The 72089-nt window shown below is 42.7% G+C and overlaps 1 long non-coding RNA gene across 1 annotated transcript; it reads left to right on the forward strand.

Annotated features, from left to right (window-relative positions):
• Positions 1 to 13502: 13502 nt before the first annotated feature.
• LOC114815206 lies at positions 13503 to 59517 on the forward strand. The gene is made up of 6 exons (XR_003762972.2): positions 13503 to 13612; positions 21804 to 21861; positions 23359 to 23390; positions 52429 to 52478; positions 57090 to 57255; positions 59360 to 59517. It is a non-coding gene; the product is annotated as an uncharacterized LOC114815206 (long non-coding RNA).
• Positions 59518 to 72089: the final 12572 nt, after the last annotated feature.

Below are 72089 nucleotides of genomic sequence, written 5' to 3' on the forward strand. Positions count from 1 at the left end.
CACTGAACCTGCCTTTGCTTTTTCAGCCAGCCATTCTTTCTCAAGCCGCACTGCCGCTTTTACCTTTCTGAGTGTCCTGCCCTTTTCCTGTGAAAGTGGAAAATTCTATTTGCACAGAGTTGGTGGCTGCCAAGGGGGCAGTGAGTCCTGGATTGTGGAGCTGGTTTAATGAATTAATTGGTCCCCCACCTGGTGGCAGAACAAGTAAGAGCTGGGCTAAATTGGTCTCAGTTGAAAGTTGCGCTTTGCACAATCTCACAATGGGCACACTGTTGGACTGGCCAGTGATTTGATTTCTTAATAGGCATTTGATTTTGTAATAACACAGCTTGGGGAATTCTCTTCTGGGAAGCAAAACTGAGATGTTTTGAAATAACTAGAATGTAAGTGACCCCAGGTGTATCTCATTCAATGTCTTGTCATAAGAACTGCAGATATGAATTCCTTTGAGGCTCTCATTAAACCACTCAGAGCCCTGGAAGGAATTCTTGACCAAATAATATTCACCCAGAGTCTATAGGAACTCATTTGCTTCACAAAGGGGATTCATTGTGTCTGATTTTGTCTGGCCGAGGTATAGTTTTCCTAAGAGCTGATCATCTGTACAATGGATGACTTAGCTAAGACCGGTTTGCCATACCTTCCTTTCTATTGCTGGTTCTCCAGCTAAATAGATTTTTGTTCTTCAGTAAGTATACGTATGACAGACATGACCTTGGATACGGATTGCTTTTACAATCCATCCTAAGGCATGTTTTTGCTTTCAAATAAATACGTGAAAAAAGGCATTTCTCTGCTAAACCAAAATATCTCTTGACATAACTAAATTCATTCATTCATTCATTCATTCAATAGTATTTATTGAGCGCTTACTATGTGCAGAGCACTGTACTAAGCGCTTGGGATGAACAAGTCGGCAACAGATAGAGACAGTCCCTGCCGTTTGACGGGCTTACAGTCTAATCGGGGGAGACGGACAGATGAGGACAATGGCACTAAACAGCGTCGAGAGGAAGAACATCTCGTAAAAACAATGGCAACTAAATAGAATCAAGGCGATGTACAATTCATTAACAAAATAAATAGGGTAACAAAAATATACACAGTCGAGCGGACGAGTACAGTGCTGTGGGGATGGGAAGGGAGAGGTGGAGGAGCAGAGGGAAAAGGGGAAAATGAGGCTTTAGCTGCGGAGAGGTAAAGGGGGGATGGCAGAGGGAGTAGAGGGGGAAGAGGAGCTCAGTCTGGGAAGGCCTCTTGGAGGAGGTGATTTTTAAGTAAGGTTTTGAAGAGGGAAAGAGGATCAGTTTGGCGGAGGTGAGGAGGGAGGGCGTTCCAGGACCGTGGGAGGACGTGACCCAGGGGTCGACGGCGGGATAGGCGAGACCGAGGGACGGCGAGAAGGTGGGCGGCAGAGGAGCGGAGCGTGCGGGGTGGGCGGTAGAAAGAGAGAAGGGAGGAGAGGTAGGAAGGGGCAAGGTGATGGAGAGCCTTGAAGGCTAGAGTGAGGAGTTTTTGTTTGGAGCGGAGGTCGATAGGCAACCACTGGAGTTGTTTAAGAAGGGGAGTGACATGCCCAGATCGTTTCTGCAGGAAGATGAGCCGGGCAGCGGAGTGAAGAATAGCAACTGATGAGCAGTACAAACACTTTGGTGAGCTTTCCTTTCAGTGCCAAACTCACAGTTTCACACTGTGTGAAAGTACTGAGTCTTTCAGTGAAAATCAGCATTGTAAATCCGGATTGCACCCTTAAAATTGAGCGCCGGGTAGAAACTGACTTTTGACTTGAGTCCTATTCTTTCTTAAGGAAGTGTTTTTTAAACTGGAAAGGTAAAGGTGTTATATCCACAAAAGAACTCATTGAATTTTCTCCACTCCCCACTCCTGATACTGAATTAATATTATTAGTCATGCAAAAAACTGCTTGCAGATTTATCTGCAGGTAGTAAGTACACTCTAAAAGGCAAAATAGCTCAACTGCTAAATGATATGCATTTTTGCTTTCCTCTCAGTTTGATGAAACATTGTATTTCCATGGGCGCTGAGTATTTAAAATGTCTTCCTTTGCTCTGATTTCCGTACGTGATTGCCTTGTAAAAGATGTTTATTGTTGGCATTCAGGAACCACAAACTTCAAAACAACTCCATTGCTCTTTTCCACATTTTCAGCACATTTTCTGCTTCTTGATGCTGCGTAAACATGTCTGTCAGTTTCCTGCACAGTGAGTTGACTTACCATATGATGATCAGGTTCTTTCCATCCCATCTGCCTACTTTCTGGGAGTGGATAAGAGGCACTTCTCATTTTTCTCTCCCTTCTGCATTATCCGGAGTAGTCCGCCTGTCTCTTCTCACCCAATTGCCTCCCTCATGACTTCCAAATCACGTTCCTCCTTCCTGCCTTGTGCTTTTTAACGTTCTGACTAGTAAAATAATCAGATGGTTCCCCCAAGCATTCTAGATTTCCCCTTCAACCTTTCAGTTGCTCTGGAACTAGGCTGTAACACTGCCGTTTCATTTTGCATTTAGACCAGTAAACTTTCTTGATGGAGTTTAAATAAAGGAGGAAGGGCGGTCCTGAGAGCAGTTCAGTTGAGTGAGCAAGGAGGTAATCAGTAGACTCTCATAGTAGCCACCTGTAAAACTTATAGCCCTGTCGAAGCTTGGGCAATGAGTCCTGTTCAGGAACTGAAACTGCAGATGAGCTGCAAACCACCTATCGATTTCACGATCAGGATGCTCATATTTCCAGGGTGTTCTGGTCTCCAGTTTGGTTTCTGTAGCTTTAGGCCTGGTTCCAAAGTCATAATTTCAGAGGAATTTGCCTGAGTCTAAGCCCCAACTTTGATCTTACTAACCAAGGTCTTTATTCATTAAAGATATAATTAACTAAATCAGTAATGGAAAGTTTCTGCTCAGGGTGATTCATTAGGTGTATGAAGGACATAGTAAGAATAACTGTCTCCTGAACTTGATTTTTGCTCATTCCTATTTAAATAAGGAGATTAGAATTCAGGGGTTTAGAGTTCTTCATCCAAGGCAGGGATGAAGCGACAGTGGCAGTTTGGGAATGCAACGACATACATTTAGAACTGGGAGGGTTTAACGTGAACTCCAGATCTCTCATTTTATTGATCCTCAGGCACCCCTATGTTTGCATTTGTTAATCTGAAATTCTTATTCTAAAACTCGTTCCACTTACCGTAGGAACATATACAGTCTCACTTTGAAAATGCTCTGCAAATGAAGTTTGGAATGGTGGTTTGAGTGAGAATTTTATTAAAGTATAGGCATATCAAGTTTTGTAAATTATGTAGGTAGATGAAGAAGGCTATTAGCTTTATTTAGCCATTTAGTCTTGATGTGCAATACTTAGATTGTAAACGCCTCAAGGGAAGGGTTTGTGTCTTTTACTTTACTGTGTTCTCCCAAAGACTTAATGAAGTGTTTGATGTGCAGCGGGTATTCAGTAAATACTTCTGAAAAATTTGACATTTTACACTCTGGGAACTAAATAAAAATGACATAATTCATACTACATAATGTTTTCCCTACATGGAAACATTTTCTAATCACTATTTTACCTCTGGAAAAAACACAGCAGGATTGTTCAAGGCCTCTGGGGGGGTTACTTTCAAACCAAACTATGATCTTCATCATCATCAATATCCTGCTATTATTATTCACTCATTCAATTGTATTAAGTGCTTACTGTGTGCAGAGCACTGTACTAAGCACTTGGGAAGTACAGTTCAGCAACAGAGACAATCATAATAATAATGTTGGTATTTGTTATGCGCTTACTATGTGCCAAGCACTGTTCTAACTGCTGGGATAGGTACAAGTTAATCAGAGTGGACACTGTCCTTATTACACATGGGACTCACTGTCTAAATAAATACTATCCAATAATGGGATTGGTTTTAGACAATGGGCTTCTCTGAGGTGGGATAAAAATTATTCAGCCCACCCCAACTCACCCCCAGTTTGGTCAGACACCGCTTATGCTGCTTACACTCACAGTATAATATAGTGACATCATATGAAAGTCTGTTTAAATCCATGAATGAAGTAACCATCCCTGACAATATCCCTGACATTTCTCTCCACTTCCGTAATAACTGTGGTACTTGTCAGGAGCCTATTATGTGTCAAGCACTGTGCTAAAATGGGTAAAGAAAAGATATTCAGATCAGACACAGTCCCTGTCCCACATGTGAAGGGGGTTGCAGACTAAGTAGGAGGAAGAACAGGTATTGAATCCCCATTTTACAGATGAGGAAACTGAGCCACAGAGGATTTAAGTGACTTGCCCAAGTTCACAAAGCATGCAAGTGGCAGAGCCAAGATTAGAATCCATGTCCTCTGATTCTGAAGCCTGTGCTTTTCTCACTAGGCCATGTGACGTGAGTAGAATTGGGATTAATAAAGTAACTCTGACTCTTCTTTCAGTGGAGAGGAGAGCAGATGGTGGTAAACCTGTAGAGGAAATCCCTCAGAGATTCCTAGTCAGTTTTGGCCACGTCTATAAACCAGAGGTGAGGTTGAAGGTGAGACTAAAAGCACAAGTTCAGGTTTGAAAAAACTACTACTGAGGAACAAGAGCTGTTTTTGATTTTACCTACTGAGATAGGGGTGGAGTTTCAATTTGAGCAAATTTCTCTGAGCCCATTGACTCAGTTCACTGATTAGAGTCAATTAATTGAGGAGCAGCATGGCTTAGTGAAAAAAGCATGGGCTTGGGAGTCAGAGGTCGTGAGTTCTAAACCTGCCTCTTCCACTTTTCAACTGTGTGACTTTGAACAAGTCACTTAACTTCTCTGTGCCTTAGTTACCTCATCTGTAAAATGGGGATTAAGACTGTGAATCCCACGTGGGACAACCTGATTACCTTGTATCTAACCTAGGTCTTAGAACAGTGCTTGGAACATAGTAAGCACTTCACAAATAGCAGAATTCTTTAAAAAATTGCAATTCAATTTAATAATTTAATTTAATAAATGGTGTTTATTGAATACTTTCTGTGTGCAGATCAGTGCATTAAGCACTTGGGAGGGTACAATAAAATACAGTTGATAGATCCAATTCCTTGTCAAGGCACTTCACTGGACAGTTACTTAGCTCACCCTTGTAACTGCCCTTCCCTCCCTCAGTGAAGTGGAGAACTGAGGTACTTATTCAGATTTTTCAAAGAAAAAAACTATTTTTGGCCCAATTACTGGATAATCCTCTTCATCTTGGAGATGTTGATCGGACCTAAATGTTGAATCTTCAAGTCACTGCTCAGGGTAAATGGTCAGCAAAGAATTTAGAACAAATTCTCTTTTTGATATTCTCATTATTCCACAAGACTAAATTGCTACAAATTGTTCCCCCAAGAAAAACTGACTAACCAATCAGGGACCCTGCAAGAGACATGCAAGCAACTAAAACGATTGAAAAAAATAAGGGGTTTATATACACATTCATCCAGTGACACCTCACACTTCCCCCAACGGCAACTACATGCTATTAGGAAGCTAGCAGGGCAAGTGATCTCCCTTACCCCAAAACAGATGTTTCAAACTCTAGAGAGGATTTTGTAGAGCTTCATAAAGAGAAAGCCCAAGAGAGGCACCAACATATTGTATAGGGTCTTAATGTGTATTTCGCTGAGGCACTTGCTAGAGATTTTACAGGACTGGTGCAAAACCTCTTTCATGGTCCCCCCGGGGGATGGAAATCATGCCAACATCATGGGCTTTTATTAGTGCTAACTTTCCATTTAGTCCAGAATGGCTGTTCCATGTGCTTCCCCCGCAGTTCAGCACTGGCTCCACGTCAACATTTTCACCCTATAAAGTGCTGTCGTGACCTGACTTGAGCAGCTTATATAAGACTATTCAAGATCACCAGTAATGAAGAGTAAATAACTGAGGAAAGTTCTCTCTCACTCTGCAGCGTTCTTTCTGTCTCTAAAGAAATAAAACAACTTACTTAACAGCATTCTTTAATCTTCGGCATCAGTGGCCTCCTTTATAGGGTGTTATACAGAGCCAGTGTAAATCCAATCCCTGTAATGGGGTCAGTGTTTCTCAACAGGTGTTGGGTGGATGCAGTGTCAGATCTATTTTTTTTAAATAAAAATCCGAGCGGGAGGCTTGCTGTTCTTCCCCAGGCATATCTCTTATGTGTGTCTTGCTTTCTGCATGGCTCTTTCCCTCTTTTTCTCCGCTTCATCAGCTAGAATTGGGTTCCTCTGAGGGAAAACGGAGACCGAGCCGGATTGCTCTAGAGCCTGAGTAGTCCCAGGCAACTACCTCGAATGCCAGATAATCTCAGTTTCCCCTTTTGCTTTCTCCCTCGGTTTTCTGTTCTTTTCTACCCCAGAAAAGCCATTATTCCCAGGTGTTTTGGTCCAGTCAGCCACTCCTCTCCAGACCCCATTTTAGGTTCCAGAATAGAGAAATCTCCAGAAGTCCTCTGTCATAGATGCCTGATTCTCTCTCTCTCTCTCTCTTTCAGATTCCTGTGTTTTTTCTCTCCAACCAACTATCTGACTTCACACATGCACTGAAAAGGGGAAAGGATACATTTGAATCAATCAAACTGAATCTATTGAGAGCTCCCAGATGATAGAGTAGAAATATTGGGGCTCTTTAGCCAGTTTTTGTGTTTCATTTCTGGCTGTTGCCAGATGTTTTCTAAACAGCAGAGGGCACCAAGATAAAGTTCTTGCAGAACTTCAGGATGCCTGTGAATTCAAATGACTGTGTTCTATCTAATAAAAGTGGTTTTCCCAAATTTTACTTAAGCAGCTCTTTACCTCTAGGAAATAAGATGTGCACGTAGGAACATACGTATGAACACATGCATCGATGTATTATTTGTATACTTATGTATTCCTTTAAACATTCAAGGATTTATTCATCTATTTCTTTCTGGTAACGTTTGAAATGCTTCGTACTATATCTTTTGTCTTTCTCCTGCTCCCACAATTTGTAGTTAATTTTAGTCCGTGTGTCTCCTCCATTAGATTGTAAGTTCCTTGAAGGCAGGGAATTTGGACTTCTGTTATACTTCCAAGTGCTTAGTACTCAATAAAAGCTTAATCAATACTATTATTTTATTAATTGACATACCTTGCCAAATATGGAAGCTAATTTCAGGAGAGAGAACCAGCTTGTCTTTGGTAGACAGAGAGGAGGGGGATTTAATAGTTCCTCCAGGCTCACCCTCTTCAGAGTGCATCAATTTTTCACAGGCATTGCAGGATCACTCAATAATAGTGATGAAACAAGATGTTTCAGTGACTGATTCAAGTTCCATGCTTTTATAGTAATGATGATAATGATTATGGTACTTGTTAAGCACTTACCATGTGTCAAGCACTGTTCTAAGTGCCGGGGTAGGTACAAGTTAATCAGGTTAGACACAGTCCAACTCTCACATGGGTTCACAGTCTAAGTAGGAGGGAGTAGGATTTAATTCCCATTTTACAGAGGAAGTACCTGAGGTACAGAGAAGTTATGCGACTTGCCCAAGGTCACACATCAGACATGTGGCAGAGCTGGGATTAGGACCCAGGTCTTCTGATTGACAGGCCCATGCTCTTTCCACTAGACTATGCTGGTATTTATTAATCAGTGGTATTTATGGAGGGCTTACTTTGTGTTGAGCACTGGATTGAGAGCTGATGTAAATACAAATTAATCCACTCTTATATAGTACCTCTCCTACCTGGGTTTCACAGCCCAAGAAGGAGGGAGAAGTAGTTTATCCCCTTTTTACAAATGAGGAAGCTGAGGCACAGACATGCTAAGCGACTTGTCCAAGGACACGGCACAAAAAAGGCAGAGTCAAAGACTAGAACTTAGACTCTCATTCTTTCATTCAATCGTATTTAGTGAGTGCTTACTGTGTGCAGAGCATTTGGGTGAGTACAATTCAACAATAAACAGGTATAGTCCCTGCCCACGAGCTTACAGTCTCTCGATGTTAGTCCAGTGATCTTTCCACTAGGTCCTGCTGTCTTTACGGGGAGTATAATCTTCTTTGTCCCCCCTTTTTATGGTATTTGTTGAATGCTTACTATTTGTCAAACACTGTTCTAAGCACTGGGGATTAAACTTGTATTCTCCCTCCTACTTAGATAGTGAGCCCCACATGGGATAGGGATTGCCTCCAAACTGGTAAACTTGTATTTCCCCCAGTGCTCAGAACCTTGTTTGGCACACAGTAAGTGCTTACCAAATGCTATTATTATTATCATCATTATGATTATTTAATTATTAATATCATTATTATTCTAAGTACTGAGGTAGATACAAGTTAATCAAGTCCCACAGCACTTAGGTACATATCTGTAATTTATTTATTTATTTATATTAATGCCTCTCTCCCCCTGTAGGCTGTAAACTCACTGTGGGCTGGAAATGTGTCTGTTTATTGTTATATTGCACTCTCCCAAGTGCTTAGTAAAGTGTTCTACACACAGTAAGTGCTCAATAAATATAATTGTCCTCAGTACACATGTGAGTCCCACATGGGTCTCTCAGTCTAAGTAGGAGGGAGAACAGGTATTGAATCCCCCTTTTACAGTTGAGGAAGCTGAGGCACAGAGAAGTTGAGTGACTTGCCCAAGATCACACAGTGTGCAAGTGGCAGAGTCAGGATTAGAACCCATTCATTTGACTCAGGCTTGTACTTTTTCCCCTAGGCCACACTGTTTTCCTTCTCTATTTACCTCTCTTAGACGCTCCTCTATCCTTCCTGGCTATCAGGAAGGCTCACAGCTTAAAGTCAGCAGGGAGGGAAGTGTGTTCTAATGCTTGAGGGGACTTCCTCTTCAACACCTTGGGTGATGTCTTCCCCCGTACCTCGAATACCCCATTTCTCCAATTTTTATTCATTCACTCGTATTTATTGAGTGCTTACTGTGTGCAGAACAATTTTGCACCTGGAACAGCTACTCTGTTTGCCTTGTCCTAGTTACTCTACTGTTTATTAGGAAAGAATGCTCCAATGCATGAAGGGATTCTATTGTAGCTGGAAATCAGGGATATTTATTGAGTGCTCACTGTGTGTAGAGGACTCAGTGGAAAGAGCACGGGCTTGGGAGTCAGAGGTCATGGGTTTGAATCCCGGCTCTGCCACTTGGCAGCTGTGGGACTGTGGGCAAGTCACTTCACTTCTCTGTGCCTCAGTTACTTACCTCATCTGTAAAATGGGGATTAAGACTGTGAGCTTCACGTGGGACAACCTGATTACCCTGTATCTACCCCAGCGCTTAGAACAATGCTGTGCACGTAGTAAGCGCTTAACAAATACCAACTTAAAGTAAGTGCTTGGTTAGAGTACAGTATAACAGAGTTGGTTAGACTCATTCACTGCAGGCAGTCTAGAGGGAAAGAGGGGGTGCTCCAACATACTTAGCAGGATCCAGCCCAATGTTTATTCTAGTAGAGGCAGAAATTACTGCATAATGACTGAAAAGATCATTACTGGGTTATGTGCTGATGAATGACCACTCCCATCCCTCATTAAAAAAAAATGTAGTGAAGAACCCTAAAAGTTTCACGATGGGCCATGGGTTGGATGAGTGGTGAATGAATGGTGCTGGTTAGGCCGATATCCTGGAGTCAGGGCTGCCCAGCAGGGACATTGCATGATCTCAGAAAAAGAAAAAGGAAAAAGGCGAGAAGATTGTTTTTGATCTAGTTAGGAGATATAAATCCCCAGTATCTGCAGTTTATCGTGTGACCACTAATTGAAGATGTTTGCTAATGAGTTAGCGGAGAGTCTCTGTAGCTGCTCTAGAGGACTTGCTTAGAAGAATAGAAGAGGTAAACACTGGGAGATTCTTCTTAACAGGGGAGTAATCAATGAAGGTTGTCGCTTAAGGGAGCCCTCAAGGCGTGTTCTAGATCTTTACAGATGATAAAGTGCCAGATAATAAAGTTTATATTCATATCTAAATGAATCTAGAAAGGGGGACTTCTTCAGTCCAGCAGGGCAGGCAAATTCCCCAAATAAGGGCCACTGGGTGGGATTCTTGGGGTTTGGTATTGGCATACGTGATATCACTAGGAAGGAGGTGGAATTAGTAGCTCTTTGTTCTCCATCAGAAAAGTGTGGGCTTTCCCACAGGCCCTGGGCAGATGTCCCAGTGCAGTCTGGGTAGTTCAATCCTGAGATCAGTACTAGAAAACTGTGCTTGCCAGCAATTTTTTTCCTGGATATACATTAGTTCTGGGTGTCACTGACTTCAATTTCACTTTACAAAAGTAGACTGATTCCCAAGTGCAAGAACACACCAGTGCACGTACAGTGAAATTAAAAGCGGCAGAGGGTCCATATTGTCTGGGTCCCTAGTCCTGAAAGCTTTCTATGGTGCCCCAGTGAACTGAAGCATAGTTCTCTATAAACATTTAGAATATATTTTATACTCTTGAGGACTGAAGCATGTTCCAGTGGGAACACTTTCCCCTCTTCTTCTCTAATTGTGGAAGGGTGATTTGAAAATCGTTTAGGTGAAAAAGATAATATGAAAATGGCAGGGGCCTTAGTACATGTGGTAATGCATTGATTATATCTGACAGGATTAGTTAGCTTGTAGAATTAGTTCACTTACATTCCTAATTTGTCTTCCCTTAAGGGCTTTTTTTTTAGAAAGGTACATGGATTTTCCCTTTTATAAATAGGACTAAAAAGGGCCTTCAGCTATGCTGGGGCTTTTGGCTACTGGGTGACTGTCAGCAGTAAGTACAGTGAATCCATGAAGCCCCAAAGGTTTTGTCTGAAATACATTAAGGGGCCTATGAGGGCAGAGCAGAACCAGCACTAGTGTCATGGAGAGCTTTGCAATGGGACATTTCTAGCTTTACCATGCATTTCTACAAGGAAGGCCTTATTCAAACATCCCTTTGCCCACAAGGTGGGCAACTTTCCCCCACTCTTCTAACAGTCCCAAGGGTAAAACAGGGAAAACAGAGCCAGTGTCTCCTGAAGGATAAGAGGAGAACAGAGCTGACCACATACCCGATTGCCTATAAGCTGTCGGGGGCAGCTGAGCATCACCATTTTGGGAAGCAGTTGGAGGAACAGTTCCATTTTGGGTTTGAAATGTTTACACTGAGGGGGCGTTGCTAGGAGTAAGGAAGGCGGACTGGGCCACTGGTAGCCCGGATGGCCCAGGAGACCCCACGGGAGGCGTCTTCTCCCCAGGGTTGGTCCATAATATTGGCTGGTGACCCTGGTTAAGCGATATGATCGAAAAGGTGGATGCAAAACCAACAACCCCTACTTTGGGTGCTAGACTTTGTTTTAGGGAATTCAGGACATTGACTAGAGTCTGATTTTATTCACCTTCCACTCTTGTAGTTATGTTATTTAAAACTAAGACAATCATGCCAACAGTCCATTCCTGGAATACAGGGTGAGCGTTGAAATGAAGGAAAATCCTGAATCAAAAGGAAAATGGATGCATGTAGAGATAGTCCTTTGCAGGAATGAAAGCAGTTTTCAACCCTGCCTCCTAGTCTCCTGCTCTATTTACCACATGTCAGGTCAGTCTGCCTGCTCCATGGACTAGTGGAAAGTGTAAGAGCCAGGGAGTCAGAAGACTCTAGTTCTAATCCTGGCCCTACCACTTACCTGCTGGGTGACCTTGGGCAAGTCACTTCACTTCTCTGTGCCTCAGTTTCCTCATCTTGGAAATGGGGATCAAATGCCTATTCTCTCTCCTACTTGGATTATGAACCCGATGAGGGAAGGGGACTGTGTCTGACAAGATTATCTTGTATTTACAGAATCGCTTGAAACAGTGCTTGACTCATGTAAGCGCTTAGCAAATATCACCATTCTTCTTTTTTATTTCAATGGTATTTGCTAAGCATTTACTTAGGCCAGGCACTGTCTAAGCAATGGTGTAGATAAAAAATAACCAAGTTGGATACAGTTTCTGTCTCACATATAATAATAATTATAATTATTATGGTATTTGTTAAGTGCTTACTATGTGCCAAACACTTTTCTAAGCACTGGGTTAGATACAAGGTAATCAGGTTGTCCCACTTGGGACTCACAGTCCTAATCCCCATTTTACAGATGAGGTAACTGAGGCACGGAGAAGTTAAGTGACTTGCCCAAGATCACAAGGTAGACAAGTGGTGGACCCGGGATTAGAGCCCATGTCCTCTGATTCTCAAGCCCGTGCTCTTTCCACTAAGCCACGCTACGGCTCATGGTCTAAATTCCCATTTTAAGGATGAAGTAACTGAGGCACAGAGAAGTTAAGTGACTTGCCCAAGGTCACATAGCAGACAGGTGTCAGAACTGGGATTATAATCCAAGTACTCTGACTCTTAGGCCTGTTCTGTTTCCACTAGGCCACATTGCTGCTCTTCCATCTTATTGTTACTATTAATCTCAAGAGTTCCACAGCTCCACCAAACTGTCAGAGGTGGTGGGTGCTTCACCGAAAAATAACAAAAGTTGCATGACCTAGTGGAAAGAGCACAGGCCTGGAGTGAGAGGACATGAGTTCTAATCCAGGTTCTGCCACTAGCCCGCTGTGTGCCCTTGGACAAGTCACTTCACTTCTCTGTGCCTCATTTCCCTCATCTGCAAAATGAGGATTCAATACCTGCTTTCCCTTTTCCTTAAATTGTGAGCCCAATGTGGGACAACGAATGGATCTGATCTGTATATGCTACATTTACCTCAATGTTTGGTTTAGTGCTTGGCACATAATGAGCACTTAATAAACACAATTTTTAATAATAAAAATGCTTAGCGCATTGGAAGGATTCATTTAACTTCAGGTTCAATATCTTGTATTTTCTTCTAATTAAGCAACATGTGGCATAAGAAGTAGGGTTTCAAAAGTCCCAAGAGAAAAAACATTAAAACAAAACAAAACAAAAGGCTAGGAGTGTCAGCTGCACTTAGAGGAATAAGGTACAGTAATGTCCTCAAAATCCAACTTTTAAATCCATCCCTGATGACTGCTGTGAAGCTAACTGTATAGAACGTGCAGAGGAATCAGTGAATAAGCCTATAGGAAGGCTATTCCAGACACTGCAGTGGGATCCAGGAACAACAATATGGGCTTGAGAAATCTCACAGCATCTAAATATACTCACGTAGCAGGTCACGTGACTGAAAGACCAAGAAGGCTTTCCCATGAGAATGAACAGCCTTCTGGCTGCCTGGAGAGAAGAGTCACCAAGTAAGAGCTTGTAGTGAGGGAGGGGAATTGCCTACTCAGGTTGGACCCTCCAGATGACAACTGTGAACTGACTGCTTCTCTGATGAAACAGAAAATTCTTAATTCACAGAAACTCCTGACGCTGATCTCCCAGAGACCAATAATGGAATCTTCCTGTGCTGGAGCTGTGTAATCACTTGGGATGGCCATCTGTTGTGTGGGGCCCTTTAAGAGGGAGGGGACTCACACTAGATAAGGACTGTCTGCAGAGAGCAGGGCTTGCTCCGAGTCCATGGAAACATTTGGCATTTAAAGCAGCATTTCGGCCCCCTTCTCTGACTGGGAAACAAAAAAAAAATCCGCCGAGTTCAACATGAAACTTGGATCGTCTCCTTGTTGTCCCCACGTTGCCGCTGGGTAAAGGTAATGAGAGCAGCATGCTTCAGATCATGAGAGGGCAGAGCCATCATTAACATTTAAAAAATCTGTAATTAAGATTATCACTCAGTTTTCTCCTTTAAAACGGCTGTTCTCATGAGAGCTCCACAGGTTGTTTGAAAGCTGGGCCTCTTCCCAGTATTTCTCAGCCAGTTTCCTGAGCTTGCTGACAGAGCTGTCTGGACAGCCCCTGGCTCACATTCCAAGGAGTCTTTACTCCAAGTCAGCTTCTCCGGGCCCAATTTCAAACAAACACAGACGGACCACCACAATCCAGAGCTCAACATGGGACTGGCACCACATGCCTTCGCGATATTAAACATAAATCAGTTGTGGCGAGCACAGACAGATGTGGGCGTTAAGAGAATTGCCAGTCCTGCGTGCTATATATGGAGCGATAAATAATGGGAGATTCCAAGGCCTGCAGGTCCTTCTTTCGAGGCCCGAGGTGCCTGATGTCCAAAAGCACCTCTTTCTCAATGCTCGGTTGACTGGGATATGAAAAAGGAGAGGCATCTGAAGGCTTCTTGTGAGGGTTATGTTCTCTCTTCATCAAGATTAATTCCATAGGAGAATTTCTGGATGCATTTGTGGAACACATTTAAAGGCAAATCAAGTGCACTGACAAGTGTGTCCAGCAACTGCCCTGTCTCCATAGATTAATGGCGGGATTGATTCTGCTCCACTTTCTCAATATCTGTTTCAGGAAAAGGCAGTTGTATCTTCTCCACAGATGCTTGTTCCCAGAGCAGAAAAGGAGAGATTAAAATAAGTAGAAATTTGAATCATCTAAGTATTCAATAACATTTATTGAGTGCCTACTCTATATAAAGTTCCGTACTAAGCGTTTGGGAGAGTACCATAGAAGTAAAGATGTGAAATCTGCCCACAAGAAGTTCACAATCTAAAGGGGGAGACACACAGACCCAAATTATTTGCAAATAGTGGTAGCAGGAAGAACAAAAACTTAACTGGTAATAGCAAGACTTTGGAAAGGTGACTGGATGAATGAAAAAGTAATATGTACGTAAGTTCTATGAATGACTATACGTACATAAGTACGAAGCGTAGTTGATGGGGTGTTGGGGTGGTTGGAGCCATGTATGGTGGGATTTGGTTAGGCTGCTATTTGGTTCTGAAAGAATCACAGGGCAATTTACATATTTAAGAGATCTAAGGAAGCTTAAAGAGGAAGACTCTCTTGAGGCAAAGGTGATTAAACCCTGAAATGGATTTCCTGGTCATGGAATTGTCACAGGACACCTCAAGAAATAAGATAATCAGCTTCTTGGGGTGGTTTTGGTGTTCTTCCTGGAGATTGTATGTGATCAGAGCTCCTATTTAATAGGTTTGTGGTACTCTGGTAGGACTGGAAGCCCTCAAGGTTTTTCTAGCATTTTGGAGCAACATCACGATAGAGTTCACTGCACCTGCACGGCCCCATGTTCGCACAGGGAAATCCAAGATGAAGGTGACCAAGCTGGCATCCTGCTAGTAGAGAATGGTCAGGAGGCATTGGTCACATTGATCTACCATGGCCCCTTCCAACCCTGAGAATCTGAATCTAGGGAAGCAGCACGACCTAGTGGATGCTAGAGCATGGTCCTGGGAATCACAAGGACCTGGGTTCCAATTCCGGCTCTGCCACTTGTCTGCTGTGTGACCTTGGGCAAATCACTTCACTTCTCTGTGCCTCAGCTACCTCATCTGTAAAATGGGGATTGTTGGAGATTAAGACTGTGAGACCCATGTGGGACATGGACTGTGTCAAAACTGATTAGCTTGTGTCCACCCCAGTGTTTAGTACAGTGCCTGGAGCATAGTAAATACTTAACAAATACCATTTAAAAAATTAAGAAACAGCTGAAATTTGATGATATTTCAAAATATTTGATTACCATTGATTGATGATCTAATGACAGAAATTTTCCCATTTAAGAAATCAGACTGAGTTTTCCTGTTTTTTTTCATGTGAATTTTAATGATGAAAATAATTTACCAAAAATTGACACTGCCTAATTTCAGAGAAGGGATTTACAGAAGTTGACAATACCTTCAAATTCCAAGGCACCCCCACACCTGAGGTGAACTGAGCTTGGTCAGGATACAAACTCAGAAAAATTTAGAAAGTCATCCCAATAACTCGTAATCGAGGAACTTTCAACAATTATTTCATTGGATACTATTTCTGTCAAGTGAAAACAGTAACTGCCCCTTCTCAGATGTCAACAACTCCTCCTTCAATGGCCTCCGTATTCCGGGATGCTAAAGCAAACCCGTGTCTGTCATATCAAAATCACATTCAGGATTACAACTTGTGATAGCAGAAACCTTAGGTCATTATGGCACAACAAATCAGGCAATGGGAGGAGGCTGGTTAAAAAGAGAGAGCCTCTATTTACACACAAATATCTCAGTGATTACAAATGACGGGAAAAAGAGGGCATGGCATTTTAATGAACTTTAGCAAAATATACATTTTAAAAGGTGCTCCCAACATGGAGGTAGTCTTTTAAACATGAGTTAGGTTCCGGGAACATGAGATAATCACCAATTTAACAGGTTATCCTAATGTTGACTGCCTCACAGCTTATTTTGATTATTTCTAGACTCATTGTGATTTAAGTAGATTTTCAGAGCCAATTGGGAAGTCTTCTGTTTCTTTTTAAGAAATATCAGTGAGAAGCAAGAATATTTTGTCTAAAATGACTGTACTTCATATCTATCCATAAGTTTTACAAAACAGGTGATGTTTTTCCATGTGTAGGGATTGTTCAAGTCCCTTGTCCAGACCATCGTGGGCAGGGAGTGTGTCTGTTGATTGTTATATTGTACTCTCTCAACACTTAGTGCAATGCTCTGCACAGACAGTAAGTGCTCAATAAATACGATTCAGTGAAAAAATGAATGATCAGGGCAACAAGATGAGTGAATAAGGTCCTCACCCACATAGAGAGCACCAGAGATTTTTCCAGTTAGCTTCATGTTACACCAGCCCCTTTCCCAATCTGTCACAGTGCAACTCAAATAGATACAACATAACTTCCTCCAGATGACTCCTGAGGTGATGCCGAAGGGGGAGTTTGGAATTGGAGTAGCCTTAATTCAAAAACACATATATGGTGCTTATGACCTCTTCGAAAGCAGAACAACCCTAACCAGCTCAACACTTCTTGGCCATGTCAGTTTTGCATCTTACCTCCCAGATTTTCTGGTAATTATGTAGGTGGAATTTCATGCATTATATTATGATCGTTAAGTTTGCAAGGCTGAAAGTTAGGTTTGTAAATGATATACTGTACAAGTTGGAAAGCCTTCCTCCAGTGGTATTGAAATGGGAAAGAATCCATCTATTTAGTTTTCAGCTAAGTTCATCTAATTTTTTTTGTTTTGTTTTTTCAGACTTATAGGCATGCAGCAAGGTTATTGAACAGAATGTTGGCCAAATCAACATGGCCATGTGGGTATTTGTGAACACTGGCAAGAACCCATGAATTTGATCCAGGTCAAAACTCAGTCATTTTCCACCTGCAAAAACAGCTTTTCACCTCAAAGGTGGGGAGCCTTCTCCTCCCTCTCCCGATTCCAACATTCAACCCACACTTTCCACTGCCCCAAACCACAACTGCTAATATGTGTGCATAAAGGAAAAACTTACTTTTTAAAAAATGTAATGAAGATGATTCTCCCTTGCTCACCCTTCCCTGAGGAGGTAGAGAGAAGGCTGAGTAATCCTGCTCTGGATGGCCAATGAACGTTTAACAGGGGGAACAAGGGAGAGAGAACTTTTCTTCTTCCTCCTCACTGAATTCTCCAAGTCAAACACCACCAGCTCTCTTCAGCTCTGGCAGGATTACCCTAGCCAATGTGGTGGAGGGGCTCAGAGTCACAGACCGCTCGTGATTGGAAAATTGGGTTTTTTTAATGGTATTTGTTAAATGCTTATTAAGTGCTTACTATGTCCTAGGCACCCTACTAAGTGCTGGGATAGTACAAGGTAATGAGGTTGATCACAGTCCATGTCTCACATGGAGCTCACAGTAGTCTTAATCTCCATTTTCCAGATGAGGTAACAGGCACAGAGAAGTTAAGTGACTTGTCTAAGGTCACACAGCAGACAAGAGGCAGAACCGGGATTAGAACCCATGTCCTTCTGACTCCCAGGCCCGTGCCCTAGGCCATGCTGCTTGTCAACGCTGGTCATAGTGTACTGGCTACTTCACTGTTTGACAGTGACCCTTGAAGCAGTATGAAGAAGCTGCTTTTTCAGCAGTCGCAGAAGTTACTCTCAGCAGGAGAGATTGGATCCCTGATCCCTGTCCACAGGGATAATAATAATAATGGTGGCATTTGTTAAGCGCTTACGATGTACCAAACACTGTTCTAAGCGTTCAAGGTAATCAGGTTGTCCCACATGGGGCTCCCAATCTTAATATCCCCATTTTACAGAACTGAGGCACAAAGAAGTTAGGTGACTTGCTCAAGGTCACGCACTAGGCAAACGGCAGAGCTGGGATTAGAACCCACATCCTCTGACTCGCAAGCCTGTGCTCTTTCCACTAAGCCATGCTGTTTTGGGGGAGCGAGTAATGAAGTTTTTCCACTTTGTACCTGGTAGGGATCATTGTTCTGATCATTCTGGCTACGAAGCAGGAGAAATCGTCTGAATGAGGGTTTCTGTGTCTTTTATATAGTTGCCTATCTCTTTGTTCTTCTTGTTTTAATCTACATATTATCTTCCAATTTACACTGTAGTCTGCCAGTATGGCACCTCAGGCTGGAGGATCCCAAATAAATGATGAATTTATAGTCAGTCATTCAATCAAATTATAAAAATAAATAATTTTTAGTGATAATGCTAATTGCTGCTCGCATGACATTAAATTAATGTTGGTATTTGTTAAGTGCTTACTATGTGCAGAGCACTGTTCTAAGTACTGGGATAGATACAGGGTGATCAAGTTGTCCCACATAAGGCTCAAGTCTTAAACCCCATTATGCAGATGAGGGAACTGAGGCACAGAGAAGTTAAGTGACTTGCCCACAGTCACACAGCTGACAAGTGGCAGAGCTGGGATTCGAACCCATGGCCTCTGACTCCCAAGCCCGTGCTCTTAATGGGTGACATGGTCTAGAAGCAGTCTAGCTTGGTTTAATGAGAACAGGATTGGGAGCCAGGAGAGCTGGGTTCTAGTCCTGGATAATATAATAATGATGATGATGGTTATTTGTTAGTGCTTACTATGTGTGAAGCACTGTTCTAAGCACTGGGGGGGGTCAAGGTGATCAGGTTGTCCCACGTGGGACTCACAGTCTTCATCCCCATTTTACAGATGAGGTAACTGAAGCACAGAGAAGTTAAGTGACTTGCCCAAAATCACATAGCTGACAAGTGACAGAGCCGGGATTAGAACCCATGACCTCTGAGTCCCAAGCCCGGGCTCTTTCCACTGAGCCACGCTGCTTGCTATGTGATCTTGGACAGGTTACCTAAGTTCCCTGGGCCTCAGTTTCCTCATCTGTAAAATGGGGATTAAATTCCTGTTCTCCTTGAGATTGTAAACTCCATGTGGGACAGGGGCCTTGTCTAATCTGACACTATCACTTGACACTTGACACTAATCTGACCCCAGTGCTTGGCGTAGAGTAAGCACCTAACAATTTCCACAGTTATTATTATTATTGGTATTAAAGCCCTCTAGCAAATGTCCTCACCTCCATGACTCATGCTCTCCCAATTACTGACCTCTGCCTATATTATCTGTCTTTGCCTTTTTCCTGCCTGAATCAGCTACCCCCTTCTTCTAAACAAAGTAAGTCTCTTTTCTCTTTCACAGCTCCACTTTTCCATTCTTCTTGAAGATTTCCCAGCTTCATTCTATATGGCCAGGGTAACAGTAACCATTTCAATAATTTATGAGCAATGATGAATTTCTTAAAGTTATGTTAACCTATTCTGTCATTTTTCATGTAATTCATTTTCTGTAATTTTCATTTTTCACAGGTATATGTATAAATATATATATATATATCTCAGTGTTTCTATCAATGCTAAGTTTTGTGTATTTGTGAGTTTTATCAATTGAGTGATTGATAATATGTTCTGAGCACTTACTTGGTTCTTGGAAGAATACCGCAGAGTTATTATACAGGATCCCTGCCCTTGACGAGCTTACAATCTAGTGGTCAGGTCTCGGGGGGCAGGAATCATGGGTGGATAGATGGAATCCTCTGTTATCAATCAATCAGTGGTATTTACTGAGCGCTTACTGTGTGCAGAGCACACCATTCTAAGTGCCTAACACATAATCACAGATGAGCCTTGGTCCAGTCACTGAGAGTTTGAGACCGAGAATCTGGATGTCGGAACTGATTGTAATACCAGTGGTTTGCATAGTGTCACTGGCATTCTCTTGTCCCTGTCACTCACGTTCCTGTTGGAGTGGTGGTTACAACAAGTGAGTAGGCTGGGAGGGTGGGGGGTGGGGTGTCATATATTGTGAAGTGAATACAATAATTTTATGTGGAAATCCTCTGTTTGGTCAAAGTGACAACAATCAAGTGCTGGTGCTGAACCATAGCACCTAAGATGAGCAGGTGTTTGCCTGCCATTGAAATTTTCATAGTGCGTGTTAGCTGATTGTTTTCAGGTGTCCTGCTGGGGCTGTTCACCATGTGAGAAGCCCATGTGGTTCTTCTGTAAGAAACTTTCACCACTGGTGCCATAGCCTGGGCAGACAGCCTACTGTTTCCACCCCTCACCCTCACAAGCCTGGCAATTGAAGGGGTGATGAGAGGAGGGAGTGGAGGAGAAGCTGGTGAGGAAAGAAGCAAAGGCCAAATTTGTAGCTATAGATCTTCAGCATATTAATGCGACTTGTGATGTTTGGACACACACAACTGACTGTTTGGACACAACAAATGACTGCCTGTCGATAAAACATGAAATACTATAGAGTAGTCTCCAGAAGACTTTTGATTGCATCACCTCGGGAAATGAAAAATCTGATTACATTAAGATTTCTTGTCAAATTCTCTAAACAACATTGCTCTGTTAGTTGACAAGTTATTTCCACTGTAAGCTGTCTTTCTGCCCCATCTCCCAAATCACCTCTTTTTTCTTCATTTTTTTCCCCACAAAAAATGGCATAAACATAATCGTTGTCATTTGCACCGACTGCTCATATCTTAATCAGAGGAACTACTTGTATGGGGCTGCTCTTCCAACTGGAATTTGTGGTCAGGATGGTGAGTTCTAAGTCTGCTGACCTTTGGTTCAACTAAGCCAATGAATCCCAGGGTGAACACAGCCAAAACCTGCTGTTCTGACTGTAAATTCCAGTGGAATGGTGACACAAACCAGATAACTAGTCAACTGGAGACATGAGACATGGACTTTCACTTACTTAATTCACCTAACTCTAATGCTCCTTGGGCATATTTAGAGTTAACCAGAGGTATAATTAGACTGTCTTCTGTTGAAATGGCTGACATCTTCTGGTCCCAGGAACTGGTTTGTCCTTCCAAATAACCTAGCCCAAATTTGAAGGAAACCCATAGAATGGTTCACATTTTTGTGAAACCACAACAGAATCTGTCATTGGTTGAACTGGCAGTGGATTTTAAGGGTTTTCTCTGAAGTTCTAATGTGACAAGTTAACTGATGTTGTCTGGCTGGTGCTATTTCTAAAACACTTCTCATTGAGCAGGGTGGCCTTTTTTAAAAGCAGTTTTACTTAAAGTAGGATTGTTGCTTTTAAAGAAGACTAGATTGCCTCACTTATATTCAGGGACACATTTTGGTTCTGAGCACCTGAGGTCAAATAGTGGTTAAAATAATTATAAATTTCTTGTCCTTCCTTGTCTAATTTGGCAAAAGATTGCTTGCACATTTGGGTCCTGCCTACAATTAGTTGGTCATTAAAGCAGGAGACCCAAGGTTCTCCATCAGTGTGTTGCAACATCACTGTGAGATTTGAGAAAGCCCCTAATGTGCACTGAGAATTATGGAGCATCTCCATTTGGAATTTCACCCTTCATGCATGGATATGCTTTCACAATGGGGAGCAAGTCCACACATGCTCAGTCAAATCAAATATGGTGCCATATTCAAGCAAGAATGTCAGTGAACATGAAGGGTTAGTTAATATGTTCTCTCTCTCTCTACTCCAACAAGCTTGCGGGAGAAGAATATCAACTGTTACTGTCCACCATCAACAACAGAAGGACGTGAGGTGCGTTACACAGTTTATGCCATGTAACATAAAACTGTTTTAAGAAATCATATACAGCGATCCTCAGGACTTAGATCATTCTACTGGTGGGACCCTGAGCCCTCTTTTTGATGTACAGCCATTAGATTCTCTTCCCAGTAACCTTTAAGCACTCAGAAGGTGCTCAAAAATATCACTGATGATGATGGTGCTGCTGTATACTTGGACTCCCCTTTCTGAGCCATTGAATTTGGCAAGAACCAAGGTGGAGAGAAGGTGGGGCCTTTAAATAAAAATATCAGATTAAAGGCATTTGATAGGGCATATACCAGCCAAAAACTGGAATGTTTGGGGTGAAATTGGATTAGACTGTAAGCCCGTCAATGGGCAGGGATTGTCTCTGTTGCTGAATTGTACATTCCAACCCTTAGTACAGTGCTCTGCACATAGTAAGCGCTCGATAAATAATATTGAATGAATGAATACCTTGGAATTCTTTGGTGGTCTGGAGACTTTGAAAGGATAGATGATCTCTGACTCTGGGGGCCATGGCCTGCGAAGATCATCCTGGTCATGGCCAACCTTCCCTGGCTCCACCTTGCGTGCCCGTTAGCCAGACTATGCCCTGCCCCATTTCTTACTGGCTGCCAAGTTGGCTGCTGTATCTCAAGAAAGTGCTGACCTGGTGCCGCTGTTCCAAGTGGTAGAATCACTTGGAGTGACTGAATCACTCCAAGCCAGAAGAGTCAGAGTTGTCAGTCAGTCAATCAATCAATGGTATTTATCAAGCACTTACTATGTCCACTCTTGCCTCTCAAGGCTGAGGCCCTGGATCTGCTCTGTTGGGGACAAGAAGCTGTGCAGCTGTGGGATATTGTCACCGTCACTGTAGTGCAGTGCCCTTCTAGACTGCAAGCTAACTGTGGGCAAGGAATGTGTCAGTTCTATTTTTATATTCTACTCTCCCATGAGTTGAGGTCAAGGGTGCTGCAATGACCTAAGGAGTCCAGGCCCGCTCATAGTTTTCCCAACTCAGGCCACTGATGCCTGACCTTTGATCCCGATTTTACTAGTTCAATACGTCCTCCAGTCCCTTCTCTCCCAACCTACTGAATTGAGCCTAACATTGACTTCCAGTAGCTACGTAAGGTAGTGATACAGCCTGGTCAACAGTCAGATCTCTTTGGGGGCAGAGTCTCCGTTAGAACTTCTTTATGATCAATCACTCCTAATCCTTGAGTTTGTGGATTTGACCATTAAGGGATGTTTTGTTTCTTCAGTTCATATTCCAGTTTCCTTTCTTGCAACCCACTGCCTGCCTGGCAAAGAACCAGGTGCTCTGTGATGCCTTTTATAGTGCGTGAATGGAGTGCAGCCAGTACCCCATTAAAAGGGTGAGAGGCTTTGTAGAGCAGGATGACAGTATCAGAGTACCTTCTTCACACCGTTTAGCCCTCCTGCATTGAGACATGAATCTGACTGGTAAATAAGCTTTCTGTTTCCCTGTATCTATTACAGACCTCACGATTCACAGACTGCTCGGAAATTGGGTAAGTGTTTTTTTTACCCAAACTGGAGTAACCGCTGTTTAAACGTATGGTTGGAAAGTCTGGCTTGCAAAGGAGACCACACAGTGATTCTCCCGGTGAAATTCAATGCCCTGGGTTTATTTTGTTTTATCTAAGACACCACCAAAAGAAAAAAAATGGTTTTGGAGTAGATAAATCGCTTTCCATCCATTTCCAAATCGTTTATTGAAAATAGTATGTGTGCGTGTGCCTAACTTAACCTAACTAAACTTAACTTGGAGCCTCAATAGATGGTCTTTCCTCTCCTGAGGCCTTTCAAAAACAGGATAAAGGCTGCAGAGGGCCAAAGAGACACTATAAAGAAATGGGCAACTGACTCTGCAGCTTTGTAGACTCTGATTCTGGAAGTCCTTTCTTGTAGCACTCAGTAACCAACTCAGACAGCCAGAAATGATTTACTCTAACACTCAGTTTTGCCTTGTGCTAGGATTACAGTCTGGGAGGCTTTTCAACACACATGCATTTCCAGTCCCATTTTTAATCAGTCTCTTTCACCCAAATAGTCCAAGAAAAAGTTGTAAAGTCAGAAGAAACGCTGGCATCTGTTTTGTGACTCAGAACAGAACAGATATTGTCTCTTTTCCATTTTTTTGCCACTCTAATTTTTGTTGACCACACGAATGGTTCTAATCAGTTTCCCAAAGACCCTATTGGCATTTTAAGATGTTTCCTTTTCTGCATTCTTTTGTAAATAGCCCCACAACCTTGAATGTCACCTTTCCTCCCAACCTTTCCTTCTGAAACAAAGGGAGATGTTGGAGGTAAAATTGGGGAAGGTTTTTTTTTTTTATTTTGTTGAGCTTGATAGATTTCGATTTTCCATTAGCTAAAATGTCTCTGTTGAGGAGGGTTGTGCAATGTAAAAGCAGTGGGTATGGAAACCCAGTTATTATGTTTGGAATGTCCATTTGGCCATTTTCTTTCACTGGAATGTGGACATCACGGTCATGGCAAGTACAAGCCGAGAGTTTACTTCTTTAGTGACCCTTCCCCTTTTAATGGGCTGGGACCTTCAGTCAGTGATGCGTGCGGGTAGGTTCAGGTGCTTATAGCACCATACCATTTGGGGCCTGTTCAATACTGACAATAACCCTTGTCAGTCAAGTTCCAGAGATAATGCCGATTTTAAATAGCTACTGGAGGCCTAAATCAGACCTTCAATCAGGAAGCCATGGCATGGGAAGCAGCTTAAAGACTTTTATTGTAGCCTGATACCGAGCAGCCTTAGCAGGTAAGGAAAATATGGTGTACTCTCCTGCAAAATAAATGGGGGTTTTGTTGACATGGCAGCCCCTTGACTTAGGGCTAGAAAGCTTTAGATCCTCAGAATGGGATTTATTTTTATTTTCAAGTCAGCCTATTTCAGCTAGGGTTTCTTTTTTAAGTGCCACAATATCTAGAGTAAAAATGTTCCTTTATAAAAAAAAATCCTGGCAAGAGAATATAAAGTCTCACTTTTTGAACTAGGCCAAATGAGACTGGAAAAGTACTCAGTGAATTTTTGTATATATGTGTTCCGTTGTTTAAAAAAACTGGAGATAAATGCAAAGTTCAGGCATTTAGGAAGTATATAACAGTGACAGTGATTTTTTTTTTAATCTTCCCACAGTCAAAGAGGTTCCACTATCCTAAAGCTACTCCTCAGTAAGCCATTGGCCATATCCTTATCATTCCCCCCCAAGGCCACCTCAGGATATGGAGGGAGTCTCTCCTCCTAGGATTTGGTGAGGGAATGGGCCATTTTATACCACAAACCTTTGCAGCAAGAAGGGTGGAAGACGGCAATACTTCATCTGCCCATTCTGAAGGATAATTATCAGTGGCGAATTGTTCAAAAAGATTAATTATTTCTTAGGCTCTCTCCTCCTAGGTGAGAAGCCCTTCTTGAGAGCACAGGCCATGATTTGAGAACGGCTTGCTGATAAAAAAACACCACCACGTATTTCCCCCAAAACTTGATGTTCTCTAAAAACTACTAGGGAGTACCTGGCTCTAAGGACTTCCTTCCCGGACATCTTCGAGACCTAAATCTAAAATTAATTTTATTTTCACCAGGCTAATCAAATCATTTTTAAAGAATGACTGCAAATGCAAGGCTTAAATGATATACATAAATATGAAAGTCCCTATCCTTGCCTATACCTGGCCAGCTATTTCCAAAATTCCCTCCTTGCCTCCACCCAAATATATTTTGTCTAAAGATCAATGGCTGTTTGGGGAGACAGAGTTTGTAGTCGAGTACTTGGTAAATAGACTTTCAATGGAATTTGCACAGACTGTGTAGACAAAAGAGAATTGCCTGGTGACATGGTGAGGGAGAGAGCCACTGCGTAGGTCTTCATGGACAAACCAAAGACAGTGAAAACTTGGTACAGAATATCCCTTCTGGGTGTGGAGTACCGTGCCTGGAGCACAGGAGACCCTGACTATCTCACCAGTTATGTAGCTTCCATGGACAAATTTTGCTTTAAGGACACATTGACCCTGGTCACCAAAGAAAGACTCAAAAGGGTTATGTTGAGCTGCGGCAGGCAGTGTATTTTCCCTAAGTATTTCTTCAGCTCTGCCTATTTGGTCAGCCAGTTCAGTTGCCTGGCAGGGTGGAGGTCAGGTCTGGTGAGTGGAAAGGCCCCACAAGCTCTTTCTGCCAACATAAAGGAAACCAGGACTGCTTGGCAGGCAGGACTAGTGGCCCATGGTTCCAAAAACCTGCAACTTGTCTGTATGATGCAATCCCAATGTCCATGAGAGTGGCTCAACATTATGCTTGTCACATACAGGTTTGGGTCCATAAGAGAGTTTATTCTTGTACAATTAGCTCCAAAAACCACACTCGCTCTGGGAAGACGTGACCGATAACTTATTCTCTTTGGAGGTGGCCATGAGAGAATATGTTTTTCCATTGCATTATGTCATAATAAGGAAGGTTAGCCCAGTATTGGCACCTCCAGCTCTAGCCAGAGGGCAGGCCCAGAAAGATATTCTGACTAGTACAACAGCCCTTTCCAGAGTATGGGCAGCACGCCTGAGGCCTTGGCACCACTTAACATTTAGGAGTGGCCCTCTGAGACTCTTGTTGTCAAACCAGGCCCTCTGCCTCACTCTGTTCCTGTCATTCTCCTCTTTGCACCCCCTCCTCTGGTAGGCGACATAGTGGTACTTTCGTCTCTGGGCCACAGCCCTTGAAGGGTCAAAAGCCGCAGCATCCTGGCCATAGGTCCCTCAAGGAAGTCAACCTGTTCAGAGCTCCTTCCCTCAGGCTCCTTCCACACATTAACTCAGCTACCACTTTGAATTGAGAAGCAGCAAGGCCTAGTGGATAGAATACAGTCCTGGGAGTCAGAAGGACCTGGGTCTTAATCCCAGCTCCGGCACTCGCCTGCTCTGTGACCTTGGATAAGTCACTTCACTTCTCTGTGCCTCAGTTTTCTCACCTGTAAAATGGGAATTAAGACTGTGAACCCCATGTGGGACAGGGACTGTGTTCAGCCCGATTAATCTTGTGTCCACCCCGGCACTTAAAAAAGTGCTTGACACATAGTAAGTGCTTAACAAATGCCAACATTATTATTATTGACAAAGTCTAATTTAACCCCTCAGAGGACTACTTCTAATGATAAAAGAATACTGGAGCCTACCCCGACATGAGAGCGTGCGCGCGAGCGCACACACACACACATACACTCTCTCTTTTTCATTCCAGTGCTCTGTGGTTTATTTAGTCACCAACATACCTTTAGATAAACCTCAAAACTCCTTCCTGGGGGAAATCACTTCTTCCTGCAGGAGATGCCTTATGACATCAGCTAGGAAGGATGAACTCCCCCAGAAATCTCTCTGAGGGGCCCAACTTGACCTAAACAAGGGGTTGACTTTAGGTTCAACCCTTCCTTAGGAACGGATCCCCGCCCCATCTATCCCGCACCTCTCAGGCCACCCTCATTCTGATTCGCCCTTCCTGGTTTGCAGTCAAGTCCCTTCAGTTGAATATCTCCAGCTGTGGGTGGGCTCGTGGGCTTGTCGGATAACACAGCTTTTCTACTCAGTTAACTCTTTCCAACGCCAAGAAGCAAAACAGGAAGATGCCTCTTCTTATCCTTAAAAATAACGAACAGGCCCTTAACCATCACTGAGAATGGATAATCTACAAAGCCCAAAAGACCAACTGTCAGACAAGTTCCACACAGTTCCGGACAAGTGACAAGTTCCACACAGTTCCGGCTGGAGGCAGCAAGGGAATCATTTTCATTGATCTAGCCCATTTGACCTATTGATATCAGGCATGTCTGTTAAAGAATTACTGAGCATCTGAAGGTAGCTTGCAGTCTAGTTTTGCTGAAGGCAGAGGTTTTTTTGTTAAGAAATGTATCAGCCCTAGACATGACTGCAGTGTCAAAAGAAAAACCTTCATGTGGAAAGTGAAAAAGGGCAAAAATTAAAATATTAACTGACAAAGCAGTCAAACTGGAGGACCGTGGCCTAAGTGGACAGAGCACGGGCGTGGGCATAAGAGGACCTGGGTTCTAATTTCGGCTCTGCTCTTTGCTTACTTTGTGACCTTACCCAAGTCACTTCTCTGTGCCTCAACTTGCTCATCTGTAAACTGGGGATTCAGTGCCTATCCTCCCTGCTACTTAGACTGTGGGCCTCATGTGGGACAGGCACTGTATCTAACCTAACTCGTATCTACTACCTCAGGCCTCCTTAAAGCATGCTTGACCCATAGTAGTTGTTTAACAAATAATAACAATGGTATTGCAACTAAGCAACTGGCCCCCAGTAATCGTAGCCAGAATATAAATCTGATTTTTCTTATCAGAAGTTAAAAAATAACTTGGAACTTAAATTAAGAAAAAAACGCTGCTCTTTATAGCCTAAAATTCCCCTATTTTAAACACACTTATTTTCCTATTTAGCATGGAGATTTGTGCGTTAGGTAAAGTTAATTTACCAGGTTGAGCCAGTTTTAAGGTGGTAGGTTGAACTTCTAATAATAATAATATAATAATAATGATAATGTTGGTATTTGGTAAGCGCTTACTATGTGCAGAGCACTGTTCTAAGCACTGGGGTAGATACAGGGTAATCAGGTTGTCCCACATGAGGCTCACAGATAATCCCCATTTTACAGACAAGGTAACTGAGGCACAGAGAAGTGAAGTGACTTGCCCACAGTCACACAGCTGACAAGTGGCAGAGCTGGGAGTCGAACCCACGACCTCTGACTCTGAAGCCCAGGCTCTTACCACTGAGTCACGCTGCTTCCCTTAGCACATTCATATTTGTGAAGTTTATGTGAATGAGAATCTTAAATAAACCAATGGTATTTACTGAGCGCTTACTACATGTGGAGCACTGTACTAAGCACCTGGAAGAGTATAATACAAGAGATTTGGTTGACTCATTCCCTGTCTCCAAGGAGCTTACGGTCCGGAGGGGATGATAGGTATTAAAATAGCAGTCACTGTGTGACCTTGGGGAAGTCACTTACCTTCTCTGTACCTCAGTTACCTCATCTGAAAAATGGGAATTAAGAACGTGAGCACCAGGTGGGACATGGACTGTGTCCAACCTGATTGCCTTGTTTCTACTCCAGTGCTTAGAACAGCGACTGGCACATAGCAAGTGCTTAACAAGTACCTTTAAAAATATGGATATGTTTGGTTATGTGCTGAGGGACTGAGGGTGGAGTGGCTATCAGGTGCTTAAAGGGTACAGATCCAAGTGCATAGATAATGCAGAAGGGAAAGGAGTAGGGGAAATGTGGGCTTAGTTGGGGGAGGTCTCTTGGAGGAGATGTGGTTTTATCAGGGCTTTGAAGATGGGGAGCGTGGTGGTCTTTAATATATGAAGAAGGAGGGAGATGCAGGCCAAAGGGAGGACATGGGCAAGGGGTCAGTGGCAAGATAGATGTAATTGAGCTACAGTGAGTAGGTTGGTGTTAGAGGAGTAAAGAATGTGGGCTGAGTGATAGTAGGTAATCAGTGAGATAGAATGAGGGGAGCTGATTGAGTACTTTAAAGAGAATAAAAATGAATTCCCAGTTTGTAAAATATGTGGGAAATCCTCGAGCTTATTATTTAGTGACCAGAAATCGTCAGAGAAGTGGGGTTATATTCAGAGGTTTTACTCCCTGGGGAAGAGGGATTTTGAAAATGTTCTTATCTTTTCATTCCCTAGGGCTTCCCCTAAAGCAATGTTTGCTTTGGGTTTTTCAGTTTGCACGCTTGAATAACTAAACACCCATTTTCACTGGGAAAACCAGTTCAGACCACTGAAGGGCTGACAGATTCTGTCTCTGATCTGCTGGATCTCGGTTAGCATGAAAATAACCCAGTGTGTCAGACTGTTCATGGGCCTCAGGTGAGGATATTGCTGAGACCCAATTATTTAAAAACATGCTATGTTCAGTGATCCTGAAAAGCACCTGGATTCCCTCTTCCTTCCTGTCTTCGGGTAAGTTTGTGAGTCTCCATGCACATGAAAAGGGTGATCTCTCCTCCTGTGAAGGGTGGATGACTGAAAGCCCGCCTTGACGCACACCCAGCCTGTGTCTCCTCAGGCAAAGTTAAGTGGGTGGCTGGCCATTATCTGGAGTTTTCAGTTAACACAGTCAGCCCACATGGATAATCCATGTCAACTGTTTGCTCTTCTCTCAAGTTCAATCAATCAATCAGCAGAATATATTGCACGCCTAATGAGGTCAGAGAACTGATTTAGGTGCTTGGCAGAGTAGAACAGAATCAAAACACACATTTCCTGCCCTCAAGAAATTTACAGTCTCCTGCCGGGGTGGGAGGACAGACGGAGACATTATTTACAGATAGTGGGAGCAGGAGGGGGGACCAGGATACAGCTGGTCAGAGCAAGAGCATGGTAGTTTTTGTTTGGAATTATCGAGATAATTTCCTCAGAATTATAAACATAAAGATCGATGGAATTTTGAAAGATCATTTAGTCCAACCCTCGGCTTCTGGACAGATGGATGTTTATCTTCTTAATGATGATGATGGTGATGATGGTATTTGTTAAGCGTTTACTATGTGCAGTGCACTGTTCTAAGTGCTGGGGTAGATACAGGGTAATCAGGTTATCCCAAGTGAGGCTCACAGTTAATCCCCATTTTACAGATGAGGTAACTGAGGCACAGAGAAGTTAAGTGACTTGCCCACAGTCACACAGCTGACAAGTGGCCGAGCGGGGAGTCGAACCCATGACCTCTGACTCCGAAGCCCGGGCTCTTTCCACTGAGCCACGCTAAAGATCTCCACAGAGGAAGACTCTTCATTTTCCAGTATTCTGCCCTTGTCCTCATAGCCTGGAACTCCCTCACCCTTCCTATCTGACAGATCACCTCCATCCCCATCTTCAAATACATACTAAAATTCTCCAAGGAGCCTTCCTGACTAACCTCTCATTTCCCCACTCTAATGGCTCTCTCAATTGTGTCACTTATTCTCTTGGGTCTGTACTTATTATTATTGTTGTTGTTGTTGTCATTATTATTATATTTAAGTGGTTATTATATTCCAAACATTTCTCTGTGCTGGGGTAGATTTATGTTAATCGCATCAGACTCAGTCCCTGTAACCACGTGGGACTTTCAGTCTAAGTAGGAGGAAGAACAGGTTTTTATTCCCCATTTTACAGATGAGGAAACTTGAGGCATAGAGAAGTTAAGTGACTTGCCCAACGTTAATGATAATAATAATAATAATAATAATAATGATGGTATTTGTTAAAAGTCCTTACTATGTGCCAGGCATTGTTCTAAGCTCTGGGGTAGATATGATTCATAGCAAGCAATTGGCAGAGCTGGGATTCATTCATTCAATCGCATTTTCTGAACACTTACTGTGTGCAGAGCACTGTACAAAGTACTTGGAAAGTACAATTTGGCAATAGATAGAGACAATCCATACCCAACAACGGGTTCTCTGACTACCAGGACCATGCTCTTTCCACTAAGCGTGCTACTTCTCTGTAGCCTTTAACCACTTTGATACTCCCTCTATCTCCAGAACCTCAATATTTATATACAGATCCTTATACTGTGGGCTTCCCCCAGCTGTAATTTATTTTAAAGTCTGTCTACCCCACTGGATTATAAGATTCTTGAGGGCAGGGAGTTTATCTACCAACTCTATTGTATTCTCCCAAGCACTTAGTTCAGTACTCTGCAAGCAGTGAGCACTCAGTAAATTATTTTGGTACTTGTTAAGTGTTTACTATATGCCAAGCACCGTACTAAGCACTGTAGATTCAAAATAATCAGGTTAGAAACAGTCCCTGCCCCACATGGGACTCACCATTAAGCGATTTCTGTCACTCTGATAGTCAAGAATTTCTTGACGTGCACAGTTAAGCTTAGCTTTTCTTTAGTAATTGAGCTTATTAAGCAATGGAATAAATCCTGGGTTTCTCCTATAACCATCCAATTCACCAGCAACTATACCGAGGGGGGATAAAAGCCAATTCCCGGCTGCTCAGTAAGTATAGCAAGAATGATCAGAAGATGCATTTGGCCGATTTACAAACCTTGAACTTTGCTGAGGTAAAAAACCACTTTTTTCTACAGAGTTCAAGTGCTGGTAAACTGTAGCTTCCTAGGTCAGAGAGCAAATGGTTTTACACACAAACATGCCACATGGTGGTTTTTCCTTTTTCAATGGAGCCTATTCTGATGGCAAATGCTGCTTCTTCCAGTTTTCTCAGCGTTCTCTAGTGAAACCCACCAGGGGTGGGCTGCATTAAAAAGTATCGGGCCCCAGAGTTTCCTTGATCTAGGGGACTAATGGAAAATCTTTCCCGGTAATTCTCTGAGGGGAGGAGAAAGCAGTTTCCTTCAGCTCTCCATCTCTATTTGGCTTGCTGACCTTTGGGACATTTATGCCCCCTGGGAAGATTTACACACAACATCTGCCTCTTTGGGTCGGGTGGATGTTGCAGACATAAAGGCCTCAGTCTGTCTCAGGGCATTTAAAGCTTTTGCCACCCGGCCAAAAGCTCATACTCTTGAGAAGGGAAGTAGCAATCAGACCTTTTGGCCTGGCTCAAATTTCCTATTCCTGGTAGACTTATCATGCTGTGGCTTCTGCCCGGAATGGGCTTCCTCTTGGTCTTGTAAGATCCCTCATCCTGTATAATTATTTCCTTATCCTGAGGTTTGATACTGACTTGACAGAGCACAGAAGTTCACACAATGTGACCTCTGGTGATAACTTGAATTCTCTCCCTGTGAACAGGACTTTCAGCTGACTTTTGCCCTTTCCCCTAAGAGTATTTTCCAGGGTCTGAATCCCCTGATGAGCTGTATGGGTACAGGGGAGAGTTGGAGATTTGAGCAGAGGGCATAACGCCTTGCCCTACTGAGGCTATATTTTGCAGTCTTCAAGAAGGCTGGCTGTGACGACACTAGGAAATTTTTTGGCTAATTCAGATCCCAAAACATTTCAGGTTAAAAAAAAATCACTTTTACATGAACTATCCAGAACTTTGAGGCCAATGTGTATTTTGGGGCCTGAATAATCAAGGCAAATTTCTGAGGAAGAAAATGCGGTCCCTCTTGGTGTTTGGTCGTTTGGGTAAATGGACACATTCATTATTCACTCAGTCGTATTTATTGAGGGCTTACCGTGTGCAAAGCACTGTGCTAAGTGCTTGGAGAGTACAATACAACAACAAACAGAGGCATTCCCTGCCCACAATGAGCATGCTGTAAGGTAATAAGATAATTGTAAATTTTGTCTTTGTGCTTCTCTTGGGCTTTTTGCTTCAAGAAAGCACTTGGAATGCATGCCCTCTTTCTCCTCCTCCTTATCCTGCTCCTCCTTCTCCTCTTCTTCCTTCTCCTGCTTGCCCTTCCTCCCCTGTTGTTGAGTTGGAGCAACAGTTCAGTTGGAAAAACAGGGGATGATGGAAAGATTCATGGTGCTGCATCCATCCCTGCACACTGCAGGAACAGCTCACAGCTCAAGGGGAAAGGAGTCCGACTGAGAGATTATGGGCTTTATAAACAGTGAACATCACTTCAAGAGGTGGGCGTGAAAGAATGGAGGGGTAGGAGCAGGAGAGAAAGGTGCAGAGGTAGAAAAGGAAGTGGAGAAAGGGAGAAGGGAGAGTTGTTATCAAAGGGCTAAGTATGTGCTGCTTCTTGGATTGTGTCAGTCCTATGGGGCCCAGACACTTACTGAGCTGTAAGAAAGGTGTTTATTTTCTTAGAGTGGAAGCAGAGGGGAAGAGGGGAGAGGGAAACAGGAAGTAAGATATGAGCAGTAATGGAGTGTTGGAGAACCTTGAAAGTCAGAACTGGGTCCTTACTGACTCACTAGACAAGGAGCTAAGACATTAATGTTGGCAATGAATCCTTTCAGAAATTGCAATTCTCCAGTAGTTATTTCCATCAAAGGCACTAGGGAGAAGTGTTGAGGTGTGCATGGGATAAGGCATGCTTAGTTATTTTGTAGTATTTGTTAAGAGCTTACTGTGGGTCAAGAATAGTACTGAGAACTGGTATAGATACAAGATAATCAAGTCAGGCACTGTCCCTGTCCCACACGAGGTTCATAGTCTAAAGGGAAGAGTGAACAGGTATTTCATCCTCATTTGATGAAGAAACCGAGGCCCAGAGAAGTTAAATGACTCACCCAAGGTCACGTAGCCCACAAATGGCAGAGCCGGGATTAGAACCCAGGTCATCTGATTCCCAGGACCGTGCTCTTTCCCCTAGTGAAAAATTCCCAAGTCAGTTGAAGGCTTGTGGGAGAAGGTTGTGCAGGCAGCAGGAAGGACCAACATAAATCCTGTTCAGTACGGGCCCCTGGAATCCTGATGTTGGCAAAGGTGCTTGTTCAACTGGAAGCATTTCTGCCTTCCCCTGCCCCGAGTCCTGCCACCTGTGTTCCCTGCCACTGTGTGTGTGTGTGTCTGTGTGTGTATGTGGAAGGGAGGGGGATGTCTCAGGGCAGGGCTCAATGTCCTGGCAGGCCTCTGGGTCAAGCGGGACCTATGCAGGAGGGCAAAATTACATAGTCAAAAATCCCCATCCATCCAGCATGAACCCCATATATATTTCTGTCCTACACCTGCTATACTGAGGCAAAATTTACCATTTCCCAATCCCACTCTGAGTAGAATGAAGAGAGAGCAGGAGACATGTAAGCAACATCCAAGTTCACGTTTTTTTTTGTGGACATGATCCTGAGTTGTGTCCTGAACTACCATTTTATTCTCTTTATTTGTCATTTTTTTTATGAGATCTTCTTCCCCTTGACTCTATTTATTGCCATTGTTCTTGTCTGCCTGTCTCCCCCGATTAGACTGTAAACCCGTCAAAGGGCAGGGACTGTCTCTATCTGTTGCCGATTTGTACATTCCAAGTGTTTAGTACAGTGCTCTGCACATAGTAAGCACTCAATAAATACTATTGAATGAATGAATGAACTACCATGGCCAGTAGATCCCTCATCAGCAGCATTTTTCACCCTAAAGTTTTCTAAGTCTAAAGAGAGTATCATGTTGGAAACTTGGAGCATCCAAAGAAGTTGTTTGAGGTTAGGGGTGGTTCATTTGCCTGCCTTTGAACTGAGAAGCTCTGTCTCTCCTTTAGTCATTAAGCTTATCAAGAAAATTATGTAATAAAGCAGAAATGTGGTATCCTGTGCCATGCTCTTCTAGCCAGCCAATAAACAGAAACACTGGGTGGGTATAAAAGTCTCGTGCAGCACTTTGTAAATGGAACAGGGCAGATGAGAGGATGCAGCTGGCAAAGTATACAAACCTCCAACTTGGGGGTGAATTTAAAACCATCTTCTCCCTTGGGTTTAAGTCTGCTGAGTGCTGGCAAAATTCAGCTTCTTAGATCAAAGAACAAATGGCTTTTAAGAGCTTTGGTGACTCCTTGGACAGCTGACAGCCTTTCTGAACAGCATTCTCCAGAGTTCAGGGTAAATGATTTGGAATCCAAGAAATGAAATCACCCCCTGGAAGACAACACGAAAGATGACACGAGAAGAATGGTCTCCTCGCCGGCCTCCCTGACTCCAGTTTCTCCTCTCCACAGCTTGCCCAAATCATATTACTAAAAGATCATTCTGCCCATATATCCCCAGTCCTCAGTGGATGCCCAGTCCTTCCCGTATCAAGCAGAAACTTCTGGCAATTGACTTCAAAGCATTTCATCATCACCTTTCTCCCCCTTACTTACCCACTCTCTTCTCCCACTACACCTCTGCCTGCGGTCTTCATTCTTTTCAAGCTAACTTACTTTCACCATCGCCACCCCATTCTCGTTTCTCCCACTGCAGACCCTTGTTCATACCTTTTCTCCAGTATGGAGGAACTTCCTCCTCTTTCAAATCCATCAGGCCATAGGGTGCCCCATATTCCAGATCCCTATGAAATCACATCTTTTTCAGGAGACTCTTCCCAGATCAATTTTTCTTCACCCTAGGTCATATCTCCTACAAGCATCACTTCACTTCTGTGCCAATTATACACTCACACCCACCCATAGCATTTCTGTACATATTGCCTTATATGCCTTACTGTTTAAGCACTTATATATCAATTTTTCTTTTCTCTATCTGTAAATTATTTTGCCCCATCTTTCCCATTAGATTGTGAATACCTTGTAAGCAGGGATAGGGTCTTTTCACTCAGCTGTACTCTCTCAGGTGCTTAGAAGAGTGCTGTTGTATACCCAAGTACCAACTTTTCACTTTGTTTCATTTTCACTTGGAGAAGCAGCATGGTTCAGTGGAAAGAGCCCGGGCTTGGGAGGCAGAGGTCATGGGTTCGAATTCCGCTCTGCCACTTGTCGCCTGTGTGACTGTGGGCAAGTCACTTAACTTCTCTGTGCCTCAGTTACCTCATCTGTAAAATGGGGATTAAGACTGTGAGCCTCACTTGGGACAACCTGATTACCCTGTATCTACCCCAGCGCTTAGAACAGCGCTCTGCACATAATAAGAGCTTAAGAAATACCAACATTATTATTATTATTATTACTTTGTGAAGAGTGACATTTTGCGGGTAGGGTTCAGGGCGATATGAAATCTAGTGGGCATGGCTATAATGATGCTGGTTTAAAGCCTCTGGCCCTGTCCTGAGGTCTGGCAGTGGGACAAAAGGCCCTCCTAGCCATTTCAGAAGCCTGGGGAGGTCACAAAAAGCCCCCACCTAGGTTTCGGAGCCAAATGGTGGCATGTATAACAGTGAGCTGGTTTCAGAGTCAGGCAGAGGGGAGAGGTTTGCCACCTCTTAGCCACAACAATGGATAGGGGTGATGGGAATTTCTCCCTGTCGAAACATTGAGCCCATTCCAGGCTCTGGCACTGGACCTTGGGGAAGAGGAAACTTCAGCCCAGCCCTTGGTCCTGGAGAGGTGAGAAAAGCGGCCTGGAGCTGGTAGAGGCAAGAGTAATACCAGGATCACTCCCACAGCTCAGAAGACCTGGGCCAGTAGGAGAAAAGCCCCCAGCTATGGAGCTGTTGAGCTGTCAATAGTAGGCAATTATGCCGCTTTATTCATTCATTCATTCAATAGTATTTATTGAGCGCTTACTATGTGCAGAGCACTGTACTAAGCACTTGGAATGTACAAATTGTCTTTATGGACCTCTGTGGGAAAATGTCTAAACACCAGTGCTCAATGGTCTTTGAGGAGTGGCGGGTGAGTGGACACCCCAAAAGCAGCACGTAGATAGGTCGCACTCCAGGCTTCTAAACGTCAGGGTGAACACTCACTGGCCGGGCTGGATTTAGGGACCTATACCCCCAGACAACCACCTCGAGCTCCAGTTATCTGAAGCAATTAGATCAACCTTTCATCAGAGAACTCTTTTTCCTCAGAAATATGAGGTTCTGGGCACACATAGCTGTCATTTCTGATGCAGGTCCTGGGCTCCCTCATCTGAATTCCAGGAGTAGACTGAAGATAGTATCTGGCCAAGGCCACCTTCCCATGCCTCCTCAAAACCTCAGAGAAACCTAGTTAAAAACTCAGTCCCACAATCAACACAGAGGGGTCTAGGATCCTATTTCTGACTCAGCAGTGGGGACTTAGACCCCTAGAGGAGATGTCTGAACCCCATCTCTGGACTAGAAATGGGACCCTCCCAAACTCTTCTTTCATACCACAGAGACTAGCAGATTGTTTTCACCCTGGGCCTACTTAGCAAACAAGTTGCAAGGAAAGGGGGTCTGGTGAAAATTTTGTCAGACTCCTGAAAATTTGGATACTAAGTGTAAGGACAAGGGAGGTTTTATTGTCATTTAAATGTCATCCTTACTTGAAAAGATAGAAAATCACATAAAAGTCCAGAAATGGACTTTAATGGGATCAAAACATGGGATTATAAGGGAGAACAAATGGAGGGGTTGTGTGGCAGGGATTAAAGGTTCTTCTTGCTTGGGGGGATCCTTGGGCCAACTGAAGGGTCCTTCCTTTGGACTCAGGGACCCAACTGCTTGTGCTTTTCTGAGTGGGAAGGGGACAGCATTTAGCTCACTAGTGTGGATGTCAACTGGTCTCTCTAAGCCTCAGTTTCCCCCAGAAGTGGCCTCTGTTTGCTTCTTGGGCTCTACTGAATTTTCCTAAAGCTGTTACAAGATGCTACACAAGTAGAAAAAGCTGCAAGAGTCCCTGAGGAATTTGTAAGCACAAAGGCATTTATTGAAAGGCCTTCAGGCTTTCAGAGGGACTGTTACTTCGTTAAAAATATATCATCAGCCACCAGTTAAATATTGTGATTTTAAATGGCGCCTTTATTTACAATGTGTCATTATCCTTAACAACATCTATTTATAATGATCTCTGTGAGATAATAAACATTATTATCCCATTAACGGTGACCCAGAAGGTCAGCCAACTGTACAGTTCACGGAAAACCGCCAGAATAGCTAGGTGGCTTTTCTCCCAGTGTTGAGCTTCAGAGATAATTCTCCTCTTTATTTTCTTATGCTCTGGCTGTTCTGTAAATCTATGTTTAAGTGAGTTTCACTTACCATTAAATATGGGGACAGAAAATGCCAACTTGCTGTAGGCAGATGGGTTTCTCTTAAACTCATCCTTATTTTTATGCTTCCCTCATTTTCCTAAACTGCTCAATCCTTCTCTTACCTCCTCTTTTATTCAGCATGTTCCCACATTCTTTTTCCAGGTGGTACCTTCCATTTCACTCATTCTCTAATCCCCTGTCCTGTACTTTTGTCTCCCCCACCCCAACACATAACCACCCCAAATGGTTTCCCTCTCGGTTCCGCCCAGTTTTTCCCACTTTTATTTTTTTACTTTCTTATGATATTTGTTAAGCACCTGCTACATGCCCGACACTGTTCTAAGCACTGGGGTGGATACAGTGTAATCAGCTGGGACACAATCCATGTTCCATATGGAACTCAAATCTTAATCCCCATTTTACAGATGAGGTAACTGAGGCACAGATTAAGTGAAGTGACTTGCCCAAGATCACACAGCAGATAAACAGCAAAGCCGGGTCTGGAATCCAGGTCCTTTTGACTCCCAGGCCCATGCTTTATCCACTAGGCAACCTGCTCCCTAGATTCTTTCCACTTTGTTCCCCTCAGCCTCTCTCAACTCATTCTTCCCACAGCCTCTTTTTCTGATCCTCAGGCCAGGTTTCATAACTATTCCAGTGAGTTCCTGGTTGTTGAGGTGTTCATGTCACAAAGAGGAAAAGATGAAAAGAGCACAGGAAAAGTTGGAAGCAAATGTAGCAGTATTGGAAGAGGCAGTTTTTACAGGCAGTGGAACTGATTAATCACATATTAATTTTAGCAACTGCACTTAATTACACTGATTTAATCCCACCATCAGCAGTGCCTTCTTGGAAACCTGAAGGCAGCTATAGATACATAGCATGTTATTCTGAGGACCCTTTTTGGATATTCCTAGAAATATTAAGCCTGGGTCTTTTCCTGCAGTAACTGGAGACTTCTGCCTGAGTGTGAGCTGTCTACTTTTCCGCTCTGTTGTTTTCCCTCAGCTAGGCTTTTGGGATCATAATTGAGGAGCTGTTGCGAGAGAACAAAGTCACAGCTGCTGCACCAATGGCTGTGGGTGCATCTTCCATCCTGCTCCCAGCCTTCCTCTGGAGCACACCCAGAAATAGTCTTACGCTGCTTCTGGGCCACTTGCTCTACAAAAACAGCTCTATCACCTAGTGCAAAGTGCAGACAGCTGGGGTTGGGTGTATCTTCTCCTCCCCTCCCCATCATCCAGTGCTTAAAATTATAAGCAAAGGAACTTCCCCGGTACAGTGTATAAATCCTTATATGTAACCTGCCTGAAGAGTTCACTCATTCAATCATATTTATTGAGTGCTTACTGTATGCAGAGCACTGTTACTAAGTGCTTGGGAGAGTAAACATAAATAGACACATCCCCTGCCCACAATGAGTTTACAGTCTAGAGGATGAGTTTACAGTTTAGAGAATATAATAATAATAATAATTATAGTATTTTTAAGCACTTACTATGTGCCAAGCACTGGGGTGGATATAAGCATACTGGGTTGAACACAGTTGTGAAAACTAGTTTTGAACTAATGACTAAAGGATACATTAAACACTTGCATATTGAGTCACGAGTTTCACCATAACTAGAATTATTATACCCCAGGAAATTTCCATCACAAAAAATCTACCCAAAGGTGTGGCATGAGGCGTGGTAATTCCCGTAGACACATCCTCTGATGGGGAATGTTGCATTGACACCTCTGGTGATGATCAGCTTGGCTTCTGACAATTAGAGCCAAAGGGAAGGATTTGCATCTAGTTATTAAGTGTAAGGAAACTTGATCCTTCTCTGTTTTGTGCATCTCAAGTGCTATTGTAGTTCATTGAATCCATCAATGCTCAGTAAATATTATGTTATTACTATTACTACTAGTACTTCTAGTTATGAAAAAATGCTTAGATTGCACTAATAAGAAGTGTTAACACAATCAGGATGGTTGAGGAGGGTTTAATTCAAATCACATAGTAGTTAAACATAAAAGTAGGAGGGAGATGCGGGGAGGGACAGGGACTTGTTTACAACTTCTTGCTTAAGCCTACAGCTTGTTCCTTCTAATGTGGAGGTTGAAAGAGCAGTACAAATGGGAGCTAATGACCTACCATTTGTTTGCAAATTGTTAGACTTCAAATTTGACTGGTGGGTCTGTTTGAACTGCATTCCCTTTGCTAGTAATTCCTTCACCATTTCCCCTCAGGAACTTCCCCAGTTGGTTGCAGGTGGGTGGAGGAGGGAAGGGGACTGAGAGATGGTATGTACTGAAGTTTCTTACTGATATGGGAGGTGGGAGAAGGAGGGATCTGAGAAATGTGGGAAGGAGTAAATGGAGGGATTCCGAGAAATGTGGGAAGGAGTAAATAGAGGGATTCCGAGAAATGTGGGAAGGAGTAAATGGAGGGATTCTGAGGCATAGCCCATTCACTGGAAGAGGACTTGTCAACTCTGTATTCCAGGACGGGTTTGGGCAAAATGTTTCCTGGTGATGAATACTTCGTGGCTTAGTGGAAAGAGCCCGGGCTTGGGAGTCAGAGGTCATGGGTTCGAATCCTGACTGCCACTTTCAGCTATGTGATTGTGGGCAAGTCACTTAACTTCTCTGTGCCTCAGTTACCTCATCTGTAAAATGGGGATTAATTGTGAGCCTCACGTGGACAACCTGATTACCCCGTATCTACCCCAGAGCTTAGAACAGTGCTCTGCACATAGCTCTTAATAAATACCAACATTATTATTATTATTATTACTTCCCAATAGGTGATACTAATCGTGGTTCATGGTGGCATCCTGGGACCAATCAATCAATTTATCAATCAGTGACATTTATTGAGAACTCTCTGTGTGTAGAGTACTGTAGTAAGTGCTTGGGAGAGTGCAGTGCAGTGAAGTTGGTAGACACGTTCCCTGCCCACAAAGAGCTTACAGTCTAGAGACCCAGTGAGGATTTTCAGAGGGCTACCCCTAACCTGAGTGAGTCTCCAGGGCCAGCCCCAGTCTGAATCAAACGTTCCTCAGGAAGTCTAGAGGCCCCAAAGATAATCCCGTTATGTACTTCCCAGCCACCCTCCTTGGAGTGCCGATGGGAGCTAATTAATGTTGGAATTGTAATGTTGGGATTTGTTAAGCGCTTACTATGTGCCAAGTGCTGTTCTAAGCTCTGGGGTAGATACAGGGTAAATCAGATTCTCTCACGTGAGGCTCACAGTCTTCATCCCCATATTTTACAGGTGAGGTAACTGAGGCACAGAGGAGTTAAGTGACTTGCCCAAAGTCACACGGCTGACAAGCGGTGGAGCCGGGATTTGAACCCATGACCTCTGACTCCCCAGCCTGTGTTCTTTCCACTGAGCCACGCTGCTTCTCTCAATTAATTAATTCCTGGCTTCTCTCCATGAGAGACATTATGTTGGAGAACATGGATAATTTTGATTTTTAAATTTTGATAATTTTAATTTTGATGTCCAAATGCATCAGGTAGTCAAAGGCAGTAAGTCAATAAATACTTTTTCACTTGGGTGGAGAAAACCAAGATGGACCCCTCTCACTTTGGTACTGCTAGCTGAATGTCTAATTCTCCTTGTAAATTCTCTCTCCTTGATCAATGTAGTTGCTGCCTAAATGACACTAGGATTGAGTTTTTACCTTTATCCTCAAATTTCACCATTGGATACTAAAAAGAAAAAAAATCTGAGTATCATCAAAGTGATGGCACCTAAAATGCTCTCTTTGTTATCTCCTCTAGTATATAATAATTTAATGATTATGCACGATTGTTTTGTAAACTTGAAAATAATTTTAGTGTATCCTATTTGGGAGGGTTTGAAGGGAATTACAGGGTCCTATGAATTATGATTTTTAATATCCTTTGTCTCAAAAAGATATTGAGATAATCTTAGGTGGTCTCTGATAGTCCAAGTAGGCAGACTAAATTCACCGCAAAGTCAGAACTGACATTACTTCAGGACTTTTAGATTTGGTGTTCTTATAGTCCCTGTAAGCTTCAATACCTCAGGAACATCGGGGGATGATCAGGGAGTTCCAGCTCTAACTCAAAACACCCTTGTTCCTGTGGTGTCAGGTCAGACCTTATTATTTGCCTGGAGATGGTTTGGGATGGAATGAAGAGGACGTGAGGGAGGCGAGGGAGTTTTCTGTCACAGTTTGAAACCTCCTGCTGCAAAGCAAGAAAAACAGGTCAGATTCCATAACGTGTTAGATGGTCGTTTAATCATGAAAGGACTTTATAAACCGGCAGAAGATAAAAATGGCTAGGGAGTGTCGGGCATTGGAAAATAAGACAGGAAAGAAGAGTTTATGCCCTGGGCTGAAATTGGGTGGGGGGAATGGAGTGACTGTAAGTGCTCAGTAAATACTTGATAGATTCTAAAATCCTCACTGCCCACTCTGCCTTTTCCTTACCAGTAGGCAAAGGACCTTACAGAAATGGAATCTAGGTTCACCGAATCAAATATTTTTATTATTATTACTGCCTGGGAGAAACTGAAATGTTATAAGTAGCAGTGACTTTATGGAGATGATGGAGCCCCAATTCCAAAAATACCACCAGAGAGTACATTAAAATGACCTTATGGAAATGCCAAGCACAAAATGGCACAGCCAACCATTCCTCATTCTAGATATTTCCACCTTCCACCTATTACTTCTACTACTACTAATTTTGGTGTTAAGTGCTTACTTTGTGTCAAGCACTGTACTAAATGTTGGGGTGGATACAAGATAATCAAGTCCCACATGAGGCTCACAGTCTAAGTAGAGGGAGAATAGGTATTGAATCCTTGTGAGGCAGATGAGGGAACCGAGACACAGATAAGTTAAGTGGCTTGCTCAAGGCCACATAACAGGCAAGTAGCCGAACTGGGATTAGAACCCAGATCCTCTGATTTCCAGGCCTGTGGTCTTTCCCCTAGGCTACACTGCTTTTCCTATTTTCCCTTAGCTTGGAAAACCTTCCCCCTCCCCCATCCCCCACTCCAGCTTCATCCCTCCTCTCGCCAAAATCCTCCTAAAAACCTCTTCCTCCAGGAAGTGATCCCTGGTAATTCCCTACCCTCCTAGTCATTCTATCTCATCTGCCCTCACAGCCAGCATGCATTTGTCTGTTTGTTTATTCATTTGTATTAGTAATATTCATTCTCTTGTAATCATGACATACTATGATTAATGCCTCTCCCATCGGACTGTAATCTCATGGTGCAGAGTCTGAGTATTTTACTTCTCCCGTACGACTTCCCAGTGCTTAACATAGTACTTAATATGTAAAACAGGCCCTCAAATATATTGTTGATCTTGTGATAGTTCAGTCATGCTGCCAACTGCTGACCCTGCTCTTTTTCAAGCTGTTCATCTCAAGATTTCTTAATCAGCTTTCAAGCATCCCAAGAAGACTTGGGAACGTAACTAATGACTTGAGTTATTGAGTGGGAGGGGAGGAAAAAACTGCTCCTATGAGGTAAATTGCCCTAAATACAGTACCCCATACCTCTGTCCAATTGCTGATCTAGTGGAGGCACAACAGGCAGGAGAGAAAGTAGAGATGCCAGCATTGTTTTACTGTAATGACTTCATGTGGTCTTTTGGCTAGGAAATTTGGGTGCTACTCGGTTATTCTCTGGGAGCCCTTAACCTCTCTACCCTTGTTTATTTATCTTTTGGAATAGTGTAGACATCAATTTCGACTTGTTTTTGGAACTCTCAACACTGGGGCTTTTATTCACAGAAAATAATCCATAAAAAACAAATACCTGTGTCCCCTAAGAATCAGTAGTAAAATCTAATGCTTGGCAGAATCAGTGGAAAAAAAAATCTCATGGCCCTTAAGCATGTCTTCAAAGGTGGATTTGTTTATTTTCTTCAAATTCCACAATTTCAAGTCCTTTCTCCTATTCGTATGAAATAGTACTTGATTTCCCAGAAGAACTGACCTCTCACTTTCCAAAACTCTCAGCTGGTCAAACCAGAACTACAGAGAAATTGGCAAGGTCACGCAGCATTGGCAAATGAGAATATCACAATTCAAATTTGTGCTGTGCCATTTAGCATATTCATCTAACAGGGGGTAATGGAAGCTCCTCTGAATGTTTTTCTTGGGCATTTCTTTTGTAGAAAGGTTTTCCCCTTCATTTTTATTGGATTTCAAGCTTCCAGGATGGCTTTTAGAATTACTGGAGAGGTTTGTGTGCCAAATGAACATTCTAGGGTAGGGGTGTGGTGTGAAGTGGGTTGGACATCATTTGGAGTCAAACATCAAGATTATTTTAAAAGCATGGACACTGAATGACTACCCTTGAGAAAATTAGAAATAGTGAGGACCAATTGTGGCAAAAGTAAGAAAAGGCCTCAGCAGCATACCACCTGCTAGGAATTTTGTTTTGAAGAATTTTTTATAGGCAGACCAATTCCTGCTGGGGAGAAGACATTACATTGTTTTCCTTTTGGAGGAGGAATTTGTTCTTTCCAGGCCATTGGCGGTCCAGAATTTAGGTCTCTGGAAGATTTCATGCGTTTAAAGGACATAGTGGACTGAAAGCTAATGTATCTTAGCAAAATGCAAACTGAACTACTTTTACTGAGCCCATTTCTACTAGCACTTTAAGGCACTCCCTGGAGGTAAGTAGACAATTTAAGGGGGACATTAACTCTTCCCCAACTCAGGGACTACTTATTGTACTGCAGCAGCATTTGCGTCATGTTTCAGATGGCCCCATCATAGGATGTGGCATCAGTGAGGAACTTAGACTACAGACTAAACTTAAAGGCCTCCAGAGCTGTAGGGCTGCCAAGCTTTTCAACAGCTGTGAGACATGGTCTCCACATATAAATGCCACTGCTGACTCCTTGAGCAGTTCCATCAGCATCGTGTATGGGCTATGCTCAACATCAAATGGCAAGTTAAAATCACAAACAAAGAAGTTCTGGAATAAAGTTAGTCTCTTAGCACTGAAGCTAAACTCACCTCGGCACAGCTATGCTGGGTGTGACAACTGAGGAAAATCGGTGACGGCAGGGTAACCAAACAAGTGTTCTATGGTGAGCTGAAATTGGGAAACCAAGAGCAAGGAGAACAGAGGAAATGTTTTATGGACATAGTAAGGCAAAATTTCGGGCCAAAAGGCCTCCCAGTTGAAAACTGGCAGTCAATTGCCAAGGATGGATGAGCAGAGAAGAGTATGATCAAGAAAGGAGCAGCTCTTTTAGACCAGAAGTCTAGTTGGCTACCTATTGTACCCTAATTTTCCTGAATTCTCTGTTCAAAGTGAGGAAGATCTCTCATGATGGCTTCATTTCATGATAGCCTATTAATCAGTGGTATTTATTGAGTGCTTACTACGTGCAGAACACTGTACTAAGCACCTGGGGGCATACTATCCGTTGCATCACATTGTTGGAGACTGTGCTTCACTAGGTCTTTAAAATGTTGGTTTTTCACCCTCTTTACAAGTGCACCCTTTTAGTTCATCAGTTCAGCAGTAGTTGGGAATCCTGTTATCATTCATTCTTCTCACATATCCCACATTTCCTCAAAGTTGGTGAGCTGACCGTGTTCTAGGACCTCATTGCTGGAAGTCTTGTCTTACAATTCGTTTTGAGTGCTGTCTATAGAGGACATTTGTGAAACAGCTTGAGAAGGTGGTTGTGCCTTCTGAGCAAAGTCCAGGTCTCCCCGCCATATTGTAGGTTAGACCCACCACCACCAGAACACGATCTTTTTAATATAACATTTAGACTGGATGATCCTCAAGAAGCCCACGGTGTTGTCAAGACTTGATCTGGTTTTGTGACTAGAAAAACTGAATTTCTCCAAATGCCCATCTTCCCTTCCCTGGCCCACCACCCCCAAAATGTAATTTTGATGGACCCAGTAAAGAAATGTTTCACGGTTTCCACAAGATGCTACTCCTTGAAGACTGTATTTGTGGTGATTTTATCTTCTACATTAGTAAAATCAAAGCTCCTACATGGTCCAAGAAGATATTGAGCTGATGATGAGAGATGACATTTTCTTAAGTATAATCAAGATCTGTACAACTTAATAATAATAATAATTGTGGTATTTGTTAAGCACTTACTATATGCCAAACACTGTTGTAAACACTGGGGTAGATACAAGGTAATCAGGTTGGACACAGTCCATGTCTCTCAGGGGGCTCACAAACTTGATTCCCATTTTACAGATGAGGTAACAGAGGTACAGAGAAGTTAAGTGATCTGCCCAAGGTCACACAACAGATGTGTAACAGAACCTGGATTAGAACCCACGGTCTCTGATTCCCAGGCTCACGCTCTTTCCACTGGGCCATGCTGTTATGGTTAAGATTAGGGTTGTTGATCCTTGAAATCCTGGAAAATTTCAACCTTGGTCCTCCAGTATTCAAGATCAAGTATTCATTGTTCATCCTAAACATTAGGTGTAGCATTACAGTGGGCTGAACAGAGGCTGCAATATCCTGCTCTTAGAGAGGAGAGTTCATCATGATACTGGGCAGAGAGAAATCTGTAGTTTTGAAAGTGCTTGGGATTCCACAGATTGGAAGCACCTCAAAAGGCTTTGCAGTAGAAAGAGGATTTGCTGTGTTTCAATCCTGGGGTCCCTTGGATCTCCTTTCGTGGCTTCCTTCTTAATGTGCAGAAATGACCGTTCAGTGCCAGGAGGACCTAGATGTAAAGCCTAATATCAAAAGTTGGACACATCTCAAGCAAAATGGAAGGAAAAAGAGGATAAGATTTATTTCAGGGGCAGAGCCAAAACTATATTTGCTGTAACATCAGAAATCGAATGATGGTAAGGTCCCCCTGTGGAAAAAATACTTCCTTATAGTTTCTTCTATTAATAACAGTGGTCAACCTGTAAAAATTAATGTGTCAACTGCCTCAGGGCTGAGTTATCTCAGGCCTTTGATCCTTCAGCCCATGGCTGCTGGCCCCCTAAAATGTTTTCACTCCATATTTTCCCTTGACGGGTTTGCAGGAAAGCAATTAAATTATTAAAACTTTAATTGCTTTCCTGTATATAATTATCGCCTGTAAAAGGACACTTTTTATTCAGGCTCTGAAAAGTTCTCTTTTTCCAGGAATGACCTTGTTGTATGTGTCCTGAAGCATTAATCGGTCTTGTTTTCGTTAATATTAAGGAGGCTGAAATAGTACTTTTCATTTTGTCACCAGAATCCTGTTTAGCTCTTTCTTCAAAGCGTCCAACTCACCCTCCACTGGAGCTTCTGCTGAAGGAGGGTGTGAAGGGGGTGATATACCGCATTTCTTTCACAGGTGTGTGACCATCCTGGAGTTCAAGTGAGAAGAAAGGAATGTTATTCAGGGAAATAATTTTAAGGGGCTCAAACTACCCGGGCTCTGGAAACAGCCAGAATCATCCACAGGACCTTGAACATCAGAGGCAGTGCATAGTACAGGGCAGCTGGAGGGCTAAATGAAGCTCTTGGCTGGAACTCAGAGACCACCCTAATACAGGAGTGAAAAATAATAATAATCACCATCAGAGGACCACAGAATTTTCAGGACAGCATTCCAGACACTTGATGCTGCTTTTCAGGCCAAGGACGGACAGTGGGGAAATGAATGTGCATGAGTGAATTAGTTAAAAAGCCCTTGTGTCCAAGTGAGGAATTTCCTTTGGCACCCAAGGGAGTTTTCTCATGGAGTCAGAGCATTTTTAGAGACGGGTCGACTCGGAAGAGGCGATCCAGGATGGCTCCATATGAAAAACAGCCCAACTCTCATTGATCAGAGCAATTTTGGCTGCAATGACATCTTACTGTGCTAAAATAATCATAATTATTAATAATTATGGTGCTTGTTAAGCCTTAACTACATGCTAAGCACTGTTCTAAGCACGAGGGTAGAAACAAGTCAATCAGGTTGGACCCAGTCCCTGTCCCACATGGGGCTCACACTCTTAATACCCATTTTACAAATGAGGTAAATGAGGCTCAGAGAAGTCAAGTGACTTACCCAAGGTCACACAGCAGACATGTGGCAGAGCCGGGATTAGAACCCGGGTCTTTCTGACTCCCAGGCCCCTGCTCTTTTTATATTTAATTACAGAAGCTGTGGTCAGGCCTACTTATCTACCTTCTCTACTCATTTTACATTGCAGTCCCTTCACATATGCTAATAGAAAGAGCATGATGTAGACCTTTACTTGTTTCATATTTGGGTGTGGTTTAGCAGTTACCCCCTTTCAAGAATAAGAGGGATGTAACAGCATAGAAAGAACAAAAATAAGAATAAGTCACTTCTCAGTGCCTTAGTTACTTCATCCGTAAAATGGGGATTAAGATGGGCAGTGCAGTATGGGACTAATTAATTATGGTATTTGTTAAGAGCTTACTATGTGCCTGCCCCTGTACTAAGCGCTGAGGTGGATACAAGCAAATTGGGTTGGGCACAGTCCCTGTCCCATGTAGGGCTCACAGTCTCTATCCCCATTTTACAGATGAGGGAATTGAGGCCCAGAGAAGTGAAGTGACTTGCCTAAGGTCACACAGTAGATATGAGGCAGAGATGGGATTAGAACCCATGACCTTCCAACTCCTACGGCTGTGCTTCATCTGTGTCCAACATGGTAAGCTTGTGTATACCCCAACACTTGGTATAGTGCCTGGTACACAGTAAGTGTGTATTAAATACCAGAAAAAGGGGGCAGAAAATCAGTCAGTTAGTGAATCGTATTTATTGAGCTCTTACCGTGTGCGGAGTACTGTACTAAGTCTTTGGGAGAGTACAATACTCAATAAACAGACACATTTCCTGCCCACAATGAGCTTACAGTCTAGAGGGAGAGACAGACAGTAATATAAATAAATAATATCAGTTAATAAGTTAGCCAATGTCAGTGAACACATTTACTGGGTTCCAGGTATTGCTCGTTGGTCCAGTTTACCTGGGTAATCAGAAGACAAGAGTTTACTGATGGATTTTTGGTCAAGTGCCAGGGATCAGGGGCAGATGATGGGCTCAGGCAGAGGAAGCTTGAGGAGTAGGGCTTCTCCACAACAAAATTTGCACTAATTCTTTCCAGAGAAGGCATGCTGCTGCCTCCCTTTGTGTGTGCCCTACTTAGACTTGGCCAGGGTTATTTCTGGCTCCTCCAGGGATTAACAGAGGGAGAAGTGGGGAGATGGGATCATGGAGACCTACCCTGAGAAGAGTGAGTTACCTTTCAGCTGCCCCTCTAAGGATTGAAGACCCAGGGTAGCTGCTCCTGATAGAAGCAGCCGCAGCAGCGGGGAATGACACCTCAATGCTCTCTCTTCAGTCAGGAGAGCAACCACTGCACTTGGATGCATTTTATGCCCGAGAACAACACCCATCAGTCCATAAACTTTTGCCTCAGCCTCTTCTACCCTGGCATCAGGAACTACGCAGGGAGCTTCATCAGTGCCATCAGTCGCTTCCATTGTGACTTGCCCAGGGTGAGTGAGCTGCTATTTCTAAGGCCGAATGTGTTTAGAAAAGGACTTTTCATTTCTAGAATTCATCATTAAAAGAAAACATTCCTGTGACTCTGTAAATCTCCAAACTCCACATAAAATACTTGCAAAGCCACATATCTGCAACAGCTCCCCTGTTCTGCCCTCTTTGGAGAGGAACCTGGAGACTTTTCTCTCCAAGGGATAAACCTGAGGAGGGCCAGGCAGGCAAATCAAGTGCCCCCACCCACTTGTCTACAACCCTAACCGTCTTAATATCCCTGATCATTTCACTTATCCCTGGGAACTCAGACAAACATGACTAATATTTCCAGGAAGAATTTCCAGAACTTAAACAATGAGGTTTTCACACTCAATTAAATCAGAATTTCTTTTCTTTTCTGTCTAGATAACTTTTGTTTCCAAACTTTCCAAACTCTAAGTCGGGGGAGGGAGAGGAGGTGGGAGGTCAGAGGAAGAGGGGTGGGCGGGAGGAGATGCAGACTGTTCTGCCTTCAAGGCTAATCAGTCGATCAGGGTTTCCGGATGTGTCAGAGTGCACTTTTGCTCCTCCTGCATCCTGCCTCTTGGAGGATTTCCTCTGCTCTCAGGTTCCTACATTGAAAATAGACTGTGGATCCGTAATCATCTTTGGTCTGGTCATCCTGATCCTTTCATATCCCCAGGCCAATCTGCTTAGTATATCAAGGCAGTCCGCAAGTCAGTAAAGTGAGATATATTGAGTGCCAACAGAGTACGTGAGAAGCAGCATGGCCTAGTGGAAAGAGCATGGGCCTGGAGTCAGAGGACCTGGGTTCTATGCCCGGATATGCCAGTTGCCTGTTGTATGACCTTAGGCAAGTCACTTAATTTCTCTGTGCCTTTGTTTCCTCACCTGTAAAATGGGGATTCAATTCCTGTTCTGCCTCCTACGTAGACTTTGGGCACCATTTAGATAACTTGTGTCTATCCCAGTGCTTAGAACAGTGCATCACACCTAGTAGGGCTTAATGAATATAAGGATAATAATAATAACAGCAGCAGTATGTAATACAGAACTAGAGAAAGTTCTGCCTTTTACAGTTCTTTCAATATATTAATTCAGTCAGAAAGATCAGGCACTATTGCTGTGGGTTTGTTAGTAATGCACTGGCAAAGCAAAAAAAAAAAAAAACCTCTTAAAATTCCATGGCAACTCCTTTTTCTCTGACTATGACTCACTTAAGGAACATATGCACCTTGAAATAATCTGCATTTATCAACAACAGCAATGGGGAGGGAGCGCTATGCTCAAAATTTTACAGCCGAATTAACAGTGCAATCACCAGCCCTGGTCCCTAATTCCCTTGACCCTCACGGGGGTTCATCTAATAATAATAATGTTGGTATTTGTTAAGCGCTTACTATGTGCAGAGCACTGTTCTAAGCACTGGGGTAGATACAGGGTAATCAGGTTGTCCCACGTGAGGATCACAGTTAATCCCCATTTTACAGATGAGGTAACTGAGGCCCAGAGAAGTGAAGTGACTTGCCCACAGTCACACAGCTGACAAGTGGCAGAACCAGGATTCCAACCCATGACCTCTGACCCAAGCCCGGGCTCTTTCCACTGAGCCACGCTGCTTCTCTAATCTACACATACAACGGTTTAGTGTTTGCTGATGTACACTGGACCACCCTTTCGCTACCTAAAAAATGAGTGGGGCAGACAGGGCAGGGAATCTCCAGGCTCTTCACTCCTGCCCTGGGTTGGGGATCTTCCATAGTAGACTTGTCCTTCCCTTCTAGAGCCATCCTGGATGGGACAGGAGGGTGAATGGGGACATCTGCAGGTTGGCGAGGGAAAGAAGGTGATTCAGACTCCCATTACCACACTTTGTGGGCAGGATTCACCAGCAAACAGAACGCGCATAAATAAATTCCTCCTCCTCCTCTGCTCCACAGAACCCTTCTGTCCCTGGATCCCTTATTCTTTTAGAGATGGGAGAGACACTGAGGAGCTCTATGGGCCGATGAATCCAACTTAGTAAATGACCATTTTCTGGAAAGCTCGTGTTCTTCTACTGAATCAGCAGCGTTTTCTGAACTTGCCCAAGGGGTTTCCGAAAAAACAAATTCAGAATGATTTAGTATCTGATGTGACATAGTACAGAATACTCCCTCCAGTCATCGCATATACTATATGCTTCTGGCAGTTAGACATTGCAGGGCTTGTTCTGAGGGAGAATTCAATCAAAATTAATCTTTTTATAAAGGGAGACTACGAGGTGGCCGGTAACGGTGTTAACAAAAGAGCTCTATAACAGAGACTAATGAGTCTCCTGGACATAGGAACCTTGAGGATTACAAGTAGCTTATTTTAGAAACCAAAGCATACAAAATATATATTGATGCTTCTATGAAATGCATATGTAGCTATAGATATATAAATCCACATCTGGATAGCTTGTAAGGTTGTCACTAGATAAGTTGTGTAGCTCTCGTGCATTTTATGTCCTTCCGTTTATCTGTGATACAGAAGCAGTGACAAGAACTGAGCTGGACTGAGACATCCAGGGTAAACCAAAGGTGGGTAGGTCCAACTTCCCTTCTTATGGTTATTACAATAAATCTACAACCACTGTTATTACTATACTAATATTTGTTAAGCTCTTATTCTGTTTCAAACACTGTATAAAACACTGGGGTAGATACAATACAAGCAGATTGGATGCAATCCCTGTTCCACATAGGGCTCAATTCAAGAGGGAGGGAGAACAGGTTTTTTACCCCAGTTTTATAGGTGAAGAAATTGGGGCCCTTGGAAGTTAAATTATTGCTGATTATTTGCTGAAGTCATACAGCAGGCAAGTGGCAGAAACGAGATTAGTATCCGGGGTCTCTATTACAGGTCCTCCATATGTGCAGTTACCTCTGAGGCTTGATCACTGGGACAGGACCTGTAAAAAAGTTTGGCAGCCAGGGGAAAGTTGCCTTTTCATGCACCAGCTTTTGGGGAGAGGAGGTATTTAAAGAGTAGAGGAGCTGTCGCTTCAGTAGTTCCATTCCTAATTGCATCAAGCCACTGGTTCCCCAAGTCCCCACCAGGTCTGTCCCCATTAATTCCCCCAAGATGTTCAATTTTCTTCCTCCACCTTCTTTTTTGTGCTCTTCTTTTTGCAGCATTTTGGGCACATTGCCAGGATTACATTGTATTATTTCTTCCCCTCCCACCACTGGGGTAGTCTTTGCTCTGACCTGGCATCCTTGAGGAGTCTGCCATGTCTCCATCATCTAAGTGTAGGGGCTTAAGAGCTGGGCTTCACTGCTTGCTCACAGTGGCTTGGAGCTGTGGGAGCAGGAGAGCAGGAATTTCCTTGACCTTCACCTAATTTATGGAGTGCAAACATGGGGCTGGTATTTCCCAGGCCTCTCCATCACTGTGGGTGATACAATCTCAGCAGCCATATCGAGCCTCTTCGAAGTCTGTGGCTAACTAGTTCCACTGGTCATATATTCAGATCCCTGAAGGCATGGCCACTATGGGACTTTAAACTTTATCCACACCACCGTGATCGATTCTGATCACATTCAAACACACATATTTTTTGTCAGTCGTGAAACTTGATGAAGAGACCAGGCCAATAAGAAATCAGGTTGTGAAGAAAATGGATAGAATAGAATAAATGCCCCAACAGCATTATGTTGCCATTCTTTAAGTAATGTCTGCTCACTGATGTCCGTTGCACCAACTCTATGACACAGGATCATGAACATTTTTCACACAGTGAAAACTTTTTGTGGGTTTGAAGTTGGGTTTTTTTTGTAGCTGAATACAGTGCTAGTTTAAGAGCAATGGAAGAAAGTATATATTTCTGGGAGAGCTCGTTAAAGGCAGGGAGCATTTCTGCTAATTCTGTTGTATTCACTCATTCATTTATTCACAATCATATTTATTGAGTGCTTTTTGTGTGCAGAGCACTGTACTAAGCACTTGGAAAGTACAATTCAGCATCAAATAGACAATCGCTACCCAGCAATGGGCTCACAGTCTAGAAGTGGGGAGACATCACAAACACTTAGTACAGCAGTCTGCACATAGCAGTCCAAAAATACCACTGATTGATTGAGAATTTGTTTTACGTGGAATACCAGTAGGGAAATATATAATACCTTTTTAAAAAAAAGTTTTTGAAAATTAAGTTGTTTTTGATGAATAATTCTGCTATTGCATTTGCCTTCCCATTAAGCATTCATTCATTCATTCATTCATTCATTCAATAGTATTTATTGAGCGCTTACTAGGTGCAGAGCACTGTACTAAGCATATGGAATGTACAGTTCGGCAACAGATAGAGACAATCCCTGCCCATTGACGGGCTTACAGTCTAATCGGGGGAGACACAGACAAAAACAGTAGCAATAAATAGAATCAAGGGGATGTACACCTCATTAACAAAATAAATAGGGTAATAAAAATATATACAAATGAGCAAATAAGCACAGTGCTGAGGGGAGGGGAAAGCAGAGGGGGAGAAGCAGAGGGAAAGAGGGGAAAGGGGGCTTAGTTGAGGGGAGGTGAAGGAGGGGGCAGAGAGGCAGCAGAGGGAACAGAGGGAAAAGGGGAAGCTCAGTCTCAGTCTGGGAAGGCCTCTTGGAGGAGGTGAGCTCTCAGTAGGAGCAATAAACAGACAGCAAGATCTATGACCAGTTCCACCCTATACACCAGTAATTGCTTACATACAGCCCAGTAACACTGAAGGAGGATTGAAGGAGGTAGGAGGAAAGACACGTGAGGGTTTGGCAAATAGGGCTACTGTCAATAGGCAGGAAGAAAGGTGGTGGGAATATAGATTGGTTGTCAAATTCCTCTCCATACACCACACATACACACATACAAACATACATTTGAGCTCTCCAGACTCCTACTTTTTTCCAAACCTTTCTGGTCCACAACTTGAAAAAAAAAGAAATGGTGTAATTGCCAAACACCATGTCTTTCATTTATGAGACAGTACAAGCTTTTCCCTTCCAACAGGAAATTTCAAACCATGAGTTGAGTTTCTGAGGACGCAACACTCGAAAGGAAGAATACCGTGGGTTTAGTTTCACTGCTTGTTTTTTGTAATTATGCTTTGTGAAATAGTAAGCCCAGCCACTTAAGTGAAATGTATTTTTAAGAACCCTATTAAGAGCTGGGAGGACATTTGATACACCAAGTAGTAAGCCAATGACAATAGCAAACTGCCTGTGGGAGTGTATGTGCTTGTCCACATGCCTGCAGTTGTGTGTCCTGAAAGTGCCTAACAGAACATTTTCAGTGTGTAATTTTGCATTCTGTGCCAAACAGTATGAAAGGGGAAAACACAGATCATTTGTAAGAAAAGTGGTAGATTGTGTGATGGCAGATTAGGCCTCAGATTACTCATACATTGATTCTTTCAATCATATTGATTGAGCTCTTAATGTGTGTGCAATACACTGTACTAAGCACTTAGGAGAGTACAGTATAACAATAAACACATTCCCTGCCCAAATCGAGCTCCTCTATGCAATGGGGATTAAAAGCTTGTAATCTTTCCTTCTTAGAGAAGCAGCGTGGTTTAGTGGCAAGATCCTGATCTTGGGAGTCATTCTTAGGATGTGGTTTCTAATTCCCCCTATTAGACTGTAAGCCCGTCAATGGGCAGGGGTTGTCTCTATCTGTTGCCGAATTGTACATTCCAAGCGCTTAGTACAGTGGTCTGCGCATAATAAGCACTCAATAAATACTATTGAATGAATGAATAATTCTGGCTCCGCCACTTGTCTGCTGTGTGACTTTGGGCATATCACTTAACTTCTCTAGGCCTCAGTTACCTCATCTGCAAAATGGGGATTAAAAGTGTGAGCCCCTACGTGGGGCTACCCGATTACCCTTGTATCTACCCCAGTGCTTAGAATGGTGCTTGGCACATAGTAAGCACTTAACAATTACCATCATTGTTATTCTTATACTGTGACTCCCCATGTGGGACAGGGACTGTGTATGATTTTGTGTCTACTTCGGTGCTTAGTACAGGGCTTGGCACATAGTAAGTGCTTAGCAAATACTATTAACCTCTAACAAACAAGCAGAATGGCCTTGTGGGAAGAGCACGGGCCTGGGAGTCAGAAGGACTTGGGTCCCAATCCCGGCTCTGACAGTTGTCTGCTGTGTGACCTTGGGCAAGTCACTTAGATTCTCGGTGCCTCAGTTACCTCACCTGCAAAATGGGGATTAAAACTGTGTACCCCAGGTGGGACGTGGAGTGTTAAATCTGATTCCTTGTATATAACCCCAGTGCTTAGCACAGTGCCTGGCATACAGTAAATGCTTAACAAATACCATATGAAAACCACAAAAACCCCAAAACTCAGCGAGGCCATACCTTCTCCAGGGCAAGCTATCAGCTCAAAATCCAAATGACAATTACCTCCAGACAACATATGGAGTTCGCCCAGTCGGTCTGTGTGAGTCTCAGTGACTCATTTTATTACTAGCCGATAGTTTGGCTGTCTTGTCACCATCTGCTACACACAAAAAAAGGTTGTGGAGGTGACTTTCTTACATAAGGGTTCTTTTTCATTAGTAAGATGGTTAGCAACAGGGGTGAGTCTCATCTCACGCCGAGCAAGTGGGGGTGGAAAAATATTTCACAATGGGAAAAGGGTTGGCCTAGCCAGAAAGGAGGAAGTCAACCAATCCTCAGTTCTATTTGGTCTCAGTGTAATATTTCAAAGTTCCCTGTTTTGAAATTATTAGACCACCAAAAAAGCTAAACCCTGCCAAAAATTACTGTAAAAGGTAATAATTGTTAATAACTTGGCATGTGCTTCATCATTTGAGCAGCATGGTTTTGGCAAACATTAAAGACAACATTGTAAGCAAATAAAAGAGAAACTGCCTGGCACATAAAATCGTTAACCACATCATAACTAAATATTAAATGTGAGTTTTTAATTCAATTTATAGTTTAAATAAGGATCTTTGCAGTGACTTAAAGAGGGGAAAAAAAGTATCAGCCCAATAAAAAAAATGCTACGAGGGTTTCGCTTTTTATAATCATTGCAACATCCTTGACCCTGAGTTGACCCAGGTGATTTAAGGCAGGAATTTAATTAAAGCTTCAAAGACGTTTTCAGTCTGGATTCACATGATTATACCCACTTCTCTCTTAGGTCATGATGACTGGCTCTCTGAAAAGGCAGGACCCTCATCTTGACTCACGAAACGTCACCTAGTCTGACCTTGGACCTCAAATGACTCCAAGCGAACTTCCTGAGGAGCCAGGCTGCTCTCAAACCAGTTACCTGCTGGCTCAGAAGTTCAAAGGGCTGGGGGCAGGTAAGCTTCTGCTAATGTTTTTTGTTTTTTTGTGGGGGGTTTTTTTCCCCCAGGTTGTTGATCCTGTCCTTTGGGAAGTTAAATAGACCCTGTTCCACCTGCACATTTTCATGAGTAGATTGCAGCAGCTGGGAGAGGGATTGGATGATTTCACTGCAGAAAATGCGGGATTGTTTACTCCACAGATATCTGAAAATCAGTCAATTTGGGAATTCATTGATTCATTTCACAAATGCATAATAATCAAGAATGTGAGATATAATACTGAGTTGAAAACCACAAAGCTGTCCCAGCCACTTGTCATATCCAGGGTTGTTTACTTCATCAGACTCCTTGCCAATCTCTCTGCCTTTATTCTCTCCCCTCTCCTGTCTACACTTCACTTTGCTGTGCAGAGCATCTTTCTAAATCGACTTTCTACCCACGTTTCCCAACTCCTCAGAAACCTCCCCCCGTTTTCTTTATCAAGCAGAGATTCCTGACCATTGATTTGAAGGCAATCAGCTCTCTCACTCCTATTTATCCATTCTCTTCTCCCACTACAACCCAGTTCTCAGGCTCAGTTCCCCTCAACCATGGATCATTATTGTTTCTCCAGGTGCCAATCCCTAGCTCATGCCCTCATTCCCCTTCGTATCCGACAGTCCTCAGAGTTTCTACGCTTCACAGTCCTTCTGACAAAACTTCTCCTTCAGGCATCTTTTTATGATTAATATCTAATCCCCCTGTTGATAGTCCCCAACAGCTACTTCAGCATTTCTGCCCCACTTAAACATCTAATTACTTTCAACCTCCCATATAAATTATGTACAAATTTAAGTGACATATTTCTTAGGTTCAAATTCGCATCCATATTCCCTTTTCCTTCTTCCTCCTATTTGTCATTTATTTCAGTATTTGATTTTTCTGCTAGACTGACACTTCCTTAGAGGCAGGGACTGTGACTATAGATTCGGTGGAACTCTCCCAAGTGCTTAGTACAGTGTTGTGCAGAATGTAGGCACTCAATAAATACTATTGGTTGATTGAAAGCACTTTCAAAAACTGAAAGCAGCGTGCAAAAAGCAAGGAATTATTTTTGTAAGAATTGCTGCACTGAAACCAATTAGTCTTAACTTTCTCCAGCTAGGACTGGGTGTTGCACTCAGTAGTTGCTCAACAATTTTCATTTTAACTATTACTACTGCACTTTGAAACAGATAATGTCAGGTAGTCCTTCACTTTTTGCCAATTAATTTTATGTAAGAGATACATTTTCTCTGATCTCTCCTTAGGGTCTCTTGGGGCTTCTTATGAGTAATCATCTTCTTCTACCTTCAACTCTTTCACTGATTCCGTTTCCCTTCTCTCAGTGACAGGTTGTTCAAATATTTTCAACACTTTATGCATCTCATACTAGAGGATCGGTATAATGGGTGAAAAATGATATGATGTATAAAACAGAACCCAAATCAAAGAATGATAGTCCTGAATTTTTTTTATCCTCTCACAGGATTGAAGAGAAAGTTGAACAAAGTCCAAAGATACATAATAAAATAAGAAATTAAGAAATGTCTTCCTAGGTCAAGCCAATGATTCACCCAGACCAGTTTTCTGTAATGGCACTAAGAGATCAATCAATTAATGATATTTAATGAACATTTACTGTCCTCAGAGCAATATACTAAGGGCTCAAGAAAATATAATAGCAGAAGGCTGACATTAAAATAGATTAGGGATAGGGGAAATAACAGAGCATAAGAATACTTACGTAAGTATCGTGGAACTGGGATGAGTATCAGAGTGCTTAAAGGGTACACAGCCAAGGTCATAGTTGACACAGAGGGGAGGGTGAATTGGGCTTAGTCTGGGAAGGCCTCTTGGTAAAATTATGATTTTAGCAGGGTTTTGAAGATGTCTACATCTTCAAGTAGAAACTTCTGAGTGTTAGACTGTCCGATATGAATTGGGAGAGAGTCTTTCCTTTGAAGGGTTAACTGGAATGACATGTGGTACAGCGTCTCAGGTGTGGATGTATAGAGGCTTTATAGAGTGGTAAAGTTGCATTTTGTATTTTGTCTTCTGTACTCTTCCAGATGATAATTAGGATTTGGTTGGCCTTTAGGTTGCTGCCGTGAATTTCACCAGTAATTTGAGAAAACATGATAAAGGAGACTCCAGGATGACTTCCTTGATTTGCAGAGTAGAATTGACTTTCACATTGATTTTGGCAAAATGATTGAATTGGTTTAAATTTAACCACTTTCTCTTGGAATTCTGGAATTAAAGGGCTGAAAAAGCTTTGAAGAGTCTCCTGGTCATTCCCTGATTGCATCTAATTCATGTCTCCCTGGTCTTTTAATATCCCCAGGCAGAAAGATTATTTCTTCATGTGTTCTACTGTTTCATAAAGCAAATAAAGATTTAAGACATAACTAGTTGGCCTTTCAAATACAAAGAGCAGATTAAATTCTGAGCAGGAGTCTTAGAAGATCTGGCAGCTGAATGGACTTCTCCAAAAGTGGAAATGCCTTGATATATGAATGGTTATGCATGCATCAGTCAAATCATTGATTTTTGCATTGGATAATCTGAATTCCACTAGGCCATGCTGCTTCTCTTATGGATCTTTATTGTAATAAGGTTTTATCTGTCATTTATGATGTAGGGCTGAACATATAGAGATTGTGTTTCCTGAAGGATTCCCTTTTGTTTGCAAGCAACTAATAATAATAATAATAATTATGATAATAACTGAGGTATTTGTTAATGCTTACTGTGTGCCAGGCACTATACTAAATGCTGGGGTGGATACAAGCAAATCAGGTTGGACACAGTCCCTGTCCCACCTGGGGCTCACAGTCTTAATCCCCTTTTTACAGATGAGGTTGCTGAGGCACAGAGAAATTAAATAATTTGCCCAAGGTCACACACAGAAGTGGTGGAGCCAGGACTAGAAGCCATGACCTTCTGGGCTCATTATGCCATGCTGCTTCTCTCTAAATTCCTCTGGTGCTAAACTTCGCACTGTGCCTCGTTCTCACCTGTCCCTCCATCAACCCCTGACCCACGTCCTACCTCTGGCCTGGAATGCCCTCCCTCCTCATATCTGCCAAACAATCACACTTCCCCCTTTCAAAGCCCTACTAAAGGCTCACCTCTTCCAAGAGGCCTTCCCAGACTAAGGCCCCCTTTTCCTCAGCTCCCTCTCCCCTCCTCATCACTCCAACTCACTCCCTTTGCTCTACCCCCCTCCTTGCCCCACAGCACTTGCACACGTATGTACATATCTATAATTCTATTTATTTATATTAATGCCTGTTTACCTGTTTTGATGTATATATATATGTAGTTCTATTAATTTATTGACACTATTAATGCCTGTTTACTTGTTTTGATGTCTGTTTCCCCCCTTCTAGACTGTGAGTCCGCTGTGGGCAGGGATTGTCTGTCTCTCTTTGTTGCTGAATAATATTTTCCAAGAGCTTAATACAGTGCTCTGCACACAGTAAGTGTTCAATGAATATGAATGAATGAATGAATAAATGAAGTCACCATTCTTGCAGAGAAGCACTGTGACCTAGGGGGAAGAGCATGGGCCTGGGAGTCAGAGGACCTGAGTTCTAATCCCAAAACACCACTTGTCCACTGTTACCTCCTCTGTAAACGAGGGATTAAGACTGTGCCCCCCTTATGGGACATGGACTGTGTCCAATCTGATTAGTTTGAATCTATTCAAGCTCCTGGTACAGCACCTGGCAAAACAGCATGGCCTAGTGGAAAGAGCCTAAGCCTGGGGATCAGAGGCTCTGGGTTCTAATCCCAGTTCTGCCACTTGTCTGCTGCATGATCCTGGGCAACTCACTTCCCTTTGTGGTAAGCAAGAATGACTCCATTTTGTATTTGACCTTGGGAGCAACAAGGCAAAAGTGACTCCATCTTGTATTATTTAACTCCGGGAACAACAAGGGCAAAGGACGATTTAGAAGAGAAACTGTATTATCTCTCTGGAGAGTATTGAGGAGAGGAACTGAATTGTCTTGCTGAGGGTTTAAGGAGGGTCTAAATTGCTCTGCTGGGCAGGAAAAGAACTGCCAGATGGGTCCATGCCCATGGTGGGGGATAAGCCCAGGGAGAGGGGTCGCCTTCTTCTCTGGCTTACCCAGTAACGAGTTAACTAATGATCGAAGGCAGCAATCCTGAGTAGCCCCCCTGCTGCAATTCCCAGAGAACAATGAATTAAAAGGGCCCTCTTTGCATGGTTTGCCTGTTGGCCCTGTTTGCCCGGCATGGAACCACCTAAACCATCCACTGAGGCACCTAAGATGGCCACGGCCCAGCACCTGAGGCTTGAACTGGGACGACGACGAGCTGCAGGCAGCCTGACTCCTTGAAACTATCATCTTCACCAAGACTAGAGGCAAACCAGCTGGATTTGTAACTATAGGTGTTGTGCTGTGAGTGTGTGTGGTGTGTGTGTGTGTGTATACGTATATGCTCCTAATAATCCCTGTTTTAGTTTAAAATAGAGCTTTCCACTGTAACAATGGTGTTTGGTTTTACATTTTGACATGTCAGTTGAGCACCCATATTGAAAAGGGAGTCAAATCCCTGGTTAAGGGCTCATAGGTCGAGTGCCTGATATTGTTGGGGAGAGATCCCTGGGTGGAGCTCATGACACCATTTTCTGGGCCTCCATTCCTTCCTCTGCAAAATGGGGTTGCAATACTTGTTCTCCCTCCTACTTAGATGGTGAGCCCCACGTGGGATCTGATTATCTTGTATCTTCCCAAGTGCTTATTACAGTGCTTGACACATAGTAAGTGTCTAGCAAGTACCACAGTTATTTTTGTAAGCACTTGGCAAATATCAGGAAAAGGCAAGAAGACATTTTCTCACTCCCCCTCTTAGTTTTATTCTCTTCCCTCCCACTCTACCTTTTTTCCTCTCTCCACCTGCTAAAGTTGAGTAAGTGCTACCATGACTGAAGATGCAAAAAAATAAAAGAGAGAGAGAAAAAGAATGAAGAACTTTGAGATGAGATCCCAACCCAACCAGCACTTATTGGCCTGGGCACAAGATTCATTCATTCATTCATTCATTCAATAGTATTTATTGAGTGCTTACTATGTGCAGAGCACTGTACTAAGCGCTTGGAATGTACAAATTGATGAAATCCAAAGGCAGAATCTTACTGGCCACAAAGAATTTGCTGTCTGTCAGACAGACTGGCTGAATTAAAGCCCAGGAGGGGGTTTTGAGGCAGGGTTAGATACAGGATAATCAGGTCAGACACAGCCCCTATACCACACAGGGCTCACAATCCAACAGGGAGGGAGAATAGATATTTAATTCTCATTTTACAGAAGTTAAGAACTTGTCCAAGGTCACCCAGCAGGCAAGTGGGATTAGAATCTGGGATTAAAACCCAGGTCCTCTGGCTCTCAGCCCTGTGCTCTTTCCACTAGGTCATGCTACTTCCATTACCTTTGTACGGTGCAATCAATGTTAACATTAGTGGGATTCGAAGATTAAATTTGCTCTATGTAGATTTGGGCCAAAAATGGATTTCCTGTTGCAAAATCCTTTCAGATGGCTAGTGATCGAAGCAGAAAATACTCAGGGCATGCTGACTACATCTTTGCTAATCTGTTCACATATTGTTTTGTGATTTGCATATTGGTAGGGTCAGGAGATCCCAGAACTAGGTTGTACTGGTCTTTTCCATTTTGAGTTTAATCCAGCATGGGACCGAATACAGGGCGGGAGCGAAGACACAAGAGGGTTGATATCAGTGATACCCCCTATAAATCCCGGCGTTCTGTTTCTATGGCATTTCACTTCTTCATCCCTCTTCTCAGAAGCTTATTAGTACTGTTTACTTCTTTATTTGGTAAGAGTAGACTCTTTAGAGCTTGACAACATACTACAGGAAAAGGACTAAGATGTCTATGGAGGGACTGTCCTCACAAAGTCAGCTGCAGTGAAGGTGGAACCGTAGCTTGGGTAAATTTAGGTATTTCACCCTTTCTTATAAACATATAATAAAAGCAGTGACTTGACACGTTTTCATTCTATCATTGCAAAGTGGGTTACAGATTGAAAATAACACGCCGAAGCATCTTCTGTTTGCACCAAATGATTAACGGTAGGGTAGAGATTTAGAAAAATTACAAAATACCTCATACAAAATCTACTCTCTTCCTTCCTCTCTTCCCTCCCCTCCCCCACAACCACAGAGCCAACCATTCTCCCTCCTTGACATTTCTGGTCTCCAAATGAAACCGCTTCTTTTCATCTTTGCCTCTCCCAGAGATTTCCCAGGCTCTGGAGGTTCATAACTTATCTCCCAGGGTTTGTGTAAAAATATCAACTACTGATCTTGACCTGATTCATATCTCAATTCCACAACCTGCTGTTTAGAGTGAAGGATTTGCTTTCCCCTTTTGTCTAATATTATTCAGGAGCAAAATGAAAGTTGAAAAATAGGACGGTCGAGGGGAGTGATGGTATGGAGGTGATGAAGGGGTTGTGGTTGGGAATGCCCCACTGGCACTGAGCCCGAGAAGGTGGCCAGTTGGTCAATGATTCCCTTCTCCCACCATGAGTCCTCACCCTCCACCAGGATCTGGGTGTACATGTTGCTTCATCAACGACCTGGACTTCCTTAACCTTGCCTCCCATTACACAGTAACCTTAAGGGATCGTCTTGGTTGCAGTCGTCTTTTTTGAAAAAACTGTTATTTGTTAAGTACTTACTATATCTCAGGCACCATAATAAGCCCTGGGATAGATACAAGCTAACCAGGTTGGACACAGTCCATGTTCCATGGGGCTCATAGTCTCAATTCCCATTTTACAGATGAGGTAACTGAGGCACAGAAAAGTAAAGTGATTTTCCCAAGGTCTTATAGCCGACAGGTAGGGGAGCCAGGGTTAGAGCCCAGGTCCTTCTGACTCCCAGGCCCGTGCTCTATCCACTAGGCCACTCTGCTTCTTTCAAAGGAAACTTCAGTACCTTTGAAAGGATCGATTTCTTCGTATTTAAGTTCCAGATTTTATTTTCTTTCCAATGGACTATTTTTATTGCCAGACTTTTGTTTTTATTAGTGAAATCCACCAAACTGTTTTCTCAAGACTTGCCAAACAGTTTAAAACATAATACCATTAAATTTGAGGTCCTACTGGGAAAAGTAATGCAAACTTAATTAAAGTTAACCAGAGGTTTCTCCTTCTCCAGATCCCCATTCTCTCTGTCAGAATTTGCTCGTAAAGGCTGGGCTATTGAGCAGAGCAGTGGACTTGAGGACAGAAAGGGTGAGTTCATTCAGAGAAGACTCGGACTTGGCAGTGGACAAGAGAAAAAGTACAAAAAAGGGTCTCCTAAAAAGAAAAAAATATGTTTTGTGGAAAAAATAATATATGTGAAATATTCTCCTTTATTTTAGCAGGTTAACTCTAGAACAGGTGTGCTTTATTAACCCATAGCTGTATATCCATAGGGAAAGTGAATTAAAGAGTTGAATGATTATATACAAAAATAAGCCCTGCAAATCTATTTTTCTCAATGGCAGATGTAAAATCTGAATTAACTCAGGGTTTCTATGACACTGAGGCTAATTCTGGCAAAATCAAATAGAGAGTTGAATAATAATAATGGCATTTGTTGAGCACTTACTATTTGCCAAACACTGTGCTAAAGACTGGGCTAAATATAGTACAGTCAGATCAGTCCCTGATCCACATAACAGCTTCCAGTCAAAAGAGAGAGAGGACCAGTATTTAATTCCCATTTTACAGATGAGAAAACTTAGATGCAGAGAAGCCAAGTGACTCACCTGAAATCACCCAGCGGGCAATCAATCAATCATTCAATCAATGGTATTTATTGGCAAGTGGCAGACCCAGGATTAGAACCCAGATCTCCTGACTCCCAGTTCGGTGTTCTTTCCTGTAGACCATATTGCTACTCAATAAAAGATAAATATCTTCAAAACCAAGCAATCCCCTTTTCCATTATTTAATTTGGTATTTCAGAAAAACACCAGTACAATAAAGAACCCTCAAGGAACAGACTACATCAGATTAATCACTGCAGTTTCATTATGATGATGTTTCAATGCAATCTGCAGTGCTTAATACAATGCCTGGCACATAATAAGCACTTAACAAATACCATGAAAAATTTCCATAAAAATCATTAGTTTTTGCCTCAGTCGTGCCGATGTTACAGGCAAAATAATAATGGTATTTGTTAAGCGCTTACTATGTGCCGAGCACTGTTCTAAGCACTGGGGTAGACATAGGGGAATCAGGTTGTCCCACCTGGGGCTCACAGTCTTAATCCCCATTTTACAGATGAGGGAACTGAGGCACAGAGAAGTGAAGTGACTTGCCCACAGTCACACAGCCGACAAGTGGCAGAGCTGGGATTCGAACTCATGAGCCCTGACTCCAAAGCCCATTCTCTTTCCACTGAGCCACGCTGCTTCTCAAAAAGCAAAAGGGAGACGTTTCCCTGCATTGTCTCAAAAATTATTTCAGATCTGAACTCGGGTTTGTTAGTGTAGGTCTGGCAGAAGCCTGGATAAAATGCAACAAATGAATAATACTTGTCTTTTGAATGGATGATACTTTCGCTGACCCTGTTACCCCTGGCCAATACTTCAGGTAGACCAGCTGGGCCCACTGCAGTCATGAAAGGAATGGATTTGCTTGAGCAGAAGCCCCATAAGGATCATAAAATCAGGAGGCAAAGGTGAAAAACATGACAGCAGAACCTGTCAGTCTCTTTGCATACACAATGTAACCAAGACCCTGGGTCTTGGTCTTTTCAGTCACACACATCACACACAAGCACCGTGAATGAGTTTCACCCTCAGTGGTGACTTCATGGAGGCCAATGTGCATCTTATGTGCAGTTTAATCAAGCCACCTAGGGGCTTTGTGTTCTAGTGAAATTGAAAGGAGTTTGAAGCTCCCTGAAATTCTGTGGTTTCTTGCCCTCACAGGCCCTTTCATCTCTGGGTAATGCTTGAAAACCGGAAACTGAAGCAAGTAAATCAGGCTCCATGAAACTCACTGACTACCACCCTATATTTGTTCTTAGAACTCTTGTCCCGAACAAACCCAATCATTGCATTTTCCTGGTTGACCATGAACAATCCGCAGATCTAGAGCATTCTCTCAAAGACCCGGATTTGCCTCTGCTTTAAGAAATTTGGGAGCCTAAAACACTCTTTTAGGCACTATGGGGTATGGGAACCTTTTAGGACCCAGCAGAGACAGTTATTTGCTGACTGATGGTAAGTAGCCCAGAAAAGGGGATGAGCTCTCAAGCAAACCTCTGGCCATGCACATTCAGGGCAACCCAACACCTGTTTGAAAAATAAATCTCAGCATATATGCTCCTTTACTTTTCCAGCTTCACTTTCAATAAAAAAAAAATGAGTGAATTGGCAAACACTTAATTTTGTTGAAATATTTCTAGACTCGTGGGAAGCTGCTTGCTGGAGTCTAATGTAGACCTGGATTTTGGGTGATCATGATCTCAGGTCTCCTGACTGGCCTAAGAGTCTGCCTGATTGGTAACTAAAGCTTGAGAACATCCAGGATTCCGGTCTGCTCCCCCTCTCTGTGGTCAGGCTTCTTCATTCTAGAGGCTGCCGTAGAGGCTGGGTAAGTCGGGAATGCTCTGACCGGAGATGACTGTGCTGTGGCTTAGGGCTCAGCTGGCACTGGGCTTTTTAGTGTTCTATCTTCTCGAATTCAACTGAAATCCCCAGTAGAAAACATCTCTTTTCACATCCCTCAAGCATCAGTCCTAGCTGAGAGAATTGCCCAGGGCTTATGTTTTGCTAACAGGACAGGAATAGCTTTTGATCCTGGGAGAATTTGAATTTGGCTAAAATTGAACAGGTTGCCTGACTGTGCCGCCTCCCTTTATTACTAGTAAGAGCTTTATTCCAAACACTATTATTGCAAGAGAAGAGCTATCTCTGTCCCCAGTGGCATTTCTGGGCCGGAAATGAGCAGTATGACATCTCTCTTTCTTTCCACTACCCTCCAGAGAACAACAATTTTTTGGGAGCGAACACCGCCTAAATGGAAAGTTCCCATTTCCTCCGGCAAACAAAAAGGCTCTCGTCTGCTCTGTTCCGCAACTGGGGGCAGATTCCCGGTCGAGTATCTCCCTGGCCTCAGCCCTGGCACGGTGCCCATAACTCCCGTCTGTTTTCCAGACAGGAAATATGAATCAAAATAACATGACATAAAAAACAGTAATTAGCTTTTGTGTGTGAGGCTGGTAAAGCCTTAATGAGGAACAGGCCCGCAATAAAATCCTTGGCTATATATTCTCTCTCTCTCTTTTACTCTCTCTCTCTTTCTAAATAATATAAATCAATTGTCTTTTCTTGGTACAAAAACTAGAATTTAAATTGTTTCCCACTCATTTTTCATGGTGGGGGGTGTTGTAAATTTGTTTTCAGTCAACTTTTAATTGTTAGGATATTTTATTTCTCCTTGGCTATTTTTGTACACTAACGTATCTCAAACACATATTCCCCAAAGCCAGAATTGAAGGTAGATTTATATATTTTTAATTAACACATTTTTTTCCCAATAGAAATGATCCAGAATGGAAACCAACACAAGGGCAAACTCAAAAAGTCAAGAGTTAAGTACAGCAAAAATCAGGCTTAGAAAGTGCATTTGGAAAAAGAAGGCTTTTTGAGAGGTGTTTTTTTTTCCTCTGCCACCATCAAATATTCATTCATTCAATAGTATTTATTGAGCGCTTACTATGTGCAGAGCACTGTACTAAGCGCTTGGAATGAACAAATTGGTAACAGATAGAGACAGTCCCTGCCGTTTGACGGGCTTACAGTCTAATCGGGGGAGACGGACAGACAAGAACAATGGCAATAAAAAGAGTCAATATATGTTCATTATGCCCCCAGCTCCAGTCTCCAACATCATTTATTACTGACAAATATTGCCTCTTTCTCTTGTCACACTGCTAGATTTAGTTGTGGAAGTCAGTAGTTCTGGAGATGTTTCTGTAGAAAGAAATCCATTTAATGTGTACATACGGTCCCAAATACATATAGTCACACACACACACACACACACAATCAAACACACATACATTTACACACCTATGCATATGTAAATGGAAAAAGTGGTTTATGTTTTATGTATAAATTTACACAAACATATGCATATGTAAATGGAGAGATAAAGTGATTTCATGTTTTCCTTACTGTCCAGTTTCAGGATGCACCTGATTGAGTTGACTGGTGTTTTCTCCAGCTTTTATTGAACATCTTGTCTCTAATCAGGGATGAAAACATTTTCATATGTAATATATAAGAAAATTGTCACATTGGCACTTTGCATCTCTTCCCCTTCATACTTCCTCCATTTCATCCCTTTCTGATCATTCCTACCCCTATAATCCTGCTGTGGATGAACTCCAAAAGCTTTTTTTGCCTTTTCTTTCTGGCCTCCTTCTTCACATTCTCCTTTGACTCTTCTTCTGTTACTCCAGCTACTTTCCCTATCCCTCCTTCCTTCTCTCCTTTAGTTCTGGCCCAATTCCCTAGACCTCCATTCCTTAATTTACCTCTGAACCCATGCTATCTCCCTCCCAGAGTGCATACCTTAGCTCCCCTTGAACTCTATCATTCCTTTCCAATAGGAAAAAATAAAAATGGCTTTGGGACCTGCAGGTAAAAAGGGAAATCTTCACATGCACATGCTGTGAAACTGATTTTTTGGTCATGCATTGGCCTTATTGGCCACTCACAAATAGACTGTCGTCATCAAACTCATCATCCTTGAACTCCAAAGGGCAATCAATCTATCAATTACATTTATTGGGCATTGTGTGCAGAACACTGTATTAAGCGCTTGGGAGAATACAATATAACAGAGTTGGTAGTCACATTCCCTGTCCACAATAAGATTACAGTTTAAAGGGGAATACAGACATGGATGCAAATTCAAGTGTGAAGGTGATGCAGAAGAGAGTGGGAGAATAGAAAATTAGGGCTTAGTTGGGGAGGACTTCTTGGAGGAGATGTATTTTTAGTAAGGCTTTGAAGGTGGGGAGAGTGATTGCCGGATATGAAGAAGGAGAGAGTTCGAAGCCAGAGGCAGGACATGGGTGAGAGGTCAGTGGTGAGATAGATGAGAACGAGGTACATTGAGTAAGTTGGCATTAGAGGAGTGAAGTGTGCAGGCTGAGTTGTAATAGGAAATCAGGGAGGTAAGATAGGAGGGGGCAAGGTGATTGAGTGCTTTAAAATCAAAGGTAAGGACTTTCTGTTTGATGCAGAAGTTGGGCAATCACTGGCTGTTCTTAAGGATTGGGGAAACATGGAATGAACATTTTTGCCGAAAAAATGATCTGGGCAGCAGAGTGAAGTTGTTCTATCTAATATATATACATACATGTGTGTATGTGTGTATATATATATATATACATGTGTGTATGTATGTGTATATATATATATATATACACATGTGTGTATGTATATGTATATGTCCGAGTGTACCCATATATATATATAAGCACATGCATTTAATTTTGCATAAACACCACACTTTTCTGACCACTGCAGTTTACACCCAAAGCAAGAAGCCAGTGGTAACACTAGTCATAAAATTCAGCTGAAGTGGTTGACTCTATGACCTGTGGTGTAATTTAGCCTGAAAAAGGACAGCTCCCTCTAGGCTTTAAGCTCATTTTGGATAGGGAACATATCTACCAACTCTGCTGTATTGTATTCTCCAAGTGCTTTTATTTATTTACTTATATTAATGTCTGTCTTCCCCTCTAGAATGTGAGCTTGTTGTGCGTAGGGAGTTTGTCCGACTGTTGACATATTGTTCTCTCCCAAACTTGCAGTACAGTGGTTTGCACGTGGTAAGCCCTCAATAAATGTGATTGAATGAGTGAATGAAAGAATGAATGAATGGGTGGTATCAATCAATCAGTCAGTAGCATTTATTGACTTACTGTGTATGGTAGTAAGTGATTTCAGTGGATCACTCCAGGTAGGAACTACAAGATGATGCAGTCATTTAATAAGTCAGCAGAATTTCAAGACCCAGAAAAATTCTTTGTGATCTTTTTCTGGTGAAGGAAAAAAAAAACCTGAACAATGAAATCGATGTCGACATTTATTACTTGTGAAAGTTGTAAAAGCATCACATGGCTTTCTCATAAAAAGTCATAAAGCGTATTTACAGTCTCGGCATTATTATTCTAGTAACTCAAACCAGCAACTCCTCACCACTTTCAATGAAGTGCACGTGTATTTCACTGAGAACTTCACAACAAGACAAACTAGCCCTGAAAACCACAGAACACTTGCCTTTTTCAGGAAGGAAAAAAAAATCCTCTATTTTATTTTTATTTATTTATTTTATTCTTTCATTCAGGGTAATTATAGTTTGGCTATTACACAGCAGGTCAAAGATGCAGTTTTGGTGCTTCAAAACAGCACACATGCAGGACTACTGCCAGAAAGCCCTCAAAGGGCTATGAAAAGCCAGTAGCTCAAAGCTAAGTAATTTCTTTGATTGATAAGAACTTAAAAACGAGTTGAAAGAAAGCTGCCTCGAGCTTACAGGGCACACCTCTGCCATCAACACCTCTTCTACCTCAGAAATTACTGGAACAGATAGGGGAAGATTTCTCTGGGAGCACTTATCAGAATTGCATGTTTTCAGTTCTGACTGAGGGGCCTTAGAGGAATCGATGGTATTTATAATTTAAGCTTCCTTGGACAGTCCAATAAACAGAGACGGTCAGTCCCACAGAGACCCGATATCATTGTTCCGTGGCTAGTAGTGTGCAGACAGTTGAAATCTATTTGCTGCAAATAACTGGTATCTGTGTGCTGTCATCTTCATAATGCACTTGGAGTGACTTTAAACCAGTGCCAAAGTGGCTCTCTGCCTCTTTAGCTTTTAGGCCTTTTACAGTGCTTGTAAAAATGATGTCACTTTTGTTTAAGAGAAGTTCAAAGTGACACAGTGATAAAAATCAGTTTAGATTCCTTCTCAAGGATTCTCCCATCTGGGTTCAAAGGCAAGTAAATCTATCCTTTCTCCCTAAATCGATTATGGATTTAAAGCAACACACTCTTTTTGAGCACCTTTAGGAGATAACTAGAAGCAGAGAAAAAGCAGAATAGCTTTTCCCTGAGGAAGGAGGGAAGCTGATAGTTCTTGCTGATGGTTCCTGGCAATTTTCTGTAGGCATGGAGTCCTACATTTCTGCTGGTCTGATCTTAGACCGGATCTCGGACCCCTGCTCCTTTAGAGGATCCATTTCATGTCCCTCGAGCTGGTTAAATTGGAAATTTCTGGTCTCGGTCCATAAAACTTCTAACAGGCTCGGATTCCTTGAACACATACAAATCTTGTGATCCAGCCCAACATTATCAATTCCAGCAAGAATCATGTAGCACTTCCACATCCCATTTCCACTCAAGAAGATCACTGTTTTTCTTTCAGTCGTTTTCTGTGGGTTTAGTGCTCACAAAAGGAAAAGATGAATAAGCATGGATGGAGCCAGATGAGGGATTTGTGAACTTCCCGTTTAAAGTTCATATCTCTGATGACTTGAAAACCCTCCTTGGAATTCCAGACAGGACTTTCTTCAAGGCTTCAGAACTAGCCAAGATACGTGTGTATTCCTCCCTCCCTCCTTCCAACATTTTGCTCAGACCTTTTCCCAGACCTCTCCATCCCCAGCCTTTTGCCAAACCAAATCCTTCTCATCTTCAAGATCCAACTCAACACTATCCCCTCCAGGGATCTAAAGGTGAATACTGGTGAGG

This window comes from Ornithorhynchus anatinus, chromosome 11, assembly GCF_004115215.2.
Source record: "Ornithorhynchus anatinus isolate Pmale09 chromosome 11, mOrnAna1.pri.v4, whole genome shotgun sequence".
Lineage (NCBI taxonomy): Eukaryota > Metazoa > Chordata > Mammalia > Monotremata > Ornithorhynchidae > Ornithorhynchus > Ornithorhynchus anatinus.